This window comes from Coptis chinensis, chromosome 8, assembly GCF_015680905.1.
Source record: "Coptis chinensis isolate HL-2020 chromosome 8, ASM1568090v1, whole genome shotgun sequence".
NCBI lineage: Eukaryota > Viridiplantae > Streptophyta > Magnoliopsida > Ranunculales > Ranunculaceae > Coptis > Coptis chinensis.
Genome location: NC_141463.1, coordinates 18,337,129 through 18,399,753, shown reverse-complemented (window position 1 = coordinate 18,399,753; position 62,625 = coordinate 18,337,129). Strand labels below are relative to the sequence as shown.

The 62,625-nt window shown below is 34.3% G+C and overlaps 4 protein-coding genes and 4 long non-coding RNA genes across 25 annotated transcripts; 5 read left to right on the top strand and 3 right to left on the bottom strand.

The window, feature by feature from the left end:
* Nucleotides 1–7,745: 7,745 nt before the first annotated feature.
* LOC147480334 (polypyrimidine tract-binding protein homolog 1-like) lies at nucleotides 7,746–15,792 on the top strand. 3 transcript variants are annotated; one of them, XM_086576638.1, is made up of 11 exons: nucleotides 7,746–7,996; nucleotides 9,319–9,528; nucleotides 9,717–9,777; nucleotides 10,399–10,461; nucleotides 10,544–10,617; nucleotides 10,706–10,798; nucleotides 11,584–11,641; nucleotides 11,718–11,822; nucleotides 11,910–11,991; nucleotides 14,766–14,878; nucleotides 15,100–15,792. In XM_086576638.1, the coding sequence occupies exons 2-11, from the start codon at nucleotides 9,515–9,517 to the stop codon at nucleotides 15,532–15,534; spliced, it is 1,098 nt and encodes a 365-aa protein (XP_086432764.1). In that variant the 5' UTR covers nucleotides 7,746–7,996; nucleotides 9,319–9,514; the 3' UTR covers nucleotides 15,535–15,792. The 3 variants fall into 3 exon arrangements, with proteins under 3 accessions (XP_086432764.1, XP_086432763.1, XP_086432762.1); XM_086576637.1 differs by having other exon boundaries at nucleotides 9,714–9,777; XM_086576636.1 differs by lacking the exon at nucleotides 9,717–9,777 and having other exon boundaries at nucleotides 7,747–7,996.
* A 10,878-nt stretch (nucleotides 15,793–26,670) lies between these two features.
* On the bottom strand, nucleotides 26,671–36,830 carry LOC147480333 (uncharacterized). 14 transcript variants are annotated; one of them, XR_015205294.1, is made up of 10 exons: nucleotides 34,928–36,830; nucleotides 34,105–34,173; nucleotides 33,239–33,348; nucleotides 32,183–33,120; nucleotides 31,044–32,061; nucleotides 30,630–30,925; nucleotides 30,108–30,203; nucleotides 29,844–29,915; nucleotides 29,532–29,592; nucleotides 26,671–28,220 (listed from the first exon to the last, which is right to left on the bottom strand). It is a non-coding gene; the product is annotated as an uncharacterized LOC147480333 (long non-coding RNA). The 14 variants fall into 14 exon arrangements; XR_015205297.1 differs by having other exon boundaries at nucleotides 31,044–32,010; nucleotides 32,967–33,120; XR_015205300.1 differs by having other exon boundaries at nucleotides 31,044–31,838; nucleotides 32,967–33,120; nucleotides 34,928–36,829.
* Nucleotides 36,831–37,790: 960 nt separating this feature from the next.
* Nucleotides 37,791–42,626, top strand: MIS12 (minichromosome instability 12 (mis12)-like protein). The gene is made up of 7 exons (XM_086580831.1): nucleotides 37,791–38,036; nucleotides 38,116–38,164; nucleotides 39,723–39,842; nucleotides 40,308–40,400; nucleotides 40,510–40,645; nucleotides 42,146–42,283; nucleotides 42,368–42,626. The coding sequence occupies exons 1-7, from the start codon at nucleotides 37,915–37,917 to the stop codon at nucleotides 42,421–42,423; spliced, it is 714 nt and encodes a 237-aa protein (XP_086436957.1). The 5' UTR covers nucleotides 37,791–37,914; the 3' UTR covers nucleotides 42,424–42,626.
* A 1,719-nt stretch (nucleotides 42,627–44,345) lies between these two features.
* On the top strand, nucleotides 44,346–46,477 carry LOC147480331 (uncharacterized). The gene is made up of 2 exons (XR_015205484.1): nucleotides 44,346–44,598; nucleotides 44,701–46,477. It is a non-coding gene; the product is annotated as an uncharacterized LOC147480331 (long non-coding RNA).
* On the bottom strand, nucleotides 46,423–49,100 carry LOC147480330 (uncharacterized). Of its 2 annotated transcripts, none has more exons than XR_015205481.1 (3): nucleotides 48,854–49,100; nucleotides 48,609–48,677; nucleotides 46,423–47,108 (listed from the first exon to the last, which is right to left on the bottom strand). XR_015205481.1 is itself a non-coding variant. In XM_086579084.1 (3 exons), the coding sequence occupies exons 1-3, from the start codon at nucleotides 48,908–48,910 to the stop codon at nucleotides 47,068–47,070; spliced, it is 306 nt and encodes a 101-aa protein (XP_086435210.1). In that variant the 5' UTR covers nucleotides 48,911–49,100; the 3' UTR covers nucleotides 46,423–47,067. The 2 variants fall into 2 exon arrangements, 1 of the variants encoding a protein (XP_086435210.1); XM_086579084.1 differs by having other exon boundaries at nucleotides 46,423–47,247.
* LOC147480329 (uncharacterized) lies at nucleotides 47,067–50,622 on the top strand. Of its 2 annotated transcripts, none has more exons than XR_015205482.1 (3): nucleotides 47,067–47,207; nucleotides 49,083–49,311; nucleotides 50,014–50,622. It is a non-coding gene; the product is annotated as an uncharacterized LOC147480329 (long non-coding RNA). The 2 variants fall into 2 exon arrangements; XR_015205483.1 differs by having other exon boundaries at nucleotides 47,079–47,217.
* Nucleotides 50,623–51,493: 871 nt separating this feature from the next.
* LOC147480328 (uncharacterized) lies at nucleotides 51,494–52,425 on the bottom strand. Its single transcript, XM_086579085.1, has 3 exons — nucleotides 52,150–52,425; nucleotides 51,971–52,039; nucleotides 51,494–51,759 (listed from the first exon to the last, which is right to left on the bottom strand). Exons 1-3 carry the CDS (start codon nucleotides 52,204–52,206, stop codon nucleotides 51,685–51,687), a joined length of 201 nt encoding a protein of 66 aa, XP_086435211.1. The 5' UTR covers nucleotides 52,207–52,425; the 3' UTR covers nucleotides 51,494–51,684.
* A 5,261-nt stretch (nucleotides 52,426–57,686) lies between these two features.
* On the top strand, nucleotides 57,687–61,357 carry LOC147480327 (uncharacterized). Its single transcript, XR_015207037.1, has 5 exons — nucleotides 57,687–57,841; nucleotides 58,183–58,286; nucleotides 59,441–59,550; nucleotides 59,652–59,765; nucleotides 61,051–61,357. It is a non-coding gene; the product is annotated as an uncharacterized LOC147480327 (long non-coding RNA).
* Nucleotides 61,358–62,625: the final 1,268 nt, after the last annotated feature.

Sequence of the window (62,625 nt, the reverse complement as noted above, 5' to 3'; positions counted from 1 at the left end):
CCAGGCTTCTGAAAAAGATTCATGAGGGTTATGGTGGAAGAAATGAATCTTTTAAAGCATTTCATCGGTCTTCAATGGTGGATAAAACTGTTCCATGAACAATTGAACAAGATTAGCCCATGAGTCCACAGAGTTTGGCGTTTGGGCAGTTAACCAAGACACCGCCTTGTCGGCTAGGGTGAATGGAAACACCCTAAGTTTAACTTGATCTGGACTTACGCTAGGATGATGGAATGTAGTGAGAACTTGTTCTATCCTACACATGTGTGATAAGGCTTCTCGTGGGCTAAACCATGGAAAATCGGTAACAAGTTAAATATATTCAGGGGAATTCGAAATTCCCCCACTAGGTCTGCAAGAATGATACACGACTTAGGGCCATCGTTTAGTGCTTTATAAAAATTAGAGAGAGGTGTCTTTGGTTCTTTAGCCATTGATGCAGGTGTAGTGTGTGAAATTCTAGATAGGCGTGTGATATTACGTCTACAAAAAACAACCCTGATTATACTAGAATTGAAACTCCTCTGACAGAAGAGGCGATGAATGTAAGAAGGAGTACCTGAATGCCTCCTTGCTACGCTTATGAATAGCATCTTGTATACACAAGCTCAGTATATTTAACAAGTTAGAAACACTGAATAACTTGAAGAAATAGAAGTTTGTACTAACCTGTGAAGATCGGGTTGTTCAGAAGAGGGCGCGGGGTGCGCTCAAAAATTGCCTAGGAAGGGCGCGGGGTCGCACTCCTGTCTAACTCGAGTTCTAGGCGCTTCAGTGCAAGGCGCGCTCAGAATTTGCCTGTGAAGGGCGCAGGTCGCGCTTCGTGCCCGGGAGGCGATGTCGATGATGAAGCCTCGAGGGAATTTAATTTGACGACACAGCGCATAGGTCAGCGCTCTTGCCTTTGGCAATGTCCAGTATATTTAACGTGCTCCAAAAAATTTGAAAATTTTCCAATAGTTTGCTAAGACGTCTATCAAGTAGCTTGTATAATTTCAGATTAATTGGAGCTATGAAAGTCTTTCTATTGCCCTTCAAAGTTTGTGAAATAGTTTTGGGACACAATACAAACAACCGAATGGTTAACGAATCAAAACAGAGCCAAAAATCACCAAAATATTACTAGAGACTCCTGACATATCCTACGTGTTCCTATAAAAGTTTTAAAGCAATTGGAGTTCTACAAACCCTCCTTATCGGCTGGTGTTCCAGAAATTAAGTGTTTGCAAAACTGTAGAAACACACTGAAAACAATCCATTAGTTAGGTGGTCAAAACAAATCAAAAACTCGTTAAATGTTTACTACAAACTCATGACTTATGATAGATAATCCTGTAAAAATTTTAAAATATTTGGAACTGCCTAAGTAACCCTACTCGTCTGTTTTTCAAGAACTTATGGTTTGAAAATTGAAATACAGCACTGTAAAGATCATATTAGTTCACTAGGTAAAACAGCTAGAAAAAATTGGAAAAAATTACAGTAAATCAATAAAACCTTAAGGATTACGTCTGTAAATTTTCAGAAATTTTCGAAATTTACAAATATCTTTACTGCAGTGTTTTGCTCTGTGAATCCGCAGCCCCTATGCCTAAAACCGTGAACAGTACCGAAAATACAAGAAATAAGAATGAAAAATTAAAAGGGTGGGTGGTTTGAGAATGGGGGATTGCCCCTTGGATTCAAGCAATTGAATTCTTATCCTGAAAGAGTTTAAGACGGCAGCGACGCCATTTGATAATTACCGATTTACGTAGACTAACTATCTATGCGTAAACACAAATAATCAATTACATAAACAAGTACTTAGATCAATATTCCTACTCTCAATTCATTATGCAATATATAAAGAGTACGGATTCGTTCTACTCATAAACCATCAAGACATATAAAAATTCAACTAATCAAACAAAAAGAACAAGGATGAAAGTAATGATTTGAATAAGAAATTAGCTATTATGATGATACTACAAATTTATACTAAATTAACTAACAATATAATGATGTGAATCAAAGATAGAAAATGTTAGAGAGAGAATTAAATCTACTTTTCAATTCCTAGAAGTATTATAATAGATTGTTAAGAAACCCTAATCTTTATATTCTCAATAAAATGTTAAATATAAATCTTAGACTTTTATGATCCCTAATTTAATTATACCATCTCTAGTCATAATCAAATTAGCATGAGAGGAAGGTTTGTTTTCCATTATCATGGAAAAACTCACAATCCTCTAGTTTAGATTTTTCTCTTCTTATTTCTAAGTAAAAAAAAATCCAAACTTTAAACCTTAATCAACAAATCTATACTAAACAAATCAAGTCTTCTCAAAGCTTCATTAACCTCTCTCTAATGGGAGTTTAGCTTTGATTCATTGGACTAAAATTACTTAAACAATAAAGGGAAAATATAATAAAAGAACTTGAAGGTATTTTTATTGAAGGTTTAATGAAGGCTACAAACATAAACTAATTCTAACCCTAAACTAAACTATAGAGGGAGAGAGAGAGAACCCTAATTACACTAATTAAACTAATGGGGGAGTAGTCAACTTTGTTTTAGCCTTAACTCTCTTTATATAGGAGAGGGTTAGGTTACAATTTTGTGCATGGGATTTTATGCTAGGTTATGGACCCATAAATCAAGTCTATAACCCAATTGGTTAAATCCAAGACTTCCAATTCTGGTCGTGTTACTGTAGCACGTATTTTCACCAACTCATACTTCTTTGATCGAGTCAAGGCCTGGACCATTGGAAAGATCTTTTTGAGCCGGTCATTTTGATATAAAATGGGCCTAATTCCGAGGCTTGAACCCAAAGATATGACCTTTTGAAGTTCTGTTGACTTTTCTTCAGCTCTCTAATCCGGTTTGACTTTTACTTAACAGTGTTGACTTGGGCTTTTTAAGGGCTTTTTCTCCATTAAACTTGGGATTTCTTCATGGAACTTCTCTAACAATCACTTTAGCTCCTTTTAGCGCCTAATTAGTAACGAATTGACATTTATTCAACTCCGAAGCCTGAAATACTAAAAAACACGTAATTAGTGATAAACCTATATTATTAATAACATAATTGGCTAAATAGAAATACTATTAAAGGGTTTAAACTACAATTTTGGGCTCTTATCAGTCACAATAGTAGGTCTGTGTAGCACTACTCTTTTTTATTCCTTCACAAACTTAATTTTAGTTAGAGAATTTAGTTGTCTAAATTTAGTAACTCTTCTTATCTCAAAAGGTTTCCTTTTTAGTAAACTGTTCTTATCTCAAAAGGTTTCCTTTTATGTAGAACCACTACGTTTTGAGTAGTTAGTCAATTTTGGTTGTTTGCAATATGAGGATATTTTCGTCTACTTCTTGTAAAAGTAGGTGACATGTGTTGGTTTTCTATTTTGGTCAAATTGAAATATTAAATCCTAAATTTTTTTTACCCGAGTCTATATATATATATATATATATATATATATATTAAAGTTTAGAGGTTATGGCCGACCTCAACCTGTATTAAGATAATCTCTGAAGTACATAGCTCATTTCCTGGCCTCTTCTACAAAAGAGTGTAACTTAAAGTCCAGAGGAAGGGAGAAGGAAATAACCTGATCAACTGATGATCTATATAACTTTGAAATGTAATCAGCTGCCTGATTACCCTCTCTATACGCATGCTTAAAGATACAATCCACAAAAGAACTTTTAAGGGCTATTATCTGGGCCACTATATTGGAGCAATACCATGGACTTCGAGCAAGGCCATTGATGATGTTAATAGCACCTAGAGAGTCATAATTTATTTCCAGTTTTGCTATACTTAAGGATTTGGCTTGTTTAAGGCCCACCGCAATAGCAAAGAGTTCTTGGAAGATGATAGAAGGCTTTGAAGAACTTCCCGCAAATCCCATAAGGACATTCCCATGAGAGTCTCTGATAGTACCTCCATACCCATTACCTGATTGCTGCACTGATCTATCTGTGTTGAGCATATAATACTCTTCATCTAGGCTCCTCCATGTGCAATCGATTTGCTCGTGAACAGTGTAGTTAAGATCTAGTCCCAGCCTAGCAGCCAGAGCTCTATTTGCTGGTGAGTCATTCACCTCTGATAGGTTTCAGTGAAGATAGATCTTCATATAGGACATGATCTTAAAACTGAGTTGTTGTTCCGTGAGCTTCATGTTCTTTTTCTTCCTTCTATTTCTTTCGCACCATAGCTCATGCACCGTGGCTCCAACAAAAGCTTTGTAAATCTCCACAACTAAAGAAATATGCCTACAAATCCTAAAGATGTTGTACCATTCTTCTGAGGAGTTCTTTACAATACTAGAAATATCAATGTTGCTTTTGACCATTTCCCAAACTTTTTTCGAGTACTGACAGTTGAAGAAAAGATGTTTGGAGTGCTTTGTAGAAGAATTGCATAAGCTACACAGAGAATGATGCAAAATTTTCTTCTGGATCAACCTATCTTGAGTGGGTAGACAGTTAGCAAGAAGTTGCCATAGAGTGAAGGAGTGTTTAGGTATGGACAACTTACCCCATACAACTCTGTACCATTTGACCTTAGCACGAACTCTCTTGAGGACTGCATAGGCAGACTTAACAGAGAAATCACCAGAGCTACTTGGAGACCAAACAATCTCATCTTTATCTAGATATCTATTCACTTCTGTATCCATAATTGATTTCTTGATGTTACCATCCGGAAGGGTGGTAATTAAAGAAGACCATTCTCCATGCTCTAGAATATCACTAACTTTTGCATCATCTTGAAGGTTAATGAGATTTCTTGCTTCAGGCAGTTCCCATAATGGAGTGGTAGTGCACCAGGGATCATGCCAGAAAAGAGTCTCTGAACCCTTAGCAATGACATACTTGATATATCTTCTTGTTGTACATCTCTGTTTGAGTATCCCCCTCCATACCCAAAAGCAACTCGAGGGAATTTTCATAGTCCAGAAGTGGTGCTTTTTTATCTACTGGCTCCATGTCCAATCAACCCATAGTGAATCCTCTTTACTAGCAATTCTATATACAAGTCCACAGTAGGCAGCCCTGTTCCAAGTTCTAGCATCTGTCATACCTAGCCCTCCTTGTTCTTTAGAATACCTTAAGGTTTCATGACTTGCATAGTGCATTTTGGGTGTCATGTTAAGCCCAGACCAAAGAAAACAATTGCATATCTTAGAAACCTTGTCAAGAACCTTTTTTGGGAGCACAAAGGTTTTAGACCAATAAGCTTGGGAGGAGGATAGCACTGACTGAATGAGTTCTAATCTTCCTGCTCTTGACAAACTTATATTTTTCTAGTTTGAGATTCTGGAAGTCAATCTTTCCACCAAGGGAAGACAATCATTTATTCCTAGTCTTGATGAGGTGAGAGGAAGACCAAGATAGACAATAGGTGGAGAAATGAGAGAAACCCCCATGACATTTGCTAGATCCAATCCTGCTTCTTTAGACATACACCCAGCTAGAAGAGTAGATTTGGCCGGGTTGATATTCAAACCTGTAGCTTCAGAGAATTTCAAAAGTATATATTTAATAGCCAAAATTGAATCTATATCACTTTTGCAAAAAAGGAGAGCAACATCCGCAAAAAACAAATGAGAAATGCCCATTTTCTTGCATTTGGAGTGAGGTTTAATCTGTCCTGTGAAAAGAGCATGATTTAGAAGTCCCGAGAGAATTTTCATCACTAGAACAAAGAGGTAAGGGGAGATAGGATCACCCTATCTCATCCCTTTTTCACCTTCAAAGTAGCCTTTAGCTGTGCCATTAATAATGATGGAGTAGGATGGAGAGCAAAAGCACATTTTGAGCCAGTCTATAAAGAGACGTGGAAACCCATATCTCTGCAGAATCAAAACCATTGAGTGCCAGTTGACTGAATTAAACGCTTTTTTAATATCAATCTTGATGGCACAATTTCTAGTGCCATGTTTCCTTGAATATCCCCTTAGAAGTTCATGAGTAAGAATAAGGTTGTCTTGAATATTCCTGCCTGGTACAAAGGCAGATTGGGCCCCAGAGATCAAAAGAGAGATGCAATTTTTCATCCTGCTTGTTAGTATCTTGGCAACACATTTGTAAATGGTATTACAACAAGCTAAAAGTCTAAATTCTTCTACTTTGGAGGAGCAGAATTTTTGGAAATTAAGCATAAAAAGGTAGCTAGAGTTTGTACCTCTCTGAATAAAAGTATGAGCAAACATATGCTTAACTGCCAGGGTGAAGTCTTCACCTACAATATCCCAAGCTTTCTTGAAGAAGAAAGAATTAAAACCATCTGGGCCAGGGATTTTATTGTCAGGCATAGAGAAGACAGCTTCCTTGATTTCAAGATCATTGATATCCATAATCAAACTATCTGCCATATGAGGAGAGAATTCTAGAGATTGAGATGGTCCAAAAACTATAAAGAGCAAGAGGAGGGGGTTTCTTTTCCCAACAATTCTTTGTAGAAGGAGATGAAAGCCTTGGCCACGTTCTCTTGTCCTTCCTGTAAAACACCCTGAGAGTCCAAGATAGACCAAATATTACTTATGGACTTCTTTTCTTTTCTTTTCTTTGAGATTTCTGCATGAGATCATATTCTTCCATGAGCATGAAGTTACAAAGTTCAGCTTTCCTTATTCTTTTGAGGTTACACAGATGAATATCCAGAGGACTTGACTGCAATAGTCTCTGGATATCTTCCAGACTAGCTTTCGTAACTTCCACCAGTTTTTGAAGATCCGAAGAGCTAAGCCTAGGACATCCCTTAAGAGCCTGCTTTAAGCTTTTAAGTTTCTTGAAGAGCATGTAAGGTGGATTGCCTTAGTTAGGGATAACCCAGCAGTTGATAAGAGTATCCTTGAAAGAAGGTAGGGCAAGCCAGTAATTACAAAACCGAAAGGGATGTCTGCACTTACTTTTATTCAAGAGGGCTATCACTGTCGGGGTGTGATCTGAGAGGCCCTGTGGTAGAAACTCAACTCCAGAGGAAGGAAAGAGAGTTGTCCATGAAGGGTTTATTAGACACCTGTCAATCTTAGACCACTTTTTGAGTCTGACATCACCATTGTTAGTCCAGGTATAGAAATAACCACTAGAACTGTGATTGAAAAGCAAAAGACTTACAGTGTTTAGGCAATTGGCAAATGGAGTGGTTTCCCTAGGATGCACCAAATCAGAACTAATCCGTTCATGAGATAACAGGGCATTGTTGAAATCTTCAACAACACACCAAGGACCAATGAAAGACCCATGAAGGGTAATAAGATCTTGCTATAGAACCATTCTTTCAATTCTTCTATTGCTGGCATACACAATTGTGAGATGAAAAACTTGAGAGGTAGCCAAGACTGTTACTTGAGAATATATAAATTGATCACTCTCCAAAATTTTATATGTAGACAGCAGAGAAGAGTCCCAAGAGACCCAAATACGGCCAGAGCATGCATTAGAATAATTGTGTACAAAATTCCAAGAAGGACAGCATAGCCGCACTAGAATATTGTGTACTAAATATTCTTAACTAACTCCTCTAGCCTAATTTTCTGTTATGTATATTCATAGGGGTGCACAGCCGCACACAGGTGCAATGAGACTAGTAGTATACACTATACAATAGTTTCTAGATCAGAAAAAGCCCTGATCCATGAGCCATCTCAAAGCCCAAAACGTATGGGCTGGGGTGGGGTGGAGAAAAGCCCAAACACTAAGAAGCCGTTATATTCTGATCAGCATCTGGATAAAAAAGAGTACAAGTCTAGAACCCTAATAATAATAAAAAAAAAATTAAAAAAAAAAAAAAACAGAGGAAAGAAATAAATGTCTTCAACATCCCAACCTCAATTCCGGTACACCCAGACGCCATCTAAAGTTCTACATCTGCGTAATTTACCATGGGAGTGTATAGAAGAAGAGCTTGTTGAACTTTGCAAACCATTTGGCAAAATTGTTAATACTAAATGCAATGTTGGTGCCAATCGTAACCAGGCTTTTGTTGAATTTGTAAGTTGTTTGATGTTTAATTAATGTTCTAGAATCTGTAATTAAGATATGATTATATAAACTGATGCGAAATGATAATTTGAGGTTTATTGGCCCGCCTCTTAGAGATTTCAGATTTCAATAGTTTTCGTTATAGAGAATGATTAATTGTATAGGTTTACAAGTTTGAGTCATTGGCAAAGAGTTTCAAGGTGTCGGTTACTAGGTACAAGCTTTTAGAAGTTTTGAGGAAATTACATAAACTGCTTGAGGAAGTGTAAGAAGGTGATGCAGAGGAGATCTTCATGGAAGTTGTCTTAGAAATAGCTTTGCTAATTTCCTATTTAATAATTTATCTAGTGAGCTTATGAAGTGTTTATCTTGTGTTCAAGTGATAAGTTTCTATTTTTGTATTTTACGTCCCAGTTTAATAAGGATTTCTTTTTCCCCAAGTGACATTGACACAAATAGGTGTGTCAGTATCCGACACGGATATGAAGTGTCTGACACGGGGAACTATCAAACTTTGATGCATATTACCCAAGTTACATTGAAACGGGTACATGTGTCCATCTCCAACACGGACACAAGTGCCTGACATGGCCAAATACTAGAATTTGAGGTATATCACATACAGGATGTGCGTGTGTCGTGTCGGACACGTATCCGATACGGTTTTTTTTTTTTTTTTAATTTTTTTTTATTATTATTATAGAATATGGCATGTCCATGTAACTTAGTATATTACATACAATATGTGTCCGACATGGACACGTGGATACGTATCCGACACGGATTATTTTTAAATTATGGTGTGTCCATGTAACAACCTTTTTTTTCGTGTTCAAAGTCTATTTAGAAGAGTCTAGAGGTTCTAGTTTTTGTTTTGTTGGTCTACTTATGAGGTGTCTGGGGTGCATCTGTGGTCAGGGTGGTGTGAGTTTGTTAACCTCCGAACATGGGAGAAAATCATTATCATTCTTCTCCTTCATGTTTTTCAGTAGATTAATTTATTTCACAGTATCTTGGACTGCCAATACCCCATTATCTTGCACTTGCCAATGGCGCTGCTAGAATTGTTGTGGGTCATGGCTTGACAAGATCTAGCATAACTTTGTATAGCATGCTGCAGGCTACATATATTACTTGTTTTTGTGTCTGTACTTTATGGTTGAGTAGCATATGAATTTATGTTTGGACCATAGTCTACTCCCTAAACAGTGAAGAAGTTCTCGATCATTTGACAATTGAGTATATTGTTTGACTACAGTTGGAGTTTGTTTTCCCACACGTTTTCTTTATTGTAGCTGTATTGTGACCAGTACTGACTTTTTCATCTACAGGTAGACCAGAACCAAGCTATCTCCATGGTTTCCTATTATGCTTCTTCTTCTGAGCCAGCACAAGTTCGTGGAAAAACTGTATATATTCAATATTCTAACAGACAAGAGATTGTCAACAATAAGAGCTCTGGAGATGTTGCTGGGAATGTCTTGCTGGTGACAATTGAGGGTGTTGAAGCTGGTGACGTCAGCATAGATGTCATTCACTTGGTAAGTTCTTGTTGACTGGACATCTCTTCTATATATGGCACAATTTTTTTTCGTATACCGAACACTTTTAAGTGTAGGAAATGGACGACATACATAAGGAAACCTTTCCATTTTCTTGTGAGGAAGAGGTGATGTTATACTTTCTCTTTCTTTGCCTTCTGGTTGACATACTCTACATGGATCAGCAGGTCCATGTTAATCCGGAGAAACCTTCATTGTCAGCGTACTGCATTGGGAGAAATATCACATGTGTGTTGCTAATCTCTTTCATGTGGCTGTTCTAGTATAAATCTTGTGCAGAGTGTCATATTGATGGTACTTCTTCAAACTGCTCTCCATTCTTCGTGCTTAATAAAAGTCGTAAAACACATCGACCTGTATAGGAGTTGTATTACATGGTTATAGCCATTACCTCTGGTCCTTCATAACAAGCGCTTTATACTTTTCTTTTTAAGTTGTCCTCATATTTAGCCACTTGAATTCTTAACCCCTTGTGATAGCTGGGTTTAAATTGAATTTGAATCTGTGTTTGTGGTTTAGTTTCTTATCATGGAGCTGGAATAGGACTTTTAAAAAAAAATATCCATTGAGTCTGTGCACTTCTCTTTATTGAACTCAGTTTAACTTGGATCATGTACGGTGAGATTCCCCAAATCAAGCTATTTTACTGAAGGCGGTTTGAGTATATGGTAATATGCGTCATACTCCTTTTATTGGTCGTTTTTAGGGAATGTATCTTCAGGTGCCTTAAACACTTATTATGATCTGTTATTCCTCTCACTACGTATTGGATGACAGATGGTTTCTTCTGGAAGCTGGTTATTTCTTTTAATTTGTATGTACAAATTCCTAATTAAAACTGTTTTTCAGGTGTTTTCAGCTTTTGGATTTGTTCACAAAATTGCTACTTTTGAGAAGGCTGCCGGTTTTCAGGTAAGAAGCTTGTTTCTACACTGTATTATGGATCTAATATAGGGTTCTATTTCATCTTTTAACTTGATTGCTATCTTGGCAGGCATTAATCCAATTCACTGATGCGGAGACAGCAGCTTCTGCACGCAATGCTTTGGATGGAAGAAGTATACCCAGGCTAGTATGGTTTTTGACTGTTTATGTAGTTTGAAGAAGAAATGGCTATTACCCCTGTTTTGATGTTTTTTTCTGTATCAAAATGTAGGTATTTGCTTCCAGAACATGTATCCTGCAACTTGCGCATATCATATTCAGCACATACTGATCTAAATATCAAGTTTCAATCTCATCGTAGCAGGTATTACAAAGCTTGAGTCTGTCATAAAGTATAGCTTCTTTGAATTTGATAATCTATCGTTATTTCTGGATTTATTTGTGGATAGGACAAAAGTTAACAAATCTTGGATCATATCAATGCTTTGGGCTATGATTAAGATTTTAGTCTTGAAGAGAAAAATGATTTTGACGTTATAATAATGTGATGCACAGATTTTAGTCAGTTGTAATCTTACTAGGCATTAAAACACTCCAGCGCAGTTGGGAAGGGGATAGATATCCAGCTAACATCCTGGACGACGTTCTGTTTCTCGGGAAACTTAGAAAAATGAAAAATCTGATTCCATCGCTGCGCCACTCCTGCAATAAATATTGGTTTATCAGTCTTGATTTTGAAGTGATGGTTTTGTTGACAAAATCAATATCCTTCTTCTAAAATCCACCATATGGTAAAAAGGCCTTGACTTTTTATTCCTTCAGTTCTTTTTCAAAGAATGGTTCAATTTTGAAAGGCAATTGCAAGATATGTATCTGGGTATATATACGTCCCATTTAGTCTGATATTTTTTGATAAAGTGCATTTTCATCTATTTGTTCATGAGAGGATCTTTCTCGTGAAGAGAGAAGGTTGACGGGACATCATAGCAAAATAGTTTGTAATGTTTCCTTAAGTGTAGATGCCTCTGGTTTTCTGCATGAATTGAATATCTTGTGAAGATTATTGTTTGCGTCTTAATAAAACCGTGCGTACACCATATTGTTCCATGCCTTTGTCTTAATATGTCTATTACTGTTTTGCTGATATAGGGATTACACAAACCCATACCTTCCTGTAAATCCTTCTGCCATTGAGGGAACAATGCAGGTAGGTTTTCTCTTTTATTTTTGGTCTGTGGCATATACTCATGTCTCAGATGCACTAACAAGCAATAATATATCAGCCCACATTAGGTCCTGATGGAAAGAGGAAAGAACCTGAGAGTAATGTGCTTCTTGCTTCTATTGAAAATTTGCAATATGCTGTCACAGTGGATGTTCTTCACACGGTGAGTCAGTTATGATCTTTGTATAAGTTCCTCATTAGTCATTCTTATTAAACTGACTTTCTTTATAATGACGAATTTGGTTATCAGGTGTTCTCAGCATTTGGTACCGTTCAGAAAATTGCGATATTTGATAAGAATGGTGGGATGCAGGCTCTAGTTCAGTACCCTGGTAAGATGCCTCTTTTTATTGAAATATAGATTCTATAATTTGTTGTATATTTGGAATGTTCTGAACTTGTTTGCTGAGATCAGGCTGTTTCTATTATTAGCTTATCATATGTGCTGTAACAAGAAAGTTTATTCAAGTGCTTTACTGGTTGAATTAGAAGCTTAAAACTTGTGGTGATCATGTAACCTCTTAATCTTCTTTCCCTTTAAATACGAGGAGTGGGTGGATTGGAACAAGCTTTCTGATGAAGGGGAAAACAGAACTGAAGGGAGTTTGACACTTTGTGTATGTCTGGGGGGGTGTCAAGCAAAGAAAAGAGACAATAAGGAAAGTTTATGAAAAATTTCTTGACGAGAAAAGGAATGGAAGGAGTCAATGTAAAATTGTTAGTTTCGGAAGATGAAGACGAGTACATGGACTTTGGGGATTTAAAGGAGGAAGATGATGGGTTGATTTGTTAGTGGAGTCAAGAATCTTGCCTTGGAACTTGAGGGCATTAGGGAGTGAAATAAAAAGGTGGATTAGGAGAGTGAGGAGTAAGTGGAGGGCTACTTGTTATGGGTGCAGGAATCTAAATGGGAGGATATGAATGAGAGAAAAGCTAGGCAATATGGGGTAGAGATGTTGGCTTTCATTTCATGGTCGCCGGAGGTAGTATCTCTTTTCGGGATAATGGTATAAGGAGTTGGTGAATATGGGTGATGTGAGAGTTGGGACATGTGTTGTTTCTCCTAAATGTCGGGCAAAGAGGAAGGGGTTATGGTGGCAAATGTGTATTGTCTGTTCTATGATGCACGGATACTCCTAAAATGTCATTGCGCTTGTATCGGTCGGGTACGATACCGATACGGGTACTGGATACTTCTAGGATACTTCTAGGGTACTGAAATCCCTGAAATAGACCTGATCCAATAGTTCTACTCTATTGAAATGTAAATTGTTCTTGAGGCTTCAAGTTGTATTGACTTTGACATGTGTTATAATAGTTTTTCACATATTCCTAACTAACTTTACTAAAAAAACTACTAACATAATTACACATATTTTAAAATATTCATATTAATTAATCATACCCATAGGCCGTATCCGTATCCTAATATTTCAAAAAAGTTGTATCATTACCCTGTATTGGTGTCGTATCCATGCATCATAGTGTCCGGTGGATTATGCATTAAAAGAATTTTTTTGGAAGGAATTTAAAGGAATTAGGGGGTGGTTTAGTGGTTCTTGGTGTATTGGTAGAGATTTGAATGAGATTTGATTCTTATGGGTAAGGAAGGAAGGGGAGGAGATTGATAGGTTTGTGAGAGTATTCTTCATGTTTGTTTATAATAATACCCTTTTAGATTTTCTGTCGGCAGAGAGTTTCTGTACATGGTCAAGAGGCTCAAGCAATCCATCCATGAGTCGTCTTCATAGGTTTTTAGTATCTTCAGATTGAGAAGAGATGTTTTCTAAATCATTTGGGTTATCTTTATAAAGGCGTCCAAAACAGTTCAAGTTTGAACTCATGTGGTTTGAGGAAGTGTTACTTTTGCCCAAGATGAACGAATGGTCATATGGTTTTGAGGTAGAGGGGAAAGCCGGTTTCGTGTTTTGGAAAATGCCAAATGAGCTCAAATCTAGGCTCCAGGTAATAAGGAATCCTTTGGAAACTTGGGAAGTTAGAATTAGGGCGGAGTTAGAGTTAGTGGCTTCACTTGATAGAAAAGAGGAGGATGAAGTGTTAACAGAAGAGGATTTCAAAAACAGGAGAAGGAATGAGAGATTAGAGTTGCTGCTTTGTATCGAAGAGATCAAATGGAAATAAAAATCATTGGAGGTGGAAGTAAAGGAGTACAGATTCTAGGAACCTAGTAAATTCGATGAATAAGTTGTATCTTGTATGTCAACTCGAATTGGACACGAGTTTTTACCGGGTAAATTCGATGAATAAAATGTATGTCAACTTGAATTGGACTCGACTTTTTTAAATCACGTGGAGTGTCGGTTTAACGGTGTTACATATCTAATTTCTACCCAACAAAGCTAACTGCCAACAAGTATTGCTGTCAACAAGGAGAGTAGCCCGCTAGCATAGTAGATGCTTGTGAAATTTACTCTCCTTTCCTATTAAAGCTGCCCTCTCCAACTAGTCATGTTAGAGCAAGTTAATAGGAATAAGGGTGTCTAGCCGGATTCCATGTTATCAAAGTGAAACAAGAGGCAAAAACCAACTACCAATTCGGAAAGAGGAAAAAGCGAATCGAACCACCAGAAACATCCATATTTTTGGTGGTTGGTGGAAAACGTCCTGCACATACTTGTAATTCTGTGAAGGGATTTTTTACCATTTTATCAGTGAAGTTTCTTGAAGTATGCTTCCACAATCTAAGTGCATGCCATCTGTTTGTCTCTTTTGGACACTGTCCACGAGCAGATTTTGTCAATTAACTATTCCCCTTGTTGATATCCTATAGGACTACCTAGTCTCACCAATCATTTGTCCCAGCACTCTCATTATTGCACCTGGGAAGTCAGAGGCTTGCCTAGGTTACAGGCTCACCTCTTGCGTCTCGCACCTAAGGGTGCCTAGTCTCGTGCATAGCACCTAGGCTCATCCCTAGCGTGCAGCCAGTGATGTCATAATTTGCAAGTTTATGAACACATTTCTCAATTGCCCAACGTTTTCTCGCATAGGTTGTAACTTTATAGTGTGTTTGATGTCTCTTCACTCTTCTGCTAGTTCGGCTCATCCAGTTCTTCATTTCCATATCTAATTATTTTTTGTGCAGATGTCACGATTGCAGCAGTTGCTAAAGAAGCTTTAGAAGGACATTGCATCTATGATGGTGGCTATTGTAAGCTTCATCTGTCATACTCTCGTCATACTGATCTCAATGTAAAGGTATTAATATTAGGTTTTAATTTATAATCATGACAAGAGAGGAAAAAAAGAAAGCTAAAATATGGCATGAGAAACCGTACCTGTCGTTGATCAGAAAAAAATTATAACAAAACGCTGTCACTGTCAATGTATGCTTCCTGACACTTGTTAAATTTTGTATATATGTTTAGGTTGGTTTTCTGGACAAACACTGAGTTTTATCTCTTCCTGGCTTCCTGCAGGCTCACAATGACAGAAGCAGAGATTACACGATTCCGGAAGGTATGCTCCCAATGCAACAAGCTGCTGCTCCACCTACCAGCGGTTGGCAAAGCCCTCAGGCAGCTTCAGGGTATCCTGGCAACAATTATGCAGTAGGCATGCAGGGACAGGTTCCTGAGGGGCAATCTGCTCCATGGGATCCAAGCACTCAGGCTGGAAGGCAGTCATTTGTCTCGGTTCCAACTACGTTTCCAGGTCAAACATTTGCACAACCTACTGGTCCTGCATACCACGGTGCTGGCACTTTTCCAGGGTCAGCGCCCCTTCACCCACCTGGCCAAGGCCCCACTGGTGTAAGTTCTTCGTCTCATTCTATGCCACAGTATGCCCCTCAGTCCAATTACCGACCAGCTGGTACACCACCTGCAGGCCAGTCTCCTTACTATGGTCAATAAGTTTGCATGGTCAATGAGTTTCCTTTTGTATTGTTCTTCCTGTTTTGTTCGTTGCAGTATTCTACCTTTGGAACACATACCTTGTAACTTCAATGCCATTGCACAAAGTTTTTCAGCAGTTGGACATGCTGGTTTACCGTTTATTTGTGTATTAACTTTCTGCTTTTGAATTGGAAGCCAATTAAAAAAAGTGATTGTAATTCTCTGAAGTGGTTCACTGCAAGAATTACAATTTACTGATAAAGTTACTCTTTGCAAGTCCACTTGCATAATTTTTCTGCAATCTACTCTCTGCGGAAACCTTCTACTAAGATTGAAGCGTCTCTCCAAAATGTTTCGTAACTAATTGAGAAGCACAATATAAAATATCGGGATATGGGTATTTATCGATACTCAATTTCTTGATATGTATTGTGTATATATCTCTCTTTAGGGGATATTTTACATTGTTTCATATATAAATATTGTAAATATATCTAAAATATCAACAAATATCATGGATATTGTAGATATTTTTAGATATATCACGATATATTATTTATATTTATTTGAAATATAATGGTAAATATTAAATTGTTATGAAAGGTGTGGGCTTCAAATTGGAAATTATAAAATTCATAAATTTAATTAGAATATGTCGTAAATTTTGTGGCATGTGGTTTTTGAAATCCTTAACTATGACTAAATTTTACACCTCAAATTGGTTCAACTTTATTTGTTATGCCCATATATATAGTGCATACAATACAATTTTATTTGTTTTTGGTGTACATTATTACTTATTTTATGATTAGTTTATTTTTTTTTTATTTTTTCCAATCACATGTGTGGTTAACAAATGCATAAAGTAAATGTTCAAGCAATTCAATTCATTTTTTCCTTTGTTCTTTCATAGTTTCATTATCATTTTTTAGAAAGAAATTTTGTTATGTTAAACTTCATCTGAGATTAGTGTGGAAACTATTAATTTGTTAACAAATGCGTAAAGGGTTTTAGGAAAATCATTTTTGGTTGAAAATAATATTTTTGCAATTAGTTTTTTTTTTTTTTTTTTTTTTTTTTACGTAATTAGCTATATTGTTTAGAAAAAGTTGGACATTTTGTGAAACTCTAGATGAGATTGTTTATTTATTTATATTTTACTTTTTCATAATTAGTAATAGAGTTTAGAAAAAATTGGAGTCTCTAGAGTGCTCCAAAAAAATAGATTGGTGAGGGTATAACTATAATATATATCTAAAGATTTGATTTTTTTTTTTTTTTCCGTTATTAGTATTAGAGTTGAGAAAAAGTTGGAGACTCTGTGAAGCCTTGAAAAATAGAGCCAAGAGGGTATAGCTATAATATATATTTTAGAAAAAGTTGAATATTCTGTGAAACTCTAGATGAGATTGTTTATTTATTTATATCCTACTTTTTCATAATTAGTAATAGAGTTTAGAAAAAATTGGAGTCTCTAGAGTGCTCCAAAAAATAGATTGGTGAGTGTATAACTATAATATATATCTAAAGATTTGGATTTTTTTTTCGTAATTAGTATTAGAGTTTAGAAAAAGTTGGAGACTCTGTGAAGCCTTGAAAAATAGAGCCAAGAGGGTATATCTATAATATATACTAGTTTTCGAACCCTACTACTTAACGGGGTGTCGTTATATTAAATTATTTTAAAAAATATTAGCAATTATACAGAACTATGAGATATATATGATAATTATATTAATCACTCATTCAAATTTCTTGCACCACTCTCAATAAAAAGAAAACATCAAACCTTGATAAAATCTATTAACTTCTTTTAGTTGTTAGGTTTAATAATTGAAGTTAACAAATGCATAAAGTAAATGTTCAAGCAATTCAATTCATTTTTTCCTTTGTTCTTTCATAGTTTCATTATCATTTTTTAGAAAGAAATTTTGTTATGTTAAACTTCATTTGAGATTAGTGTGGAAACTATTCTTTGTAGCGTAAGGGTTTTAGGAAAATCGTTTTTGGTTGAAAATATTATTTTTTGCAATTTAGTTTTTTTTTTACATAATTAGCTATATTGTTTAGAAAAAGTTGGACATTTTGTGAAACTCTAGATGAGATTGTTTATTTATTTATATTTTACTTTTTCATAATTAGTAATAGAGTTTAGAAAAAATTGGAGTCTCTGGAGTGCTCCAAAAAATAGATTGGTGAGGGTATAACTATAATATATATCTAAAGATTTGGATTTTTTTTTTCGTAATTAGTATTAGAGTTTAGAAAAAGTTGGAGACTCTGTGAAGCCTTGAAAAATAGAGCCAAGATGGTATATCTATAATATATATTTTAGAAAAAGTTGGACATTCTGTGAAACTCTAGATGAGATTGTTTATTTATTTATATCCTACTTTTTCATAATTAGTAATAGAGTTTAGAAAAAATTGGAGTCTTTGGAGTGCTCCAAAAAATAGATTGGTGAGGGTATAACTATAATATATATCTAAAGATTTGATTTTTTTTTTTTTTTTCATAATTAGTATTAGAGTTTAGAAAAAGTTGGAGACTCTGTGAAGCCTTGAAAAATAGAGCCAAGAGGGTATAGCTATAATATATACTAGTTTTCGAACCCGCCCTACGAACGGGTGTCGTTATATTAAATTATTTTAAAAAATATTAGCAATTATACAGAACTATGAGATATATATGATAATTATATTAATCACTCATTCAAATTTCTTGCACTACTCTCAATAAAAAGAAAACACCAAACCTTGATAAAATCTATTAACTTCTTTTAGTTGTTAGGTTTAATAATTGAAGTTTTATGAGAATGTTCAATGTGGCGAAGATGATATTGAAACTACTTGAATAGCAAGACACTCTCAATCATAATAAAAGAATTATGATAAGCACTATTTAAAATGCAAAACTATATTTGTTGAGACATTATATTCCCCCTATAAATAATACAATTATGTTTCGAGGTTAGTTCAATCCATTTGCATCAAGTTTCCGATTTTCTGTTAATTATTTATTAAGGTTAGTTCAATGTAGTTATTGCATCTAGTTTCTGATTTCCCATTAATTATTCTTTGAGGTTAGTTCAATGCAGTTGCATCAAGTTTTCGATTTTCCGTTAATTATTCTTTGAGGTTAATTCAGTGCAGTTGCATCAAGTTTATGATTTCTCGTTAGTTATTCATTAAGGTTAATTTAGTGCAGTTGCATCCAGTTTTCGATATTTCGTTAATTAGTTTTTAGATTAGTTAATTGTATTTCCATCCAGGTTCTAATTTCTCATTAATTACTCTTTTAGATTAGTTCAATACATCTGCATCCAGTTTCTGATTTCCAGTTAATTATTTTTAAAGGTTAGTTCGATGTTCAATGCATTTGCATCTAGTTTCAAATTTTTGGTTATTTATGCTTTGAAGTTAGTTCGACTAGTTACATTCGATTTTAGTTAACTATTATTTGAGGTTATTTCATTGTATTTGTATCAAGTTTCTGATTTTCCGTTAAATATTCCTCAAGATATTGCATCTAATTTCTGATTTACCATTAGTTAATATCTGATTTTAGTTTTATACAATTGCATCTAGTTTCTGATTTTCCATTAATTATTCTTTGAGGTTAGCTTAATGTAGTTGCATCCAATTTTCGATTTCTAGTTAATTGTTCTTTGAGGTTAGTTCAATATTAAGTTTTCGATTTTCCGTTAATTATTTTTTTAGGTTAGTTCAATGTAGTTGCATCAAATTTATGATTTCCTGTTAATTATTCATTGAGATTAGTTTAGTGCAGTTGCATCCATTTTTCGATGTTTCGTTAATTAGTCTTTGAGATTAGTTCATTGCAGTTTCTGACTTCCCATTAATAACTCTGAGGTTAGTTCAATATATATGCATTAACCATCAAAAAATGTATATATGTACATCTAGTTTTTTATTATTTATGCTTTGAGGTTAGTTCGGTGCAATTACATCTGGTTTATGATTTTTCATTAACTATTCTTTGAGGTTATTTCAATACATTTGTATCTAGTTTTTTATTTTCCGCCAATTATTCTATGAGGTTAGTTCAACGCAGTTGCATTATGTTTTTGATTTTATGTTAATTATTTTTTGAGATTAGTTCAATGTATTTGCATCTAATTTTCAATTTCTCATTAATTATTATTTGAAGTTTGTTTGATGTATTTGCATACTGTTTCCAATTTCCCGTTAAATATTTTTCAAAGATTTGCATCCAATTTGTAATTTCTCGTTAGTTATTCTCTGACGTTAGTTTAATGCAGTTACATCTAATTTTTTTTATTTTTAGTTAATTACTTTTTGAGTCTGGTTTATTGTATTTACATAAAGTTTTCGATTTCTTGTTAATTACTTTTGAGCTCAGTTCAATGTATTTGAAGCTAGTTTCCGATTTCCTTTTAATTATCCAATGTGGTGTGTAATATCAACTTCAAACAGGGCATAAAAATAAATTGTGTTTGATTTATTATGTGGGATCATAAAAAATTATCCAATTCCCGATTTCTCGTTAATTATTCTTTAAATTATACATGACCCACTATGTGGGATCTTTAAAGATGATCTACGAACATGTGATGTTATATTAATTATTCTGAAAAATATTTGCAACTATATATACATAACTATTATATATGAATATTATATTGATCACTCATCCAAATTTCTTATAACGTTAAAACCCCACTATCCATTAAAAAAAAAACTCACCCTTGGTAAAACCCTTCAACTTCATTTTGTTGTTTAATAATATAAGTTTGATTAAAGTTTTGTAAGATTGCCTAATAAGGCGAAGTTCATATTGACGCTACTTAAATAGCAAGGCGTTCTCAATCATACGAAAAGAGATAAGATAAACACTATTTTAAATGCAAAATTATACTTATTGAGACATTCCCACAACATATAACACAACTATGTTTTGAGGTTAGTTTAATTGTAACGTCCGTATTTTTAAAATACGTTTTTATCTATTTAATTAATTAATTTAATTATTTATTTTCAAAATTCGTTGGATTGGATTTGGGACATGTGGGCCTGATTTTCTGGGCCCGAGTCTGTGTTGGGCTTGGGTTTCGGACCCAAGTATATAAACACATTGTTATAGGGAATAGGGTTCTGGGAGAATAAAAATATTAAAAATGGAGGCAGAGCTTGAAGCTTGTTTGCTGGAGCGTTGGAGCGCGACGATTCGGACTGGGAGGATTCGTCGAGCTGTTCATAAAGGTGAGTAGTTAGTTTTTCTACTTCACCGGTATACCGAAATCGTTTTATTTGTTCATTCTTTTTCATCGTGTCTCGTGATTATTAAACTTCGTTAAATATCGGAATTGGATTTGAACTGATGCGCTTATTGGGCTATTTGATGTTGAACTGTCGAAGCTTCGACAGAGCATCAATGGCGGCCAAGGCTATGACCGAGACATCGACAGTAGACTTTTTGAACTGTTAATTGTTGTTTTGTTAAGGTTGTTTAGACTGGTGCGTTTTTAAGAACTGTTGAAGCTCAAGAGAGCATCAATGGCAGCCTCGGTCCGTGATTATTCTTTGGGATCTTGTCGGGGGCTAAGTGATTGCTATGGGTTGCTAGTCCGTGGTTAGCATAGTCGTTGAAGCTCCCAAGAGGCTAATGGCTCAACGCCATTACCGCGGATAATGGGGTGGGGGCGATTTTTGTAGTTTGAATTGTTTTGGTTGTGTTTTGAATCTTGTGTTGGTTGTCGATTGAAGCGGGTTGTGTTTGAGTGTGGGGATTTGTTGAAAGGTGGCGGAAGCCATTAATGGCGGCAGTAAAATCTTTTAGATCTAGTTTTGGGTGAGGGTTGGATTGTATGATTTGGGGTTTTTGTTTTAACTAATGTTGTTTGGTTTTGGATTTGGATTAAAACCGTGGGGTCAAAATGGGTGGTCGATTAGAGCTTGGTGGTGGCCGGATTTGGTGGTGGTGGAGAACTGTTGGAGGAAGGAGATGACCGAATTTGGGCTTGGGCCTAGGTCGGTTTCTTTGGGCCTAAACCTTTTGTTTGGTTGGGCCAAAATTCTAATTTTATGTGGGCCGGATTCTATTTTTAGATGGGGCCAGTTCTAATTTTTAAGTGGTTGGGCCTTAGCTAGTTTAGAGTGTTTTGTTTGGCCCGATTTAATTAAGATTTGTGGACCGGCTTTAATTCAAAGTTTTGGGCGGTTTCAGTTCAATTTTGGACCGAACCATTTAACTTTTGGGCCGGTTTAATATTGTTTGGGCCACCCATGGGACTTAAAATAGATCTAATTGGGTCTTTAAATGTGTGGATTTTCGGGTTATAAGGTTTGGGCTTGGCAGTTGGGTCCGAACCATTACCTTGGTCATGAGCCCACGAGCCACGACTTTGACCTTAAAGCCATGAACCATGGCTATGACTATAAACCCATTGAACATAGAAACAACGGTTTGACTTTGACCATGCCGGTTTGACTTTGACCATGACATGTCGACTTTGACTTTGACCGTTGACCATTGACATGTTGACATGATGTGTTGACCTTTGATTTTGACCTTTGACCATTGACGGTTGACTTTAACCATGACCATGGCATGTTGACTTTGACTTTGACATGTTGACCATGATGGTTGACTTTGACTTTGACCATGGACCATTGACGGTTGACTTTGACATGTTGACATGGCATGTTGACTTGACTTTGACTTTGACCTTTGACCATTGACGGTTGACTTTGACCTTTGACCATGGCATGTTGACTTTGACCATCGTGGTTGACTTTTTTATTGACTTTTTCCAGGTTTTTTCTCATATTTGATTTTATGGACTATTGTAATAATAAAATGTTTTAACATTATATAACGTTGTTTGTCATTATCTAATTATGATTTGACGCGTGAGTAGTAAAACATATAATATATATATATATATATTGGGCTTTGATTGTGGGACCGTAGACTTTTAATTGTGCTACATTTTATGTCAGAATTGTATGGACAAATCAAATGTTGAAATCTTTGTGGAAAAGCCGATATAAATTTGGTTGTCATTATCTAATTAAGATTCGACGTTGATATTGTGACACTATGTAATATGTTGGGATATATATATTGAATGCAATAGTTTTGGAGACATAGATGTATAAAAGCTTTATTATTTTATATGTGAGATGCTACTATGAGGTAGTATAATATGTGTAGATATTTTCCCACGGGTTTTGGCAGAAGTGCAATAATATATTGGCACGTGAAAGAATGAAATTGGTTATTAGATAGAATCGAGATATTTCTAAATATTGTGGCTTAGTGCAATAAGGTAATCGACCGCATTACGATATAGTGGAATGTTTATGAGTCATAAATGTATGACACTGAATAAATTACGAACAAAAATCCTAACCCGACTACCACAACTCATGTGATCCGCCTGTAGCGTGATTTGATATATAAGATGTTGTATATATATGAGATGTTGATTGACCCATGTGTTGGGCAATCGTAGCCGAATAGTGGCTTGATTATTCCGTTCACAAAATATAACGAGATGTGCAATATTTTATGCCGAATAGTGGCATTACTTACATAATTGCTTCCGTGTGAGGATTTATTGTGCGGCATCCCATTTCGTGGTGGTTACGCACGGAATGGTTCATTATGTAAGGGGAGGCATGTGGATGTACATGTTCGGCGTTGGGTAGCGATTGTGGTAGCCAGGAAAACTAGGTAAGACATAGATATGACGTGATTTTAGGGACACACAAAGAAAGTCTAAACTAATATAATTAAGGTAATATGTTGGTGAATGATATATCTATAGATAGATGATTGTATATGTTTGGCTGGTTAGTAGTTTAGTTAGAACCTAAGGCACCTCGTGGAGGATCTAAATGCCTTTTTATTATACGTATGGTATGTTGTATTAGTTGTTGGAAGTTAAGGCGCCTCAGTGGAGGAACTACCGCCTAGATTATTGTACTTAAGGATGTTGTATTAGTTGTTGAAAGTTACCCGGTGGAGGAACTAACTAACCGTGATGGTTTGTGTATATATTTGTATAAGAATATGTTGTATTTTAGAGCTACTCACACCAAAGATTTTTATAATGTTGACCGATTTTTGCATGTTTGTTTCGGTGTGTTCATTAAATGAACACGTTGATAAGTCTTGACAGTTTAGTGTTGAAGAAGATTGGTTTCGCTTGTGGTTTTGCGTTAGCGTTGCATTTCAAGATAGGTTTTGTTTTCTCTTAAGGTGATATAGATTTTCAGTTGAGGAAATATTATTTGTATTTTCATTTGTAATTTTAATTAAAGAGTTATTGAAAAGAGATTTGTAACCTAATCTTATTTGATAAATTTTTGTAATGAAGATGACATTTGTTTAATTGAAATTTTTATTGGTTTTAATTATCCGCATATTTAAACTGTTTATGGGTTTTGGGAGTTGAGAGTCGCCACACCTCTGAGATCAAGAGTCGAACAATAATGTTTTTCAATTCGCCGAAATTGGGTGTGACATTAATGCTTCATCCAATTGGTGATCAAATTAAGGTCAACACAGATGGGACTTCTAGAGGAAACCCAGGTCCAACTGGGTTGGGTGGATCCTTTAGAAATGTTCATGGTGATTTTGTCTTACTCTTGAGCAAGGGTATCGGAATTGCAGACAACTATACAGCCGAGTGCATGGCTATATTGGAGAGTGTGGAGCTTGCCCTTTCAAAAGGATGGAGCAATCTCTGGGTGGAATTAGATTCGGAAGTAGTTGTCACAACTTTTAACTCAGGGGCATCCCTTGGCAACTCCTATGCAGATGGAAAATTTGCATGACGAAGGTGCAAAGCTTGAAAGTGTTGCACAACTGGAGAGAGACTAACCTAGCCGCAGACCAGGTGGCAAAATTTGGATCTTTCTTAGCTGAGAATGAAGCTTTTGTATCAAATGGCAGACCCCCATGGCTATATGAATGGGAGGTTCCATATGGTTGCTATTTTAGAATATCTTGAGCCTACATCGTATAGCATGTAGGTTCTACCACTCCAATACAGTTCTTTTATTTCGTTTCTTTCTTTAATTCAATTTACACTTACCGAGCAAAAAAAAAGGTTAGTTTATTGCATTTGCATCCAGTTTCTGATTTTCAATTCCATTATTTATTTTTTGATGTTAGTTCAATGCAATTGTAACTAGTTTCCGATTTCCCGTTATTTATTTTTTGAGGTTAGTTCAATGCATTTGTATCCAATTTCCTATTAATTGTTCTTCGAGGTCAGTTCAATGCATTTGCATCCAATTTCCGATTTCCCATTAATTATTCTTTAAGATTATTTTAATGCATTTGCATCCAATTTTTGATTTCTTGTTTATTATTCGATAAGGTTGCATTTGCATTTAGTTTCCGATTTCCCGTTAATTATTGTTTGAGGTTAGTTAAATGAATTTGCATCCAAAGTGGATGATGCATTAAATCTATCCAACTTTATTTGTTTAGGCCCATATAGACATATAGTGCATACAATTCAATTTTATTTATTGTCCGCTTAGTTTTGATTGTACACCGTTACTTATTTTATGATTAGTTGACTTTTATTTTTTCTTTTTTGTCCCAGTTACATGTGTGGTTAACAAATATAGAAAGTAAATGTTCAGGCAACTCAATTTATTTTTTCCTTCGTTATTTCATTGTCTTTTTCTAAAAAGAAACTTTGTTATGTTAAACTTCACCTAAGATTAGTGTAGAAACTATTCTTCGTGGCGTAAGAGTTTTAGAAAAATTGTTTTTGGTGGAAACTATTGTTTTTAGCAATTTAGTTTTTTGTCTCATATTAATTTTTTTATAATTAGCTATAGTGTTTAGGAAAAGTTGGAGAATCTATGAAACTCTAGATGGGATTGTTTCCTTCTTTATATCACTAGTTTTTTACCCCGTTCAACGAACGGGGACCGTTTTCATATAATTTCTTTTTTTTTTTTTTATATTTTATAAATTTAATTTTTGAATTATTATGTACCCAAAAATTTTAACTATAGAATATTATAATGATTTAAATTTTAATGAAAACACAAATTTATAGAAATATTCAATGTGTCTAATATTAACGGGGACCGATTTCATATTATTATTATTTTTAATATTTTTTAATTTATTTTTTTGAATTATTATGTGTCAAAAATTTTAACTCCAAAATATTTGAATGATTCAAGTTTTGATCAAAATGGGGGTTTTTTTTTTTTTTTTTTTTAAATATTCAATGTATCCCATATTTTACCATTTTTTTTTAATATTTAAAAATTGTCGTAGAAGAAACCGTCATTGATAGCGAATGATTTGAATTACCAAATTTTAGTTTAGAAATTTGAAGTATCTTCTACGAACCACATACTAAGCTCATACATAAACTCTCTACAAACGGGTGCCGTTATATTAAATTGTTATGAAAAATATTCATAACTATATGCATAGTTTATGAGATATTCAAGTAAATTTTACTTACGGAAAGTGAAGATCATATTGAAAAGATGTATGATAACATACCATTTTAAATACAAAATTATGCTTGTCAAGCTAATATTTTATGATAGTTTGAGGGATTTTAAGGTTGTATGTATAAGGAGATGAGAGAGAGTACCAATTAACTTTTGAATCAAGTGGAAGTCCATGATCAATGTTGCAAACGGTAAGCTCTATGAGATATATGCAGGGGTTGGGAGGAGAAATTATTGATGTTTTGTTATGTGTAAATAAGGATAGCCCATTCTATGCTTTAGTTAAAGAGCCAAGGTTAAAAGGTTTGATATGGCACTGAATCATATGAATGAAACATAATAGACCACATGATATACTAAAAAGTTTCCTCCATTGGATATATGACAAAAGTTTTATTGAATGCACTATTTCCAATACTATCATATTGAGTGATTTTATAGAAATGGTTCAAAATTTTAGTAGTCAAGAGAGCTTTGTAACATCTTATTTGGGTTACATTGTTTTAGTTGCCCTCACTTTGTTCGAAGGATATTACCATGACTGACTACTATAGTACTACCTCACAATCTTGAAACCATACCCTTTGGATTTACACATTGGTTCCCTTGGAAAATTGTCATTAAACATATTATTAGAAACACAGAAATGAACTGTCATTGAACATATCAACATAAACACAAAAATATGTCAAAATTCCTCATATTCAACTACATATTTCTCTTTCACATACAGAGCAACACATGTCATAACTAAAAAATGATCTCAACAGTTGTTGTAAACTCTCTAACACACTCCGACCAAAAACTCATTCAAGTGTACATTTTTTTAAAAATATTAAACACCATCTGCATAGTATAATCATCCTCTATGGTATACCACACAATTGTTTTCGGCATTGATCCTTCATAGTTTGGCACTCGTACGACCATAAATAGTTGTAATCCATTGTGCCCCTCGAATGTAGCCATGTGATCTGCCGCGATCTTTGCATCCTTAGAGTCTGTTCTACCAATTTGAAAATTCATACTCTTGTAGAGCTCTCAAGATAGTCCTACACGACTACCAAATTTAGTATTCTCAACCATGCTTCATTTAAGCAATTAGCTAAACATAATGGGAAATCTGAGTATCAAAAGAACATAAAGATAGAAAACAAACTTACTAATACTTCCTTACCATTCAAGGCAAAACCCAAAGTGGACCCCTACCAAAAAATAACACATGATATGCAATCAAAGGGGAGGCGAGAGTGCGTGAGGGCGTAGTAGTACATTTTTTTTTCAAAAACTTTTGTAGGGGTGAAACCTCGTAGTTTCAGAAAATCTTATACTGATAGTCATATAACATATAAGTATATAACATAGTAATTTTTCCAAACCCCATGTCTTTATCCTTGTATGCAATGATATTGATAAAGATATGTTTAATATAAGCAGATTGGCATAAGTGCATAATGAATAAATTGTTATGCAATTTTGAGCAGAGCATGTAGCCCTTGGTGCATCTCAATGTGGTGACATATTTAATCTTAGCACCAATCTAGTATGTTTTGTGCTGAGCATGCATGAGTAGTTTTAGTCTTCTAGACTTAAGTAGCACATTTTAGGAAAAAAAATAATGCCATACAGCCTAATTATATCACATCACACTACGTCTATCAAATTTCTAGAATATTAGACTTTAGTAAAGGACATTGGTTGCTATTCTTAAAACAACTGGCATAGAAAGAAGAAAGCAAGTATTACGTACACTAAGACAAACCTTTCCATACCAGACATATATGATATGGTAACACAACCACAATCTCCTAAAAGTGGAACTGCAATATATGAGTATGCTTATATTATGACATGTTTAGGTGGTTTTCATAAGGTTTGGTTTGATAGGATCTTATCAATCTAATTAATATCATATTGTATTAATCAAATACTAAAATAAAGATCATTGTGGCGATCTTAATTTCCTTTAGTGGATAATTGTGTTATTATATGGATATGCACCACATCATATCCCCTTGAATTTGTGACACTAATACATTCCTGCTGAACAAAATGCCTAAAAGGAGAAACAACAACTATCTACTTAAAATATGCCTTAAAGAAGAATAACCATAGTTTTACACTATCAACTTAGCATTGCGCTCATTGTGCCAAGGTTAGCCTGGAGATTTCTCAACTGGTGTGACATGTATCGAGTTGAACGACAACCCTTTAAATATCGATCTGCAACCAAACTCACATTTATAAGGCTAGCAACCTTTTATGAATATATGTTCACCCCATATTCTTCACAAATGAAACTTTAAAAAGACTATGAAGAGGCAAACATTAATCAAGCAATTTCAGTCATGAACTAAACAACCCTTAGAACAAAACAAAACAAAAACTCTGTTACAGTTTCTCTTACCAGGTTGAGGTTCAGTTCTACATGTTCTAAATAGCAGTAGCAACATTGTACATTGAGATAAAAAGCTACTTTGGTGTCATAATATATATTCTAGCCGAAAAATGAGTTCTCGAGTAGCATTGCTAATTCTTTCAAATCTAAATATTTTAAAGGAAACATACATCAGGTTATGAAGAATTGTACTCTCATTTCGATCATGCATCTGAAAGAAAGATTGTAATTCCAAAACATTTCCTTCCTTTTGGGTATTAACATCACCATATTTCTACTTAGTTAGGTCTCTAGGGCATTAATCCTTGATAGAGTTTTTATAAAAATCAACTTTCATAATAACATTTAATACCTCAAGCATACACATACTCGACAAAGCTATTTACACATGCCTGTCAACTAAAAAAGTCCATTAATATATTCACCACACCATATAGTACGCAACTTAGTATAAAAGAAGCAGTAATCCTATCTTGCACATAACATTTGATAGATGAAACAAAAACATAGAAGTCGAGTAGAACCAACAGTGACCTTCCTAATCCTATAAATTCCCCACGCTTTGTAGCTTAATAGGTATATCATTTTCTTGAACAACTGGCACACATTCCACGAAGTCAAGAAACAATACAAGGCTGTCTGGTTTCCCCTTGACTGAATGGTGTTGCTAATAACTTAATAAACTCTCGTTGTCCATTTGTGGTGGTATATTTCTTATGACTGGTGAGATATACATGAATGCAAACCAAACATATGTTTTCTTTAGAGTTAGCATTTGCATAACAGCTTATCAGAAGTTTAAGTGGTATTCCTATAGTACTACCATCTTGTCACCTTCCACTTTTAGCTTATGTAGGTGAAATCCAAGGCTTCAACTTAGCCAGGTGACGTATGATGTATTTACACTTAAAATCTAATAGTAGCCTAAATATTTATCATATTTGTAACAAAATTTTGTGCACACATTCAATGATGAATTCCATTCAGAAACCAATATCATTAGTTCATTACTTTCGTAGATTAAAAACAAACCCAATACTTAACTTTGAGGTGGATAAATGTACCACTCTTCAATATAATTTTGTCTTAACGGCATAGATCGAAAAACTATATTTGAAGTAAAATCTCAAGATTACCTAAGCTTGTTTCAGCCTTTTCATCTTGCATCAATGCACGCCGCCACAAACGGTCTATAACCTAAAAAATTTAAGCATAGATCTCTTTAATTATCACAGGATAAGTAAGGAAAAAAGTTCTATGTGAAAAACCACTAGGTACGAAATATAGTTAGTGACTTAAACACTTAGTGTACATTTTTACCTAATATTTTTAATTGCTAGCACCTATAATAATCAAAACAGTCATTTAAATACAGATGTCAAGTCATGCATATCATATACGTAAACTGAAAAAGGTGGCCTTAACTAAACATAAAATATGAAGCTTACCAATTGGTGGTCTTTTCTCATTTGAAAATTTCTCCAGAGCCTCCCAATCTCTTATTGTTGCCAAAGCAAATACTTTGAGCCAATACCATCATATATCAGAAACTTGCAAAGTTTAATAGTGCCACAACAACAACAGCTATGTGACAAAATTTAAATATTATCTACAATAATAATTTATAAGGGAGTGATTTCACTTCCATATTTAATGTTACTCTAATCGAACGGTACTACTTACATGTCTAAAAAGAAGTATAAGTTACCAACCTTGAATTCTTGCTTCACTTTCAATGCAGCACGATGATTGCCAAGTACAATACACGTTCTGATAGTATCCCTAATACTTGAACCAACACTCGAATCCTTAACTCGAATAAAACAAAAGTCATAACTCTAAAAATTATAGGATGAGACTAATCCAACTTAAAAATAATAAATTATATCTTTTTTAGAGACATTGGAGATAGAGATTTGAGAGATGTTGCCGTTTTTTTTTTGTTTTTTTTTTTTTTTTTACGAGAGAGTTTGGGGCATTTGACAAAGGGTTAGGGTTGTGTGTATAATAAACTAAAAGCATAAGGTGTTAAGACTGCAATATAGAATAGTAATATGTAGATGATGATGACGATAGGTCAAGTTATGGGTGTTTTTTACCAATTAAGAATGAAAATAACTTCTTAGCCACATTCTGTATTACGTATATGAAATAGTGACTATTGACTAAAGATTACATATTGAAAATTTTCTGAAAACTATGCAAACTACTACTATTATGCAATTTAGTCTTACCATTATGCATGTCTCTATGTACCAACTCCGTAGGCTGGACTATGTAGTTCATTCAGTTTTGTAGCTCTGTTAAGGTCTCAACATCTCCTTGTGCTTGTCGATACCTATAGTGCCACCTGAGACGTTGCAAAGGGCTTTCTAGTCATAGAGACAGGACCCTTCTGTCGCTTCTGGTAGACAACATACTTATGCACCATGTCTTGGATAGTTGGATCCCTACAAAGGCCACCAAGAACTCCTCCGCTTGTGATTTACTTAGCAGTTTCTTCACTACCAACTCTACTGTCGTCTTATACCTATGTCACAATGTTTTTAATGTTTAATATTCTTCACAACATACATGAGTTACAAATGAGAATAACCACCTAGCTAAAACGTTGTGGACGTCCAAGAACTGCAAAGATGAAAACATACCTAAGTTGGTGAGTTTCTGAGTCTGAGTTATAACTCTGTAAATCTAGCTTCTTCAACTCCGCATGAATCAGGCCATTTTACCACTACTGATGAATCAACTATACGAAAACTTGATCAACCCTTTCATCTAACATCAAACACCTTGATAAAGATCATGAGAGCGTATATATATAGTAGTATGAGTATGACATAAGGTCTCTAATTCAAGCAACTTGTATTAAAAACTAACAATAAAATCCTTGTTCAGCTCTATTATATTGGGTTATGGAATGGCAAAAAATTCTTTAGTAATATTGAATGGAAAGTGTACAATAGCACCATTCGATCTCATGGATAACAGTGCCAGGTCTTTATAGTTAGCTTATACATTTTACAACCCTCCCAACAGCTTCCAGTTTATCTTTCTTTGAAAATATTGCTCAGTTATCTAAGAGCTGAATAAGCACTCGGTTTTCCATTTAGTTATACCTATGTTTAGTTACTCTATGTACTGAGTATTACATTATGCTATACACCGATACAAATTGTTGATATCTCAAGTAAGAGCACAAACAAACTAACCAAAGCCATAAGCAGCATTTGTTATTCAATTTATCTAATTAAGATATCTCACCAAGCATCCGTTATATAAATCATAGTAAGACATATTTAAAGTTTGGAATTAAACAATAAACCAAAGCACGCAAAAGAGAATATGATAAGAGTGGTAACATACCATAGATAAGTTTTGAAGAAGAAGAAGAAGAAGAAGAGAAGAAAATCAATGCTGAGCTCATACTTGGTTGGCCAACAGTTCTGCTCATTGCGTTTCAGTCAAGCTCTTAACAGTCATAAATGGTATGTCGCATATGAATGTTAAAGAACAGATAATTAAAGAAAACTTGATGATAACTTTAGACACTCATCGTTTACGTTCCATGAATTTATTCCACTCATTAAAAAAATGAAAACACTAAGTATCGACTACCTGAAAAAATTCATTAAAAAAAAATGAATTTGTTAAATAAGTATCGGCTACCTGAAAAACCACATAATGACAGAAAATTATGAGAAAAAAAAATTACAAAATTTATTCCACTCATTAAAAAAATGAAAACATAGGATAAAATCGGATTATGAGATTATGAAGATATCATTACTTTTGTATGCAGGCCCGAAAAAAAAGTAAGTTTCTCAAGAAAAGCTGAAATATGAAAAGCGTAATCACCAAGCAAGCATACTCCACTGAAAACAGGTAATTCGAATAGAAAATAACTAAGCAAGAATAAGCTTGTATGAATGGAAACTAATTTCTTAACGCAGCTAGCTTACCTAATCAAAGTGAACCAAATATAGCAAATGAAAGTAATATATATCTAAAATTGGATGTAGTTAAGAAAAAAGAACCCAGCCACATAACCGACAAAACAACTCAACCAACTCATTCAATGAATGACTCAAACAATCATATAACGTGCACTATCGAAAAAAAAAATGAACTACATACTGAGGTGTATTAGGACTGAAGCAAATAAAGTTTAACAATGGTTAAAGTGGCTTGTCAACTCTGACAACGGGTATACCACATCATGTACTAAATCAACATGTAATATGAAGCAATATCACAAAAGGAATAATAAGGCATTATTACCTGGTGACAAATAAGGGAGAAGAACTTGAGTTGTAAAGCTTTGTGACTAATATTAGGTTGTGTTTGGCGGTATCTAGGAATAAAATTTTGGATGACGTTATCTAGAATTCATGACATAGAAGTTTTTTTTCAATGATTTTTAGCGTCATTTTTATTAGGTGAGATACCTCTATTTCATGAATTTATAGGCATGTTCTGCTAAGGTAGATAGATATAACCAAATGCCTTTGGCAGGCCAAGTAGACACTTCGAAGCCCCCCAACCGGTGATATACAATGGTTGTGAAGATATACCTTGGATACATTATAGCATTACTTTCATAAACTCATAATTCCAAGAGTGCTTCATAGGTTGGTATCCTTGATCTAGAGGCATATGGCAGCACGCCGCATAGTTGGAAAGCAAATTATATCTCCATGGCAAAAAGGAAATTGTACCTCTTGGCACCTGCAAGAAAGGAACACTATTATGAACACCATTAGCATAGTTTGTTCTTTGGGGTGCTACGCATAACCAATGAACCACATTGTCTTACTTTATTCTTTTTAATTTAATACTCGCTTACCAAAAAAAAAAAAAGGACATCGATATAAGCTTGATCATGGGTATATTCTCATCATGAACTTTAATGGTAAGGCTACCACCAGTTCCAAAAATGACCCAACCAAGTGACACCTGCAGTAAAGAAAATGAATAAAAAATCAGTAGTAGATGAATATGACTATTAATATACAAAAACTACCGGAAGTCTAAAATCGGAATATATAAACGCGTCAAAAGAAAGAACCAACATTAGGTAAGAAAGCAACAACATTTGATTACATTGATTGCCATATTAGCTTAGATAGGGTGGTAGAGTTGTTTATGTCATTTAACTAAGATAGGTGCTATAGAGTTACTATTGTATCCTTGATACCCAAAACAAATGACATCTTTTCACTAAATGAAAAAAAACGAACATTTTGATTTGTAAAAGCAAGTATCTCACACCTAGATACCAACTGAATTGAATCTCGTTGCAGTACTTTGTCTACGTGAATAACTCGATTCCAAGAACTCTTAGTAGAGACAAAGTTCCAAACCCTCCCACTAAAGACACACACTCAAAGGGTGGCTGAGTTAAAGAGTTTCATGAAAATAAGATGCTTGTAATTACTCTTGCAAGTCGATGTTTACACCTTTTTAAATCTCTTTATTAGGTACTTGACCTTATGAGAGTGGAGTGTCAGGCCACAATTTTTTTTTTTGTGAATGACTAATATAAGATTGGTAAAGGGATAAAATAAGCGAGCAATGTAGCAATTCTGTAATGGAGCATAACTCTGAAAGATTTGTTTTTTGAACAATATAAAATGAAGGGGGATGGATTGGTATTTATGACTTAAAAAAATGATGTCACACATATGTAGTGAAGAAAAACTATTACAGTGCCTTGGGGATGAGAGGCAAGCAAATATGCATACCCGGCAAAATAGCAGGTGTGATTGCAAAACAGAGTACCTAACTAAAAATGTCAAAAAAAAGCACATTAGAAATCTCCTTTGCTGATGACATACTCTTTGGAGAGAAACCCTTGAAGGATTATGTGAAGTGTTCCCGCATTTAAATTGTAGTAACGGTAAAAGATAACTGGAACACGCTAAAATTATGAAAAACCCCAAGTAATTTATATTAACTCCTGGAGATACAGATAAATAATTCGATGAAGCTTATGGTGCTAAATTGACAATTTAAAATAGTACACAAAGCTCAATAAAAATCGATGTAGAAAAAAAAGTATCATTTAGATTGGATTCAATTTAAAAAACTATTTCAATGTGCAAAATAATTAACCTACGAAAATTAGTAGAATGAGCAAAGCTAAGCTTGCACTTTGCATTTGCCTTGGTTTCAGAATTAGTAGAATATTATACATTTTATTGATTCCAACGTATAAAACAATCATTAAAGGTAAATATTTGGTTCCAAAATAGGCGAACTAAGTCAAAAAGAAAATAAACAGTACCCAAAAACAGACTCAGATTAGCTAAGTAAGCGAAGTATGTATGGTTATATTTTCTTCCACTAATCTATCTCTTAATTGATTAGCAAAGATATAAACAAAATTTCCAATTCTTGTGTCGAAAAAAAAAAAAAAAAAAATTATTGACTTACAATTATATTTGAGTAAATTAAAATAGATTCAAATGAGAAAATACAAAAATAAAAGGTTTTGAAGGAATATGGGAAAAAGATAAATGCATATAGAAATAACTTATATTTTCGTTCGCCTTGGTTTGCTATGTTAAATTTGCTGGTTGTAAAATTATTGGGATTTTTTTACCTAAATAATGAAAAAGGGTTTGGAGTGGCTGAGATTCGTTGTGGGGAAGAAGTGAAGCCTTGTAGGGGTCATTCTCTTGCGTTCCAGCTGGCTTGGCTTTATCCCGTAGCGTAGTAAGAACAGAGCCCCTTCTGTGCCACCACAGTCGAGAAAAACCACTATTTCGTCTGGAACATCTGAATCTACCACTGCCCTATCAATGTTGAATTGAGAAATAGTCAATTGCTCAATCGACTGAGGAAGAAACTGCTACAAGTAGGTCGGCGGGTTGCTTTCTCTGTTGGTTGAATTCGCCATTAGGTGGAATCAGACCTTCAGCTCTCGATTGCTGCTTGATTACTTATGTAGCTTGCATTAAGCTTTCCGTCTTGAATTATTCAGAAAGTATGGTGCGTCGATGTTTAATACGTCAGAACTATCTACCTTACTGAGTTAGCGAGATTTGACATCACTTAAGCCCTCATTTAATTGACCATGAATTGTTCTTCAATCAAAACTCAGTTGTAAGCAGTCTAACATAAAAATTGCATGGTCAAGTCTAAATTGTTCTATACTGATGTTTGGTCGTATGCATTCCAAGGCTTGCCTAGGCTTTAGCTTTTACCTGGTGACAGGCTGCAGGGTGTATTACACATGCACCATGCAGTAGCAGGATGTCGTTTTCATTGTATTCCAGCTCTACAACTTTGCTTATGTTAGTGTTTTCTTCCTTCGCAGCTTCATGGTGTGGACGATAACATTGGAAGGAGTAGAATTTTTTTGACTGCAATGTCAAGGAGGATAGACAGGAACAAATGGACCATTGGCGCTATAGTTACAGTCCTTGTCGCTGTGATCATCTTAATTCTGTATTTCAAGCTTCGGCATTAACTATACATTCTTCATTCTCTTATCTGATTCTTATTCTATGAAGGGTGTCATATATCAATGTTTGTCATGCGTGTTTCAAATGAGACTTAAGTGTGAGTATCTTTGTTTCCAAAATCTGAGCTTTTTTGTCTCTCATGTGAGCGTCTTTTCCCAATACTGAAATTTTTGGAAAGTTTGTTGTAACTATTGTGACCCCAAAACCGTAGCAAAGCGCAGATGCGGTAGCCATTTTAGAAAGCTGCCCGTTAGCTTAGTAGCTGCAGACCTGTCAAGTTCCGCTCTTCCCACTTGATCCTGCAAGCCCCAAAAGAGAGCAGAGCCTCGGCTCACGTTTTCACTAAAAGAATCAAGCCATTGAGAGCCTTTCCTCATGGAAGGACCAACCAAGAGATCGGATCAGATGAAGGGGAGAGAGAACTACTATTGAATGAAGGCCGCTATTCCTCTCCGATCACTGAATCTGGATTAGAAGCTAAGCCTGAAACAATCCCTATTACTGTGGAATCTAAGGAAAGAGTTCTGCAACCTCAACCTATTCTATACAACCATAAGCCTAAGAAGAAGCGGCATAATAAAAATAATAAGAGGAGAAAGAATTCACTCCCTTCTTTACTTGACTGAACGCTTTGGCCTACCTACTTCTATAGATCAGCTTTTGTCGGACTTATCCAATTCCGGATCAAATCCCATGAAAACCATTCAATCAAATCTTCTTATTTTGCAGGAGATTTAGGAGTTTCAATCGCATTAATACTATTTTTGGTTTATTAATTTGAGGGCATAGTAATTAAATAATAAAAGAAGGAGAAACTAATAAATTTAGGGTGGTGTTTAGAATTTTAATAAGTATCTATCTTTTCCAAAAACGTATAATTTGTTTTATTTGAGGAGGCCAAAATAAATAAAAAAAAAAAAAGGAGTAATTAACAAATCTAAAGAGGTCTAACTAATATATAGAGTTGCCTTTTTTTTAGGAGTCTATTAGAATGCACGGTTTGGAAACTAAAGACATAAGATGAGGAGAGAGGTCAGGTGCGAGTTTTATATATATATATATATATGCCATACACCTTTAGTCTAATTTAAATTTAATAATCTTCAAAACCCTATTTAGAAAAAAAATTTCTTAGATCTAAAACTCCTGTTTCTTTATAATTGTCCCCTTCCCACTATTTTTTGAAAATTTGACAAGTCATATTTTTTAGATCTAAGAGTAAATAGGTGGGTGTGGGAGGCCCGCTACACCATTCTATTTTATTAGATATATATATATATATATATATATATATATATATATATATATATATATATATATATATATATATCAAAATTAATAATTTAGAGTTTTTAGACTAATACTAAAAATTTGGCATAGTAATTAAATAATAAAAGAAGAGAGAAACTAAAATTGTTTAGAATTTTTCCTATCTTTTCCAAAATTAGTTTGAGGAGGCCAAAATAAATTTTTCAAATTAAAATTAAGTAATAAAGAGTTTATAAACGGGTTTGGAAACTAAAGACATAAGATGAGGAGAGAGGAATGCGAGTTTTTTATATATATATAAAAATAAAAATAAGAGTTTAGAAAAAAATTGAGTCTAGTGAGTGCTATAATATATATCTAAAGAGTTTTAAATAGGACAAAAACCCATACTATAATATATATTAAAAGGTTTGAACTTTGAAGTCAGGTAGATGGTGATTGGTGGAGTGGTGCCCCAAAAATACTGTTAACCAATAAGAAACTGCTGTTTGTGGACAGACTTGTCCACAAATTCGGACTCTGAAGTCATCCGTCAGTCCATACAAAACCCAAACACTTCGCTGGGCCTTTTTCAAATTTCATGTGATTGCAGCCCAGCCCGGCCCATACTGACTAGACTCGGCCCAAGCCGATCTTATATTTCATTTTCGCGGGAAAAAGCAAAAAAATTCACAGTTTTGCAGAAAATAAAAAAGAGCGCAAAGAAAAAATTTCTTCACTTCAAATCATCAAATCAACTTCAATTTCTTTCACTTTGAACTCACATCTTACTTGAAAGATTCAAATGGAAGGAAGTGAAAGTGAAGAAATTTTCAATTCACAAAACCTAAACCCTCAACTCTTCATAAACGAAATGCTCAACGCAGTAGACGACGTTTTAGACGAAGGTTTTGAGTTTTTCGAAGAGTATGTGTTTATCCATTTCTTTAATTTTAATAAAGTTTTAATCTTGACGAACCCCATTTTGATTTTTTTGTGTTTACAGGAAGGCAGTGGAGGTTTTAGGTGAAGGAATAGAAAATGAGCTTAAGGAGGTACTTGTTTTAACTGTTTTCAAGTTTGGGCTTCAGTTATTTTCAAGAAATATTGTTATAGGGCATAGATAAGCTCTTTTGAGTCAATTATGTGAGACTTGGTTAGTAATGGGTGTGGGTTTAGGTGGGTGGGTAAAGTGAAAACTTTGTAATCAGTACTTGATGGATATTTATGATGTTTGGTCTACCTTGGTTTGTCAGACTTTGGATGTGGTGTGAATGTTCGTTTTGCGATTCATTCATAGTGGCTAGGCTTAGGTGAAATGAAGTAAACGGATACTTCCCGTTTTATAGTCTCTTCAACTATTTATGTTTATTTCAAACTTTTAGTGTAATTTTGTTTTTAAGATTAGGTGGTGCTGGTAATAAGAGAAATCAAATAAAGGAGGAATTTTCTGAGTGAACCAAGTGATAAGTTTGTTGCAATGTGGTATATATATATATAATATAGGGGAGGGATCAATATACCATGGTTTATACCATGGCCCACAACTTCACTCACAAGACGAACTAGAACGTAATTTTTTGCGGATATGTCCAACAAACCATGAAGATCACCTCCACAAAATTTCAGTTCATTTGATGATGTTTAACAATGTCAAAAGATGATTGCAAAATCGAAAAATTTGGGCCGTTAAAAAAAATTTAAAGTTGTCAACAATTTTTAAATAGGTTAGACATTTCCAAATGAGCCGAATTTTTGTGGAAAATCTATCCATAGTTAGGAGATCATATCCGCAAAATATTTGTTTTTAACTCATCTTGTAAAGGAGCGTGGTATAAACCATGGTAAACGTATATATATATATATATATATATATATATATATATATATATATATATATATATATATATATATATATATATATATATATATATATATATATATATGAAATCCAATACCTCGAACTTGTGATGAGTGAATGGAACAGGGAAGTATTGGAAACATGGCCTTGAGGAAGGCTGTTCTTTTGAGAGGCACAAGACAATCAGATGCTACAGAGGAAGAGGGAAACCCTGTTAGATGGTATTTTCCAAAAAATGGAAAACTGGAATGAGTCATTTGCATCAAAATTCTTGGGGGCAAAAGTTTAGAGTCAAGGGGCCCATGGAAGGAATTGACGTACAAATTTATAGAATTGAAAATTGTTAGAGGATGACTTAATGTAGACATCTCGAGGTTGGGGTGGCAGTTGGGGAGAATAAGGCATTATAGAGAGTTGATGGATCCTTCAAGGTTTCTTAATAGAAATTTTAGACTTCTGTTTCTGGTTGGATGATTATTAACTTTAGTAGCATATTTATAGAGAAGGAACATGGTTAGAGAAAATTAGCTATCAATATTTTTTGGGCAACCATATATACCAAGAGTCGCCCATGTGCTGTAAACTTGGCAATTTGTACCTGCGGTGACGCCAAATTTTAGCGATTCATTGTTTTAGTCGTACAATCATTAGTCATAATGTTAAGGTGAATTAGCCCTACTTTGATACGTCCAGACTGAATATTTCTTGTTTTTCTTGTAATACATGTAGATCCTTGTGATTTGCTTTTGTAGGGTGTTTCATCCATTCGCAGTATGATTCAAGAAGCTTTGGCTAAACGGTTGGGCATGTGGGAGAAGTATTGTCTCAACCACTGTTTTACTGTTCCTGAAGGATTTTCTTTACCAGCAGCTGTAAGTAAAGATTTTTATGTTGAAGTTATCCATATTCTCTGGTTTCTTTCCCCTTTGGTTCTTTTCACCGTTCTTGTTTGTACACATAAGGATATCTCATCCTTTTTTATTTTATTTTTAATATATACACCTTTACCGAGCAAAAAAAAAAAAAGTTACCCATATTCCATTGCTGAGCATTTATGTATGCATAATAGCTGTGACGGTGGCTAAGCCACTCAAGACATAAGGGCCTTTCTTTGGGTCTGAATGCCTTTGACAGATTTTTTGGCCTGCCTCCGGCCTGGTCATGAAGAATACAAAACTAAATTTTGTTGTTTTCTGGAATTTGGTGTTCATCCTTGGTCTCATTCGAAAGGTCTCTTCATGATCGTTTCGAAAATAAGAGATATTGCTCAAAACCGACTTTCAAAAGAAGTTTTTGAGGAATCAGTGTTGTTTCTTTAAACTATATTTTGTCTGCAGGAGACATCTGATGATAGTATGATGGGCCATGATGCACTCTCTGATGCAGAAGTGGATAATCAGTTAGATTCCTTAAGGGAGAAGCTTGCTCTGGTATCAACTAACAAACTTTCTACCCTAGTCCCTTTGTATGAGTTTCTATGTTTTATGTTGTTTTCTTTTTGAAAAACTTCTCTGGTTTGACATTATGTAGCTCCTTTAGGCAGGAAAGGAATCTGAAGAGCTGCAAAGAAAACTTCATGTGATGAGAAAGCAGTCTATTAGCAATCGGTGCGCTGAGTCGGTTACAGGGGCATTAAAGCAATTTGAGCAGACACCTGTCCAGGACATGTTCCAAGGTATTTCTGCTAGGTGTTGACCATTTAATTTTGATTTAATTGGAAAGATGTTAGGGTCATTTGTTGTTTACATGTACACAAAAATTATAAAGTACAACCTGGAAATACTTGACAGAAGTTTTTTTGACTAGCAGTTGAAAATTGGAATAGAATAACAAAGATGCAAATTCTATGTTCTTAGACATTGGTTGTTAGGATTGTATTCTAAACTCGTACTTGGAAAGCATAGCCTGTTAAAATGGTATCTCTACTGGTTGATCTATGTAGCCTTAGTTTAATAAGTCAAAATAAAAGACAATCTATTATCTCTCTAAGCTGAAGAAAGGAGATCTTGGGCTTCAACTTGTTCACAAAGTGCTTGACTTCTCTGATATGATACCATACATGTGGGATATGATTTCATTACCCGACCTGTCAGAATGTTAACCATATAAACGTGGAATTTCTGTAGGATACAGCGTCATTTATGATATTCTTGTTCAAATAAATCCTAGCTTACCTGGAGTCCGGGAATAAACTTCCACCAAAAGGAAGCATTCATCTAGATGGGTCGATGATGTTTGAGATAAGGACTCTTGTGGGCCACGTTAAATGCCAAAAACTAAAAGATATACTTCTTATTCATCTTTGATTTTCTGTTTATCTTTAATGGATCTTTCTACTGTATTTGTAATCTATATAATTTGTAACAAGCCATTGACATGACATAAGCTTTCCAAAACAGGCGACTGACTCGCTTTTAAGATGTTTGCCCCTAACATGCCTAATTTATTATTCATTGTTTGTACTAGTTTCAGATTCCAGTATTTAGAAGTACATGGTAAAAGTATCACCTGGCTTCATTATTCAGTATTCAGTATTCAGTATTCAGTATCAACTAGTTATAATGAGGGCAAAATGTTCTGCACTGTCTTCCTAGAGATTTAGTGAGTTAATATTAGTTGATGTACAAATGCTATACCTGACATCATGTGTTAGTGTATTTCAAACTGAGTTGGTTTCCTACTTAAAAGTTCTTCGCATGTTATAACTCGGGACTCTGTGTGTTCATCTCAGGACAAACTGAGTTGGTTTCTTTGAGATTGAACTATACAAGGTATCAATAGAATAGAGGTGAGTAGGTGACACGTAAATCCTTTTGTAGGACACCTGACACGGAAATCTATGGATAGAAAACTGAAATTTAGTCAGTTATACGACACACTGACCCATACATATATTTTTTTTCAGGACTCCCATTTTCTTTATTTTATGTATTTATTTATATACTTTTGCAGAAATCCACAATTTAAGTAGTTTATCCTGCTGTAGCCTGCCTGATTTCTGTTCCAGAGTTTTTCTTGGTTTCTCACGACCTCGTTGAACTTGGAATTTGTGCAGTTAGTTTACCTTGCAATTAAATAGTGTTTTTGGGGAATTTTGGAAACAAAGTGATATAAGTCTACAATCTTAGAAATATATTTCGATAAAAATATCTAAGTAAATTTTCCCTACCTGCAGAAATGGTGAAAAGGGCAGCTGAACTTCGTGCAGGAATGGAGAAACTGAAGAACAAAAGAACGGTTGAGATTGAGCGTACTAAAACTGAGAGAATATATAATACAAACAAAGACCTGTCCGTGTTGCAGTATTCCAAGGGTAAATTTAGAAAACCAGCTTATTGTAGACCTAAAGGGAAATACAAGTTAACTTTCTCTCATGTTTTCTTTTTCCGTTGTGTAGGATTCGCTGACGTAGATCTGTGTGATCTCCAGGAAATTGTAGCTGAACTGCGTTGAACTGTCACTTGCTCAGTTGCATAGCTTATTTATTACTTGCATTGTTGATGAGTATGTATAGAATAGTTTGAAATTTGCTTTTTCTGTTGTATATTAGTGGCTATTGACGTATTGGTTAGCATGGACATAAAATTGTGCAATATTTCGTACCCATTGGTTTCTTTGGTAATATTTTGTGTTCAATGACACTGGATTTTTCATCACTTTCCAAGTGCAAGCAGATCATTGTGATTTCAGGATCACCCACCCAATTCCAAACATGCACCGAGACCAGTAGAACATATGATACTACTCGATGTGTATATGATTACTCAAGATGTCGAAGTTTTTGTTATCATTTCTACCTCCATGTTAATATTTAGGACGACATGATTTATGTCAACCTTTATTCAGCAAACACTTCAAAATTTTATAGTCTGGTTGAGTCGTTTGTATTTGCATTAAAAATTTGTTGCTAGATTTCTAAATGCGGATTGGATATGATCTTTATTTACTGAATGCCAGTACCTAATAAATCTATCTACTATCTATATACTAAAGCAGAGACCTCCAATGGAGGATTTTCTCTCTCCTATGTGGCACTCTAATATGAGAGTTAGTATTTTCTCTCTCCTATGTGCCACTCTAATATAAGAGTTAGCTTTTTCTCTCTCCTATGTGGCACTCTAATATGAAATATAGTCCTTTCTAATAGCCTACAATCCCACATACATAGAACCTCTTTGGAAAGTCTGAGTGTATTTCTAATTCTTATATTTGGAGAGTTTGAGTGATTCCAATTATTATATATTTAATCAAATAAAAAAATTGCTAAAAAATAGGTTATTTGTAGAAGGTAATTTCCTATTACGAATCAAACACTTTTAGTGTTCAAATTCTTATATATTTTATCAAATAAAAAAAAATTGCTAAAAAATAGATTATTTGTATAAGCTAATTTCCTATTACAAATCATACACTTTTAGTGTCTACTAACTTATTTCCAATATATCTTTATCAAAAACACTATATCAACTAATTTTGATTCTCAAAGAAAGAGAAAATCTAGGCCGTAATCCATTTTTGAGGAATGTGTTTTTCAAAAAACACTACATATTCTTGTTTTAATTTAAGATGGAATAACTTCAAAGAAACTATAGACAAAAAAGGAAAGCAATTCCCCAATATGGCCCCGAATGGGCTTATCATTTTCCGTGGTCTACCAAACACCTAATAGAATTTAGAATCCAGAAAAACATTTTCTTTTCTCCCATTTTCCGTGAACCAAACGCAGCCTTTTAGTGTCTACTAACTTATTTCCAATATATCCTTAACGTGCTTCAAAAAAACACTACATATTCTTCAGCTTAATAACTTATTATAGGGTGTTCGGACGGTTCCCCATATTTTCTAAGAATTATGTGAGATATACCGAATTAGAACACTCCAAATGTTATCCACATAACCCTTTCATATACCTAGAATTTGCATTTGTTGGTGGTTATTAACTTCTTAAGAAGTAGACCAATATACTTTCGAGTAAGTGCCTGAATACCCATCACGCACTCTCATATTTTTAACATATACACTTTTATTCCTTTTCGTTTTTTTTCTTGGATCTCATTTTGATTTTCAAACACATGTGCTATAATATGATAATACATATTGAAAGTCTAAACTCAGTAAAAAGAACACCAACTTATTATGAAGGGGGGTTTTTCTTTTTGTATGACATTGTTTCTTTAGACAATCTAATGATATATTTAATAATCATCCAAATACAACCTCTCACATACATACACTCGAACACTCGATTCGGAAAATGTCAAAGTTAACACGAGATCAAATGCTAAGGTGCAAACTCTCCCAAGTTCTTTCTCATTAATGTAGATAAATGTGCTTCTATCGGGTTTAAGAATACTATGAATTGAAAGGATCGGACGATCACCGATAGTCATATTTGGAAGACAGGTAGATGTAATGCATGGTGGTTATGCATGTGATGTTGTTTTTCTATTCAATATATATAGAGCAATATAGTACATTTACATGTGAATTCATAGAGCTTTTTCCATCACAATAAGAGCTGACTATAACAATCTAGATTTTGTATTCGGATATCATTGGGAAACACAAATGAACTCAAAAGCAAAATTGTATTTGGCACTGGGGACGATTTCTTTTAGGGCCCAAATGGTAAGCAAAACCTTAAGTATATGTACTTAACTAATTTCATTTATAAACAACATTGGCTTTCTTTGAACTGAATACATACAACCTTCTTACATTTCATTTCAGCTCCTGGAACATAAATTGGAACTGACTCTTATAACAAATACAAGATACTGTAAGTGAATCACTTCATTCAGGAGCGATGATTAAATTAACTAATCGAGGCGGCTATCTTTGGTTTCCTAAGTTTTGTTCCTTTTTTTCCCGAGTAGAGGAAAATGGGATAGTGCTAAAAATAAGTTTTCAAAATTTGTACTCATTCTGAGTGTAGGAAGATGTGATAATGCTAAAAGATATGGGTCAGGATACTTATAGAATGTCCATATCATGGAGTAGGATCCTGCCAAGTATGTTTCACCTCTCTAACTTCATAAATGGGTGTGGATGCTTATAGAATGTTCATATCATCATGGAGTAGGATCTTGCCAAGTTGTATAATAATATGATGTCCTATACGAGCTACTCTTGGTATTGCATAAGAAACCTATTATTAAATTTGCATTGTGATTAGCATTTCAAAGCGATGGAACTATAGTTGAACTTACAATAGCTCAACAACCTTTATTCGATACACAACAAACTTTGGTTGCAAAGAGAGTCACCTAAACATTTTTTGGTTGTAGGAATTTTAATAATTATATTTTAAAGTAAATTATATTGAAACTTAAAAATTCTTACGAGTATTCTATTGATAATTGATGGATGATAATTATTTGGTCCAAAAGAGTGAAGAGTGTTTGTGTTAATTATTATTATTATACTTTTTTGTGACACTTTATTGATACTATCAAACTTAACCCTTTCAACATTAGTGCAATATTGGAAGAACTTTGTGGTACTATTTCTTCATCTGAACTTTGTTTTGCAATGTGCTTGCAGAAACATTGAGAATATATAAATATACTATAAGAAATAAAGAAAAAGGTGAAATAAGATGGAATATTTGAGCATTTTATTGTAAGTTCAAGGTGTGTGTTAGAAGCTTCAAGTTTGGAAAGGGAATGTTATTTGAAAGTCACACTCTTCTTCCATCCATTTGATTATTAGATTGTTCAAATCTGAAAATTAATGATCATTACTCATTTTACCCACCCAATCTTACGTTAAGACTTTGACATGTTCACATTGACGATAGACATAGAACGACATGATCTTCTATGTTATTCATGTTGGAATTGAATAAGTATATTTTGCATGTATATAAACAATCACTTAGAAAAAGAGAAAATACTTGGGATAGTATTCTAAGTAGGTGAATACATTTTCTTGAAAGAGAATTTTTTTTGTATTCATTAATTCATCGTAGAACACGTTCATGTGATAAATATTTTCAAGTGGGAGTAGTACGTGTATTCTTTGAAGATATGGAAACAATCAATCTGTTTTAGTGATTTGATAGATATTTTAGTGATTTGTACACATTAGTACGTAAGCCGAGCGGTGATGATTTACTGATAAATCACTATAAATCTAAGAAAACTATTATACAAGCTAGATCGAGTTTAAGATAATTCCATTTGAAAAATTACGGATTAATATCCTAAACCACAAAGTGAAGATACTATCTCAATTTGATCCCTTAGTTTCCAAACACTTATGCACCATAATCGTTGCTCATTAACGTATTTCGGTTTATTTTCAATCAAAATATATTCTGATTTGAAAATTTGTGTGAGACATTTTGTAAAGCCTTTTCATCACACAAAATATTTAATAGATCTCGGGCATATGCCCGGGTAAAAAATCTAGTAAGAAACTAAGAAAGGCGTGTGTAACAAAAACAAATGGTGACTGAACAAATTGATTCGTTAATGTGCAGAGAGTTCTACAAGATAGAGAGTTCTTCTTTGTTGGAAATACAAAAGTAGACTTGGCTCTTCAAGTGGAAACGAAACATCAAAAACACCATAGAGATAGACCTAGTCAAAACCATGGACCAAAATATCACCGATATATATCGGTATTTTGGTACACCGATATCAATATTTCCGATATATATCCACCGAATATATAACTTTTTTTTTCTCGATATATATTGGAATTTCCGATATAAAACTTTATATTGCCGATATAATTGATATATCCGATATTTATAATATATGTCGGTTGACTTTTTGACTATTTTTTAATATAAATCTGATATTTATAATATATATCGGTTGACTTTTTGACTATTTTTTAATATAAATCTGATATTTCTAATATATCTCCGATATATTTCCAATATTTCCGATATTATATTTTCAATATTTCCGATATTTTAAATAGTTTGGACTGATCACCAAAAAATAGATATATCCGATATATATCGGTTTTTGAATGCACCGATATATTCATCGATATCGATATTTTGGGCCTTGGTCAAAACTGCATTATTGAATTGTTTTCTTGTTGTCTTTCATTTATTTCATTCCAGTTGCATTCTTCACAGCATCAGCGGCACCGTTTGCCTTGTCCATCACTGTCTGACCTGCCTATACAGTTAAAGAAACAAAACAATATCACCAACAGATCTGGATAAGCAGCAGATGATCTGCGAAAATGTGCCCTTGAGATGCATTTTGACGTGCCAGGTGAATCAATGTATATTTGATCCAACATTTTTACTTCTTCCTAATGTGGTGATGACATTCATTAGTAAACATATATGTGACGTCTATCAATAATGTGAATAAATAATAATATTAATAAATATTTTTTTACGAATTTAACGCACTTGCTCAGTTATATATATTTCTAACCAGAAAATTAGTCTAGAGGACTTAGTTATAAATATTTAGTAGTCCTAAGACTCCTCTTAAATTTGTTTAGAATTTAATACCCCAATTTGACCAGAATATGAAACTAACCACCTGTTATCCAACTTTACCAAGAATAGACGAAAATATCCTCACTTGGAAACAAACATAACCGACTATCTACCGAGTAATATAGTGGGATACAAAATAAAAAATTAAATTTCACACAAAAATTCACTTATAACTACCTGCCTTCACATTTAAAAATGCATATAATGAAAAGAGGGCATCTAAGGTGCATGAGTGTATGAGTCTTGTAGGAATGAGAGCCCTTGGACAAAACATTTTTTGCAATACACCAAGTATTTGTGCCTATATGAGTGGTGGCCCATATGCTATAATGAAAGTACACCCTCCCAGGACTAGCTTTTGGTAATGAAAAAACTAAAAATATTATGTCTCCAATATTTTGTGGAGGCATTTGACACTAGTCGTTAAGTCTAAACTCCAAACCACTAGACATTAAACCCAAAATCTTTATAAACTAGACCCTAAGCCTAAACCCTAAACCTTAAGACACTAAACCCTAACCCCTATAAACTAGACCCTAAGCCTAAACCCTAAACCTTAAGACACTAAACCCTAATCCCTATATTCTAAATTTATAAACAATAAACTCTAAACCAACCCGTTTCATTTAATAGTAGTTAATCAAACCCACAAAATAAATAATCAAATGCAGATTGCGTGGTGTGTATGCATTTTAAAATATATAGGTTTATAACGTGGTGCATCTGCATTTTAAAATATATAAGTTTATATATTTGATCCAACATTGCATTGATTTTAAAATGTATAAGTTTATAACGCCCACAAGGATGAAAATGTGGTAGTAGTGTCACTTTTTCTAAATTATTATTCAAACCCAAAATCTACTCTTTTTGTTCTAGTAGTTATCTTATCTAAAAGTAGTTATCTTATTCAATCTTTTATTCCGGTAGTTATCTTATCTACAAGTAGTTATTTTGGAAGGGTGAAAAAGAGAATAATTTATATTAAAAAATAAATGGTGGCACCTAGTCTCGAGTGCTTAGATTCTAAAGATTTTCTATAAAAAAACACTTATGGCAAATAAAAACAATGTAGGGGTATTAAAACCCAAAAAAATTATGGATAGGGCTTTAGAGTTGTTTTTTTTAAATGAGACTCTCTAGCCCAATTTCTTGTATTTCTAACCTGGTTCATTGAGTCCTTAGCCGACTGCGCAGTGTTGGATGCCTTGTCTATAATTTGGTCCTTCTTGGCCTGCAAAAGAGAAATCCATCATCATCACAACAATACAACATACACTGTCATATACCATGCAATACCTCGAGTACAACATTAGTCATATACTCATATGGTACCAAAGAATACCAACTTCATGTAAATTAAATGATGCAATTTCAAAGATAAACACTTGGAAGCTTTATTATTCTCACCTCAGCCTGGCCTTGGGCCTGACCAACATTGTCGCTAGCGTTCTGAGATTTGTCCATGCTTGGTTAAGTTGGTTTTTCTCTTCTTTTTAACTCTCCAAAAACAGAAAACAGTTTGAGATGTTAAGCTGATCAGTGCAATGGGGATTTTATAGTTTTTTGTCTCCAGTCTTTGATTGACATGTGTTATGCTGATTGTGCCCTAAATTCATGACACTTGTTTTGGTGGCAGAATGTAAGGATCTTGGGCCTTCTGACTTGGGATGTTTGTTGATTAGATCAATTAAGTGATTTTGCGACCTATTGTGATAGTGACTGTAACAAACACGTACGAGGATAGTCTTTCAAGGAAAGTCAGGCATATTACATGATCTAGACAATTTTATTCCTTGATGTGTCGAGGCTTGAATTCAATGGTAACAAGAGCGACCTTTTGGTAGGATTACTGGAGGAGGGTGAAGGTATGGAACTTGCTGACATGTTAGGAATATACGTTAAACCTCCTTTTAGATATATTGGCATTCTACTCAATGCTACCAGGCTAAGAGCCCATTTAACTTGAGGGGTAGCACAACTAGTCCGGCCTTGGGTTTACTCTCCAATGGTCACTAGTTCGATTCCCACTCAAGGCTAGTGGCGAGTCAGTACCTGGTTGAATTTCCAGGCTAAGAGCCTAAGAGTCAGAGATTATTTATTCTTTGTGGTGGGTTAACTAGTATTACACTACCCGGTTGAATTTCCAGGCTAAGAGCCTAAGAGTCAGAGATTAATCTATTCTTTGTGGTGGGTTAACTAGTATTACAGCCCACTAGATGGGAATTTAGGGTCTCTCCCATACACTGAAAAAAACACACGGTCAATTCAATTTGACTTTTTTTTTTCTTTATTTGGGGGGAGACCTTAATTTCCTATCTAGTAGGGCTGAAATCTTAATTGGTTCATCTAGTGGGGGTGTAATACTAGTTAACCCTTCTTTGAAGTCTAAAATATCCTCTAAGAAGGCAAGATTTCTATCTCATGCAGGAAGGCTTCGATTGTTAAATTCATCCGTCTTTAGTGTTCTGTTAAATTCATTAAACTGTTTCAAGTGTATTATTGCAAGAATATTACAAGTAAGCTTCAAATAACCACACAAAGTTTGTATCATTGTATGGCCTGGACAGATCCCACATTGGTGAACAAGGTGCCCTATATGGTCATACTTGTCTGCTCTGAAAGGAATCAAAGGATAGCTAGGAACAAACTGGTAGAAACTCTGAAGAGACGTATTATAGAAAATCTTCAACGCAGAATTAGAAGACTTAGAGATGATCACCAACATAGAAGCGTAGCTGATATCACGTGTTTTGAACCTGCAATATGAGCAGCAGCTCCCTATACCATGTAGTCATCCTTGGGAACAAGGCAGAGCAGCTCAACAGACATGGCAATATTAAGAAGCATATTGCTGGATATGGAGTAGTAGTAAGGATCCAGCAAGGTAATGTACTCTATGTTTTTACATCAAATTAAAGTTGCAAGAGCTCGGTGCCCGAGTTTGATGAGTTAGAAGCAATCTTCAAAACTTGGGGGTCTGCCTTAACCCCAACAAACTTTTCAAGTAAGAAAATGGACTTAAACAGGTAGAGGTGGCCCTGTGACTCACTCTTAGCCATACAAAATATCATTACCAGAAAGGAAGTTTTACCCTGGTAATATTTCAATGTTGTGCACAGCGTCGGTAAACTATCTAGCATTGCTCAAGAAGTCAGGAGCCCTCCTAATTTTCGTCACACCCTTGGATTTTAAGCTCAATCATTTTGTAAATAATGTCCATCAAGATGTAACTTATCATGCAGTACATTAGTAGTTAGCACAGACACAAAACAGTATGCGCAATATTTTGCTAGGATAAAAATATTCTTGTGGAGGATCAACACCGACCTGTACTTGGATTGTATTTTTTGCTCTCAACAGCTACAGTGGGAATCATCTCTTATTTCAATGCCCCTGACTCCAAGACTGTGGTTCTCCTTTATCTTAGGATGGAGACTTGCGAACTCTAATTTCAACCCAGATAACTTGCTCAAGTTTTTAACTTATGAATGAAGCTTTTGCTATTGATAGTAGATTCTTGTATGCTATGGCTATCTTGTATTACACTTGATGGCACGGGAATGACTGTAAAGTAGGTAGGTGGGCACAGGGCATGTCCCTAACATGAAGTGGATACTGGAAACAACATTCTGCAGCTGGAAAGAACGGGATGCTATTGAACAGGATGAACTGATGAAGACAGGATTAGTCCTCCCCCTGGAGGATTAAATAACTTAACTATGGTCTTTGAATTAACAAAATAAAGAAATATATATGCTGTGTATGCTGTGATTGCGTAGAACTCGTACAGAATATGATGTCCAAGTTTCTGTTAGCCATTTCTAATTTCATTTTATTGTTTAAGATAATCTTGATATGATGTATGTCACATTTATTCAGTTACATTTGAAAATTTTATAGTCTGGTTGAGTCTTATTTTGCACTAAAAAATTGTTGATTTCTAAATGCAGTTCGGCTGTTCGGATATGATCTTTGTTATCTAAATGCCAGGTACCTAATAATACTATATAAGAAGGCCATGCATAAAGACGTACAAAACAAAATCAATGGTGTTTGAACAATTGAATTCATCAAAATGTGCAGAGAGTTCAACAAGAGAGAACTCTTCTTTGTTGGAAAATATACAAAATCGTACCCAGCTCTTCAAGAACACCCAAACAGACTGGAAACCCAAAACTAACATCAGAATTGAAACACCATAAAGACCTAGTCAAAACTGAATCATTGATTTACGTCTTTCATTTCTTCATTCCAGTTGCATCCTTCACAGCATCAGCAGCGCCGTGGGCCTTGTCCATCATTGTCTGACCAGCCTGTACAGTTAAGAAACAAAACTCTATCACCAACAAATCTAGATAAGCAGTAGCATGTTGTGTCATGTTGATCAAGAAATGATGATGAGCAAAAACATGCCATTGTGTATATTTTAAGAATTTTATACAATCGACTATCAGACTATGGAGTAAGTCTAACTTAAGTAACACGTAAGTACGTAACACGCACTTGCTCAGCTATATTTCTAACCTCGTTCACTGAGTCGTTCACTGACTGGGTGGTGTTGGATGCCATGTCCATAAATTGGTCCTTCTTTGCCTGCAAAAGAGAAGTCCATCAGCATCATCACCAATTTGCCACCGTCGCGTTATACAATGTGACAATGTCATATAAATGAGAAAACATAGAAGCATTATTACTAGGCTCACCTCCGCTTGGCCTTGGGCTTCACCAACATTGTAGCTAGCGTTTTGAGACTTGTCCATGCTTCTAGCTTGTTTTTGTTTCTCTTCTTTTTAACTTACAATTACTCAAAAAACAGTTTGAGATGCTAAGCTAATCACTTGCAGTGGGGCTTTTATACTTGTTTGTGTTAAGTCTTTGATTAACACGTGTTATGCTGATTGTACCACAAAATGCTGACACGTGTTCTGATATAAAACATGAATTCAGTGGTTGTCCTAATTTAGGGGATCTTGAGTTTTACAAGAAAGTATGATGGATCTGATCAGGTCTGAAATCCAATACTGATAATTTCTGGCGATTTGTTCGGTCGGATCTAAGCCTACCCGGTGGAAATATTTGTTTCACAAAGTTTTGCAGAGGTCAGGTAGCATCATGGAAGTAACTCTCACTCAAATAAAGGCCGCGGTATTGGCACCCCCATAAATGGGACTAGCACCCGTTTGACCAATTCAACGGTTCTAACACTCTTCCATTAAATACACAAAAAATACTAACGGCAAACATTTGCTGCGGGATCGCACAATCCATGGCATCGGGTTGCTGCGAGATCCCATATCCCTCGGAAGGTGGCTGTCGTAGGTCTTTTTTTAGCCACCATAAAAAAAAAAAGTTAGTTGCCGCGAGATGGGTTTGTTTACTAAAATAGAGTATTTGCTTGTGCTAATTATCAAAACTCTTCTTCATTAATTTGATCACAATTTTTTTTTATAGCATATGAAAATATTTGCCGCGAGATAGCAAAATTATGGCTCGATTGTATATTTTTTTTGTCATGGTTTTGGTGTTGTTCTTGGAATGTATAAAGAAACTTTAAAGAAGAAAATGAGGTATCCATATGTCGTGTGTGTTCAATACGCAAAATTTGAAGTGAAAAAAAAACAAAAAACACAAGAAAAATATGTCGCGGCAACTGCTTGCCGTGGGATACGCGATCTCGTGGCAACCCGATGCCGTGGATTGTGCAATCTCGTGACAGTTGCTTGCCGTGGGATATGAGATCTCGTGGCAACTGCCTGCCGTAGAACTATAGGCATGTGGGGTGTAAAAGGACATAAAAGGAATAACCATTATTGTTTTACTTTTTGTCAAAGGGGTGCTAGTCCCATTTATCGGGGTGCCAATACTGCACCCCCAAATAAATGGGTACACTATAATACTTTGGTAACTTTCTGAATCGGACGTTGACTTAAAGATTAGGACAAAGTAACTCGTTGAATGTGGCAGAGAAGATTTATTTCACTTTTCAACGTGGCCCCCACTCGATGATAGTATGAAATACTCCTAATATCCTTCCACATCATTTATATATGAAGACATTGTATCTCATATGTACGACATTATGTAGTGCTGTAATATTCGTATTTGGATAACCTGAAAATACACATTTAACTAAACTAAATATGATTATAGTAAGACATTGTATCTCACATGTATGACATTATGTGATGTTGTTAAATGACACGTTTAACTGAACTAAATATGATCATAGTAAGACATTGTATCTCACTTGTACGATATTATATGGTGCTATTAAATTCGTATTTGGATAACTTGAAAATACACGCTTAATATGGTTTTCATCCCTATTGCCACTACTGCTTCAGGTCTCTTTCCAATAATCCAGTACTCATCAAATATTCCCATCTCTACACGAGTTTTCCACCAAAAGTTGGATTTCATTATCAAATAATTCGTATTTAGATAACCTGAAAATACAAGTTTAACTGAATTAAATATGATCATAGTAAGACATTGTATCTCATATATACGACATTATGCGGTGTTGTTAAATGACACGTTTAACTGAACTAAATATAATCATAGTAAGACATTGTATCTCACTTGCATGACACTTTGATTGTCAAATGACATCTTTTTGGTGAACTCCATGGCCTCATCAAAACATCCTGTTCTCCTTAACAAGTTCATGACAAACACATATAAATGGTTGACCTTGCTCATTGATTCAGTGTGTAATATCCCCTCATCAATATCAATAGGACACCTCATGCTAAGGATACTCCTACAAATATTTGCCCATCGGGTATTAGTCCCATCTATTTGAACAGCGAATCAATCGAAATCATACCCGATTATGATCAATAACATCACCGGTAACAACGAGGCGCCCATAATCCTTCCCGTAACTCACAAGAGCAACTTTCCTAATCTCAACATATCATTTGAATGACATTAATTTTCGAAGATCTACAAAGAGAAGCATTAAAGTGAGAGGATATGATTAAAACTAAATTGTTGTTTTTAGTTCTTTTTTTTATTCAAAGATTAGAGAGGTGGAAGAGAGTACTGGTGAGAAAGAGAGAGAGAGAAAGGTAGGAGAGAGTATTGGCGAGAGAGAAGGAGAAAAAGAATGAAAGAGTATAAATGTAACAAACCGTTTGTTTTTTGTGGTGGCCACGTTCGCAATTGGAATAAAACTTTTCTGCAACTTTCAACGGGCAACTATGTCTTAATCTTTTATTCAACGTTCGATTCTAGAATTAATCCATTTTAATTTTGCCATATGGGTTCCAATTTAAGTTTTTTGTATATTTCGTACTTCAAAGTTTGAATCTAAAGTTTGTAATGATGAAATTAAAAGTACATATAAACTTAGTTGGGCTATAGTTGTATATCCAAACTTATGAAGATAGATCTATCTATCTATCTATCTAGATATAGATAGATCTATCTTCATAAGTTTGGATATACAACTATAGATTTCTCTAACTTTATTCTTATGTTATCAATTATTTTATCTCGTACTCTCACATATATATATATATATATATATATATATATATATATATATATATATATATATATATATATATATATATAATTTATCAAGACATAATAGAATCCAATTAATCAAACACAAGGAAACAATGGTGAGAGCAATATTTATAGAGGTGAATTTATACTATGAAACTAATTATATGAATTTAACTTATAATAATTTATCTAAGCAATTGAATATGACTTGAATAAAATATGGAGAAGAATAGAGAAGAAATTATGGGGATTTGATTCCACTTTGATTGATTCATAATGTGCTAGTGTAGATTATTGCAATCCTAACAAATAAAGATTAAGTAATTGATCCCTAATTATTCATGACAATCTCTATCAACTAATAATTAACATGTGAGGAAGTTCAACTCATTCTCATGGGTACTAGAGTGAAACTCTTAAATACAATAATTCTAACTAGCATATCAAGTCTTCATCAAAGCTTCATCAAACCCCTCTAAAGGAGGTTTAGCTAAGAATCATGAGGCTATCATAAACATAATAATAAATAGAATAAGACATCATGAAGAACTACTTTATTAAATACACTTGAATTGAATAAACTAAAACTTTTATTAAAATGTTCTAATGGAGGCTACTCCCCTCTTTAGTTTAGTTTTAAATTAGGGTTTTCTCTCTCTTCCTTTTTAGTTTAGTTTAGTTTTAGTTAATTAGTTTAGTTTGTCAGCCAACCGTCAAATCAAACAGAATCTAACGTCTAGATCTACTTCTAAAAAGCCAAACAAATAATTAAAAAAAATAAGGGCAAAAATGACATTTATGTTTTTCTCACAAAAGAAAAAGCATTTTCTACGTCATTATTCACGTTACTTTCATTGTTGAGCTATTCTCGGCTTGTGACTATCTTTCGAACAAAGAAGAAAAAACATGTGGAAATTTTTCTATTTTTCCATTTCAAACATATAAGGGTGAACTAGTAAATTAGGGTGGGGTCTCCCTCCTAAATACACACAAAAAAATTTTGGTCAACTGACCCGTGTATTTAGGGGAGGGTAATCTAGTTAACCCAACATATAATAGCAATTTATAGTGAATATGAAGGTTTCGTTCCTCTCTCAAAAAATTTACATGGAGGAGATGAATATCATATCTGTGCTCCTTTCGTCGAAGTCGATAATTGCCGATCCAACCCATTTGCTTCTATGCTTGATTTGATAATTTTCCCCTTTGTATGCTTGCTTGTTCAAGTGAATCTCAACCAAAGGCTTGCTGATTATCTCTCCTATCAATTTCACAACCTTTGACTCAGTACAGCTTGATTCTGTTGGTATTTCACTCTTTCTAATTAATGCTTCTCAGCTCTTTTGTACTGCTTCATATGAAACTTCACTGGATTAGATTCCAAGTAAACGTTAAACCAAGATTGCTTGCTCTGTTTTGGACCCACTAATTCTCATTGGTGAAACTCACCAAGCATATATGAATGACTCAATTCATCAGTACACTGGTGGGGAAGGTTTATTCTTTCGATATAATGCAGGTTTTGATGGCATTGAGATCCACGGGGAAAATGGCTACCTACTTGATCAGTTCATGAAAGAACATGTCAATGATCGAACAGGTTAATGCGATTTTTCTTTACAATAGCTATGAACGATGACTATGAGATTTTTGATACGTAAACAGGATCAATGGCTACCAAAATGGACAATTTTTTACTTCAACATAAACAAAGTGGAAAAAAAAGCACAACGTTTTTCTTTGTTTTTTTACTAAAGAAATTTTTGGGTAATGAAGAATAAAGAAAATGGTTTTTTTTTTTTTTTTTTTTTTTTTTTTTTTTTTTTGAGAAAAACAAAAATGTCATTTTTGTCCGTCCTTTTTCTTTTATTTGGTTTTTTTTTAAAACATATCTGGACATCAAATTATGTTTGATTTGACGGTTGGCTGGGTATGTCAAGATAGTATGTTAAAATAGTATGTCGACGAGCCAGCCCAATATATATATATATATATATATATACAGCCCGGCTCCTAAAAGGACCTTAAATAAGTACAAAATCTAAAACACCCACAACTTCACCTACAAAATGATTTAAATCCTAATCTTTTGTGCATATGATCTACTAACCATAAAGAATATCTCTACAAAAATTCAACTCGTTTGATATTCTCTAACTTAGATAAAATTGTTTTCCACTTTTGAAAAAATATATAAAGGTCCAGAAATATCTAGTTTTTGCAATCATCTTTTACCAGTGTTAAAAATTGTCAAACGAGTTGAATTTTTGTAGAAATGTTCTTTATGGTTAGTAGATCATATGCACAAAAAGATTATGTTTTAAATCATTTTTGTAAAGAAAAGTTGTGTTTTAGATTTTGGTCTTCTTATTTAAAGTCCTTTTTAAGGAGAGATATATATATATATATATATATATATATATATATATATATATATATATATATATATATATATATATATATATATAAAGAGAGAGAAGAATGCATGAGTTTATTCTCTCTCCTTACCCTATCGCTCTATTTTCCAACTGAGCAATATTAGAGGCTCTTAAAAAAAGGTGCTAATAATTAGAAATACCTTCCTGGATTTGTTTAATTCTCCTTCATCTATTCTCAAATTATAATCACCTCCTATAGAAATTTTGCCCAAACTATCGGATGAAATATTAGAAGTTTTCGGAAAAAAAAAAAAAAACTCCCCACATAACAAACCAAACAAAAAAAACCCATCGTGAGTGAAGCAAGAGAAAATATGGGTTTTTGTAGAAGAAAAAAAACGGCAAACCATCTTTGCTTCTTCAATCATCACCAATCTAATTTCTATTGACACCATATATGGTCACCTTCATCATCATCAATTTAAGTCGTTTCTTTTGTGGTGTAAGCTTCTTCTTTTCCTCTATGAATCACTCTCTCAAATCAATGGCTACATACATTTTTGTAGATGATCAATGATGGTAATATCTATTTTATTGACCCCCCAACATCATATTGCCTAAAAATTTGAATTAAGTTACTATAATAATCATATTCTTTTTAACTTCGTATCTAACGGTTAAATGGAACATTTTGATTTATTTAATTGGATTATTGAGCTGAAAGCGTTCAATGGAGTTGGCGAATTAATTTTTTTTATTTATTAGATGTCTTCTTATTTTTTATATTCCCTTACAATTTGATGGTTTGGAATTAAAGTTTTTTGCTCGCTATGTTTAATGCAGAAGATTTTTGGTTCAGTAGTGTGAAGTGTTGTCAAAGATGGAAATGAATAGAGGATCTTCTAGGAAGAAATTTCTCTGATCAGCTAAGTTCTAGAAACAACTAGGTACATTGTTTTCTCCTACCTATTTTTAATGAGAAGTTGGTTTTTGTATTTGTTTGTGGACTTATGATCATGGTTGGTTAAGTGAAACAAATATGTATAATGTTCAAATGTATATGGTTTGAAGAAATGTCGATATTGCTTGAAAACAACTGCATCCATGGTATTAATAAGCAAGAGAAGCCCCCTTGGTACAGCCTGGACTTAGTCACTGCCATCCAAAATGTGAGTCTCCTCTTTGAGAACATCTCCTTCAGTCATGTGGTACGAGAGACAAATAGGGTAGCAAACTATTTGGCTACTATTAGCCCATCACAGGATGCACATAATGTAATTTCTTTTTTCTTTGTTCCCCCCCTTGATCAACCCCTTCATAGTATTGTGGAGGAGGATGCCCAAGGAACAACCTATGTAAGAGTTTCTTAATTAAGCAAAACAATAGGTGAGGGCCTGCCAATCCCTAGCTTAACCAAAAAAAAAAAAATGCATCCATGGGTATTTTTTTTTTTTTTTGGATTGGCAAGCCTGTTTTAAAATGAGATCAATAACTCTTTGAAGCTAGCGGGGTTCGAGCCCCAGACCTCTGGTATCATCACCCAAAGATTTTACCGACTTTGCTAGTCGGCACCTGCCATCCATGGGTATTAAACGTGAGGTACTACCTATAATTTATTAATGGGTATCAGAAGACTCTTTCACATGTTAGAGTCTCTTAATTGAAGCTGCAATAGCTTCTCTGTTCATATCTACTGATGGTAATGAAACCACAATAGTCCTGCCCTCACTTTAGAGTTCTACCTTTGAACTGCTTTGTTTATAAGATTAACTCTCGCACCTCAATTACAATGTACTTAAGATAGTTCAATTCTCTAACTCATTTTACATTATTTTCTTCGTCTTTCATGGATCTTTGGATCCATTCTTCAAATCTATTCTTCTACGCCATTAGAATTCTTTTTGATAGGAATACTTTGTGGTGATTGCTATTAAACCATGTTTTGACAATACACCGTATGTATGACTGATAAAAACAAGCCATTTGACATGGGTTTGGATCAGGAGGCTTTGTTCAACATAAAAAAAATTCAGGAGCACAATTTCTGTAAAAGTTATATTGCTATAGTTAGTATATTAATCATAATTGACCCGTTTTACAGTGGAGATACTGATGGCCACGCTCTAGTTGCATATATCATTGAGGTACTCAATCAACACTTTTAAGATTCCCATTGAGACCGCTTGGCGCACATGGTATACTAACAAAGAGGTAAAATACGTGAGTCATGGTCATATATACTTCCACTACTAATACTACTAAGACGATGTTCTGACATTAAATTTGATGGCTATGATATGATGGCCTGGCAGGTTGGAGGATATGTAGAAGCGTACAAGGGATTGCTTTTTAACAACAAAACACAAGATGGCTTTGGGAGTTTCCAGTGGCTTTGCCTTCGTATAGAATATATTATTGAAGTTAAGGTCAGTTCTTAAGTGAACAGTCTACAATTTTTTTTTAAGAATGCACATAGCCCTTTGAAGGTTCAATACACAACAAGTATTATCGGCTTATTACCTATTTCCATCTAACAACATGTATTATTAATTTATTACGTATTAAGGAAATTATAGAAAAGACATAGTAGGCCAAGTATTCCCTGAACTGATTATGCTTATTTTAGCGATATCAGAATTGTCGAGAAACAGTGAATATGTTGTTTCCTACTCAAGATGTTTATCCTTTGAATTTCCAAAAAAGAATGTTACAAGGTTTTATATATTGATACAATATAGTTGCTCTTTTCAATAGACCAGTTGTATGTGTGTGCTTGATGGATATTAAGCAATGCAAATTTTTATTTGCTGGGAGCTAGCTATGTTTGGCCAGTCTTAGATTCCTAGACGGCATTTTTGCAGTGCTTCCGGTTTGGTACCATCAACTACACTCAGTTAGTGCTTAATCCTACAATGTTGGAAAAGAATAGATTTCCTGAATTGGGTGCCATTTTTTGTCATGTGTTACTACGTTAGGGGGTGGACATTAAAAGAATGAATGGCTGCTTGGTCACTGATCTTCAATTACTTGCACTTAAGTCACTGTAGATACCATTACCATGAGACACCAACCTTCACCCATATTCTCAAATGGTTCTGCCACGCCATGGTAAATATTTCCTCATTTAGTTAATGAATTACATATTTTTTTTTAGTTTATTGGAAATTCTATCTATTCATATGAATATATTTCTTTGGTGATTCAACAAGATAGTTTCATTGGAATTAATTTGTCTCACAAGAAAGATATAACCTTAACGGCATTTTGTGCAATAACTCCAAACGCTAAATGACAACTAAAGCACTATAAAACCTTGCCCTATCAAGTAAGCTAAAAAACCCAAGCGATTGAATTTTGGAAGCAACTGAAGCAGCTATGTCCAAACTATGCACTGCATCATTGACTCTACGTAATTGACATTATATAGAGACCAAATGAGAAGTTGAAATGCAATAAAAATAAAGTCATAGTAAGAGTAGTTTAATACTTTATATTAATGTATCTTGCTTTTAAGGTATTCGAATATTTACTCGAAAGGTTATACTTTTACTCATTAAATCTTTAATATGTATGTGGTGCTCTTTATGTATTTGTACTTCTCAACATATAATTTTTTTTTAGATTGGATTCTGATCATACTAAACTCTACATTACAATATTTGTTGCATTTTTCCTGCATTCAAAAGCTTAATGGGTGTTATATACTTGCAGAACACTGTGTCCGATGGTTAAGGTGATACAACACTCTCAATGGTCCATACGTTATGTGCTAATGTGTACAAGTCTAGAAGTAAGCAGTGGAATAGTATTATATAGAAGCAATGCCACAAAGGAAGAATGAGTGAATGACCATGTGTTTCAAAAAATGAAGGAAGACAGTTGAAGCAGTAGTAGTGGGAGTACTCAAAAGATTTTTGATGAAGTTCACCATAGATTGTTTGGAAGATGAATTGATGGGAGTTAGGAAGAAAAGAAGGTAGTTTTCTTAGCTTTAGGACTTATTTTTAATGACTCAAACTTGTATTGAATGAACAAACTCAAATAAAACAATTTGATTGAAGATTGAAAACTTGAATTGAAGATGGAAACATAAACTTGAAATGAAAAGCTTTGATTGAATAACAAAAACATAAACTTGAAATAAAAAAGATGGAATTGAAGAACAAAAAGTAAAAACAAGACTTGAATGTAAATGACTTGAAAAATAAATCCTACACTACTCATACATGACACTAGAATATGTATAGGTGCATTCTCTCATCCTACTTTTAGGTTCTTATACCCATACTTTTACAAAAGACTGGTTTGCCTTTGTAACGCCCATATTTGTAATCTGCATTTATTTATTTATTTATTTTTATTTAAAATTTGTTGGATTGGATTTGGGATATGTGGGCCTAATTTCTAGGCTCGAGTTTGTGTTGGGCTTAGATTTCAAACCCAGGTATATATTCATATTTTTCCAAAGAATAGGGTTTTTAGATAAAAAAATAAAATAAAATGGAGGCGGCTCGCTTGCTAGAGAGTTGGAGCGCAACGATTCAGACGATGAGGGATTCGTGGAGTTTTTAATACAGGTGAGTAGATATTTTATGGATTTTTATTTTATAAAATTCTTGTTACCGTCGATTTCTTTTCTGTTCACATACTGTATTAGGATTCTGTTTTGGTGTGTTATGGTTCTATTTTAGTCCGACATGTTATTTCAGGTTAACTACGTTTCCATATTGATTATTGTTTGAAGAACCAACTCTGTCTTCGGAACTCTGTCTCCGGAAAACTTGTCCAGAGCTATTGATAAAATGCGAGATAGAGAAGTCATCCCTATATACTGTTTGAATTTTTATTATGTTTTGTATGTGGTGTGTTGGTTGGACGTCGGGATTGAAATTGGGTGGGCTGTTGGAGCTTAAAAGGCCGGTAATGGCGTCGCAAGAAATCGTCCGGATTATGATTTGAACTCCTTTTTGTGATGTTGGTTATTGGTTGGTTATTGGTTGTTGGGGGTTGATTAAAAAGAGGGTATTGGATTGAAGCTTTGAGTTCGGCGTTAATGGCCACACGAAACCAGATCTAGATTTGATGAAGGGGGATCGAGGTAATAAATCGAGTTTTTGTGTGTATTAAAGTGGTAGGGTTTTTCATGAGGGATAAAACCAGTGGGAGGAGGATGGCGGACGAGTGGAGGTTGTGGTGGCCGATTTGGTGGCTGCTGGAGCTGAGGAAGATGACCGGTTGGGCTTTGGGCCAAAGTCTTTAGATTTTAGTTGTTGGGCCGGATTCATT

Bases quoted from the DNA above. Each gene is read 5' to 3' on its own strand.
- MIS12 (XM_086580831.1), top strand. From the start codon at position 37,915: ATGGAAGGAAGTGAAAGTGAAGAAATTTTCAATTCACAAAACCTAAAC. The intron at 38,037-38,115 runs GTATGTGTTTAT...TTGTGTTTACAG, and splicing joins GGTTTTGAGTTTTTCGAAGA to GAAGGCAGTGGAGGTTTTAG. The intron at 40,646-42,145 runs GTATTTCTGCTA...CCCTACCTGCAG, and splicing joins TGTCCAGGACATGTTCCAAG to AAATGGTGAAAAGGGCAGCT.
- LOC147480334 (XM_086576636.1), top strand. From the start codon at position 7,814: ATGTCTTCAACATCCCAACCTCAATTCCGGTACACCCAGACGCCATCT. The intron at 10,462-10,543 runs GTAAGAAGCTTG...CTATCTTGGCAG, and splicing joins AGAAGGCTGCCGGTTTTCAG to GCATTAATCCAATTCACTGA. The intron at 10,799-11,583 runs GTATTACAAAGC...TTGCTGATATAG, and splicing joins TTTCAATCTCATCGTAGCAG to GGATTACACAAACCCATACC.
- LOC147480330 (XM_086579084.1), bottom strand. From the start codon at position 48,910: ATGGACAAATCTCAGAACGCTAGCGACAATGTTGGTCAGGCCCAAGGC. The intron at 48,678-48,853 runs GTGAGAATAATA...TCTCTTTTGCAG, and splicing joins AGGCCCAAGGCCAGGCTGAG to GCCAAGAAGGACCAAATTAT. The intron at 47,248-48,608 runs GTTAGAAATACA...TCACCACATTAG, and splicing joins CTAAGGACTCAATGAACCAG to GAAGAAGTAAAAATGTTGGA.
- LOC147480328 (XM_086579085.1), bottom strand. From the start codon at position 52,206: ATGGACAAGTCTCAAAACGCTAGCTACAATGTTGGTGAAGCCCAAGGC. The intron at 52,040-52,149 runs GTGAGCCTAGTA...TCTCTTTTGCAG, and splicing joins AAGCCCAAGGCCAAGCGGAG to GCAAAGAAGGACCAATTTAT. The intron at 51,760-51,970 runs GTTAGAAATATA...TTAACTGTACAG, and splicing joins TGAACGACTCAGTGAACGAG to GCTGGTCAGACAATGATGGA.